Raw genomic sequence first — 72,089 nt, forward strand, 5'->3', positions numbered from 1 at the left:
TATTAAACCCTAAAACATTATAAGCACTTAAAATATTAAACACTTAAAACATTATAAAAGGTGGCATTCTGACAGTCAATACATTGCTGTCCATGACCCAAATTCATATAGTCAAAGAAGCAAATCCTAAATGGAGAATGGCACATGTAAAACATGAAGGAAATTCATTAGAAATTGAAATACCAAATACCACATTCTATGTTATCAATTGATTTACTTTATTTACGTATAATCACTTAATTTCAATCCCTGTCATGTCCAAAGTTAATTACTTCACCAATTTCATTAAGTTTAAATAAACTAGGCTGCAGTAAGAAACAACATTTTAAAAGTAAACTTAAGATGTTAAAAAAATAATGGAGATGAAAGCCTGAATGTAGGTGTTTATGCTTATGCTTCCACACAGAAGGGAGGATGTTTGACTGACAGTTTATCTCACAGCTGGGATACCCTGTCCTCTGGAGTGCACCAACAAAGCCAGTGGGGTGGCTGGTTATTTTTGCAACCCCTAAAGAACAAATGCACTCCTACCCCCCACCGTATTTCACACTTCCCACCTAATTCCAAACTCCTGTCTGTCCCCCGTCTTCTACCATCTGACAGCTCTGCCATTTAATTTGCACAACCTTAAAGAGCCATCAATGGGGAGAATGAAGGAAGTGGTCAGGCTATATTCTTAAAAAGGATTTATTCTTCACAGATGCTGAAAATGTGTGGGATGGAAGGGGACAAGAGGGCTGCAGAGGGGATAAAAATACATCTGAGGCAGAATGTGTTTGATGTTAGAGCACACGGCGAAGAGGCGGTGACTGCTCTTTAAAAGAAGCCCTGTCATGTGAAAAAAACACTTTAATTGAAGAAAAAACATCCCTTGATATTAATCCTCCAACCAACGTGTATGTGAGTCAATTTATTTAGAGGTAAACTGTGAAAATACCTAAAAATCATACCCACTGTTCAATTTGTAATTTAAAAATTGAAATCTGTAGTTGGTGTCGCTGTAAAAAAAGCACAACCAAGGACTAGGTTATAAAAGTATCCAGAGCATAAATATTTATGGAACATTGCTCCATTTGTCTCTTTTGCAGGGCAAATTGTGTTATTTTTCATTGTAGGTATTCTCTTTTCTTGTCCTGTCTGGTCTGGGGATCTGTAAAAGGGAGAAAATCACACCTTTAATTGACCTGGATTGCTTTCACACAAATTGTTTAGACCAGATCAACAAAAGATGGGGCAGTATTACTTCCATATTCATTGAGAGGAACAAATGCATGAAGATTGAGAGGATTTTCTACTGTAGTTTTTTGCCTGTACTTTATTACTACTTTTACTGCATAAGATATTTTAGAACTCTTTTCTTTTTTTTTAGGATTCTCAACTTACGTTTTTTCCTCTACTTTAACGTCACATTCTGCCTTCCAGATTGTGTTGGGATGGAATGGAGACACATTCTCACCACAGAAAGACTGCTGCAGGGTCTGCATAAAGCTGACAAAGGTCGACAATTGTAACTGTTGAACGGTATATGTTCACTGTTCTTTTTCAGGGAACTGGATGGATTAAAACTAATATAATCTTCTCTATAATCTAAAATCTGGTAAGGTAAACAGCACAGTAAACAACACAAATTGTATGTGTTGGTGTTGTTAATAGTGTCTTCCATAATACTCTTTCTCCTCTTTGACTTTACTCTATTTATCTGTTTTTTCCTATACCCCTCCTCCCCTCCCTCACACTTTATTTTTTCTTTATTTTTGCATTCTTACTCTAAAATCATTTACATAAAACTTTTGATAGCACCAGTGTAAAGGCACTCTAACTTTTTTAATTTTTCTGCCCTGAGGTTTTGTGGGTAGCTGAAACAGAATGCTTAATAAGGCAGAATAAATTTATAGAGAAATTAGATACATTTTTTTGAGTTTGTTTCTTTAAGTTTCATAGTTGTCCTCTTTGTCTTTATTGTCAATCAGTTGTTTATACCCAGCCATGACAACTTTTGTTGTAACTAGCTGTTTCTGTCGTCCATCACCCTGTGGACTTTAAGTATGTGTAGAATCGATCTGTTTTGCTATGTTTCTCTAAACCCATTACAGAAACAAAGCCATTCATTTCTGTGGTTAAAAAGGGCTCTAATAAAAAATATAAACCACCACCACCTTTGTTCTGTGATCATATGTTCTATAGGAATGTTGATGTTTAGTGAGAAAAACCAGCATCACAAGTCCTCTACTCTCCCGCCTGTGGATACAAGGTAACACCATGGTGCACTGATGTGGGTGGTGTGCTTTTGTGTGGGTAGGTGTGTGAAACGTTTACTACAGCCCACAGTCTAACCACTAGAGAAATCTTTAACTGAAGATGTCTAGAAATACTACAGTCAATTATAGGACAAATAACTCTAAATAATACATTTAATTCAGTTCATTTATATAACACTAATACACAACACATCATCTCAAGGCACTTTCCAGAGTCTATTTCAAGCACTCATACAGTAAGAGTAGTTAAAAATGTTCTGAAACCCAGCTGATTGCATTTAGTCACTGACAGTAGGATTTGCGCCTCCTGGATGAGCATGTAGTGACAAAAGATGGCCGCTTGCATTGTTTCTCTAACTTTTCAACAATCGGCCACACCAAGCATTTATGCACGACAGTGGAGAGGAAAGAGGCAAACTCCCTTTTAATAGGAAGCAACCTTCAGCAGTCAGGCTCAGTGAGGACAGCCCTCCAAGGTGGCTGATTTAGTGCTTTAGAAGACTGAAGCAGAGGCACAACAGGAACATAGAAGGCCAGATCCTGTTAGAGAAGGTAATAGTAGACTATCTCCATAGGTAGACGAGTCAAAAACAAATGAATAAACTGATGAGCGCTGAGTGTTAAAAGCAGATATTGTGTCTGCGTCATAGACTATAATTTGAAGTTGGTTTCACAGGAAAGTTGCCATCTCTTTGTAAAGTAGATAAAGGACACTTCTTGGCCTGCAATTGTCTTCTATCCCAATAGCATTAATCTTTCTAGCATTTTCTTATGTGTGTAAATTATCTGCACAATCATTTGACTTGAACCTGAATTTAAATAAACACATCTTGTTTTTCTAAGGGACATTGTAATTTTCGATTGACAACCCTGTTGATAACTTTCTTCTATTCTACTTCTTGATAGTTTATGTTAGAAACATATGAGACATTAACATTTCTTATAGATTTTACAAGAAGCCAATGAAGAGAACCTGAAATATGAGAAATAATTACACATCAATTTAAAAACTTCTTGATAAATCAAGGATTCAAAGAATATAAATCCCTTTTGGGTTTAAAGTATCCTCAAAAAAGGAAATGAAAACAATGTGTATTCTGTAATACAGTTTTCGGATGTTATTTCAAATGTAGACTGTATGTTTGATAAAGTATTGAAAACATTTTGTGCAGCTGCTGCGCATAAGGTGGATCATGTGACCCGAGGCATTGGTTCTTGACACGGTTGCAAGAGGTTTGAATTCTGTGCGTTGACCTTTGCAGGATGTCCTTCTCTTTCTCTCAACCCCAAATTTATCAGCTGACTTCCAAATAGAGGAGGCAAGTGCCATCTTTAAATCTTAAGAAAAAAAAAAAAGAAAGAAAAATCCCACATTCATCATTATCCATTTCTATTTGCTGGTATTGTATCAAAATAAAACAAAGTAAGAAAAAAAAATGCTAAACAAGAAAGTGTTAGGTCTCTGAGGTTTTGGAACCTACGCCAGGATCCTGTTTGTGGACTTCAGCTCGGCCTTCAACACAATCATCCCAGCTCTGCTACAGGAAAAGCTCTCCCAGCTGAATGTGCCTGACTCCACCTGCAGGTGGCTCACAGACTTCCTGTCGGACAGGAAGCAGCATGTAAAGCTGGGAACACAGTTCTCTGACTCACAGCTCATCAGCACTGGTTCCCCCCAGGGCTGTGTTCTTTCTCCTCTGCTCTTCTCCCTGTACACCAAAAGCTGCACCTGCAGTCATCAGTCTGTCAAGCTCCTGAAGTTCGCGGACGACACCACTCTCATCGGTCTGATCTCTGATGGTGACGAGTCCGCCTATAGGTGGGAGGCTGACCATCTGGTGACCTGGTGCAGGGAGAACAACCTGGAGCTTAACTCTCTAAAAACAGTGGAGTTGGTTGTGGACTTCAGAAAGAGCACAGCCCCAGCTACCCCCATCACCCTCTGTGACTCCACCATTTACACTGTGGAGTCTTTCCGCTTCCTGGGAACTATCATCTCCCAAGACCTAAAGTGGGAGCTCCTCCATTACCATCTGGTACGCTGGTGCCATCGCTAAGGACAAGAGCAGACTGCAGCGTGTCTGCAGAGAAGGTGATTGGCTGCAATCTCCCATCTCTCCAGGAGCTGCATGCCTCCAGGACTCTGAGGCGTGCAGGGAAGATTGTGGCTCATCCCTCGCACCCCAGTCACAGATTATTTCAGTCACTTCCCTCTGGCAGGAGGCTGCGGTCCATCAGGACCAGAACCTCCCGTCACAAAAACTGTTTTTTCCCATCTGCTACCGGCCTTATCAACAAGGCCAAGAGCCGCCCGTGACACTGGACAATGTTTTCTCCCCCATTCAGGATTTCTGCGTTACATTAACGCACAGTCTACTGTGTGTATATAGCTTCTGTGTATATACACTATATTGCCAAAAGTATTTGCTCACCCATCCAAATTATTGGAATCAGGTGTTCCAATCACTTCCATGGCCACAGGTGTATAAATTCAAGCACCTAGGCATGCAGACTGTTTTTACAAACATTTGTGAAAGAATGGGTCGCTCTCAGGAGCTCAGTGAATTCCAGCGTGGAACTGTGATAGGATGCCACCTGTGCAACAAATCCAGTCGTGAAATTTCCTCGCTCCTAAATATTCCACAGTCAACTGTCAGCTGTATTATAAGAAAATGGAAGTGTTTGGGAACGACAGCAACTCAGCCACGAAGTGGTAGGCCACGTAAACTGACGGAGCGGGGTCAGCGGATGCTGACGCGCATAGTGCGAAGAGGTCGCCAACTTTCTGCAGAGTCAATCACTACAGACCTCCAAACTTCATGTGGCCTTCAGATTAGCTCAAGAACAGTGCGCAGAGAGCTTCATGGAATGGGTTTCCATGGTCGAGCAGCTGCATCCAAGCCATACATCACCAAGTGCAATGCAAAGCGTCGGATGCGGTGGTGTAAAGCACGCCGCCACTGGACTCTAGAGCAGTGGAGACGCGTTCTCTGGAGTGACGAATCACGCTTCTCCATCTGGCAATCTGATGGACGGGTCTGGGTTTGGCGGTTGCCAGGAGAACGGTACTTGTCTGACTGCATTGTGCCAAGTGTAAAGTTTGGTGGAGGGGGGATTATGGTGTGGGGTTGTTTTTCAGGAGCTGGGCTTGGCCCCTTAGTTCCAGTGAAAGGAACTCTGAATGCTTCAGCATACCAAGACATTTTGGACAATTCCATGCTCCCAACTTTGTGGGAACAGTTTGGAGCTGGCCCCTTCCTCTTCCAACATGACTGTGCACCAGTGCACAAAGCAAGGTCCATAAAGACATGGATGACAGAGTCTGGTGTGGATGAACTTGACTGGCCTGCACAGAGTCCTGACCTCAACCCGATAGAACACCTTTGGGATGAATTAGAGCGGAGACTGAGAGCCAGGCCTTCTCGTCCAACATCAGTGTGCGACCTCACAAATGCGCTTCTGGAAGAATGGTCAAAAATTCCCATAAACACACTCCTAAACCTTGTGGACAGCCTTCCCAGAAGAGTTGAAGCTGTTCTAGCTGCAAAGGGTGGACCGACGTCATATTGAACCCTATGGATTAGGAACGGGATGTCACTTAAGCTCATATGTGAGTCAAGGCAGGTGAGCAAATACTTTTGGCAATATAGTGTATATATATATATATATTCTATCTTATTTTGTTTTTTGTCTGCACCAACAACACCAAGTCAAATTCCTTGTAAGTGCAAACTTACAAGGAGTCTCTCTCCTCAGACCAACCAGAAAGTTCAGCTGACTTCCTGCAGTTCTCTGCTTACAGATTCTTGTTGCCTTGTAATTAAATTGTTAAAACCAACTGGTTCTCTGTGTGATTGATTCTGCATGTGGGTCAAAAACTACAAACCATGACAGAAAGAAACCCTAAACATTTAAATTTTCCTGGTTGCAAGCTGAGATGATAATGATAAATATAAGATTTATAGATTTACTGACAGTAATCAAGGTTATCGAGAATATTTGCTATTAGAAAATGATGATAGAACTCTGTTGTGGCGCAGAACGCACAAAGTAAGACATTCAAAACACATACAAAAAATCTGTCCTTAGACGACATACTACTTAACATGTACTTAACAATATTAAACACCCTCAGAGGAAAAACATAAACATTTTACTTATCAAACACCCTTTATTAAATTTTTTTCGTTCGTTGTCTTCCGCGTTATCAGGGGCCGGGTCGTTGCAGCAGCAGTCAAAAGCAGAGACACACAGATTTTCCTCTCCCTAGACATCTCAGACTTAGACTCTATTTATCCCTTGGGATTACTCCTTTAGGGAAATTCTGGTTCCAGTAGCTTATATAGAATACAAAGGGCAGAGTTAAATCAAGATGCCATTAACGATAAGAATACAACAGACAACATAAAAACAGTGTATATAGTACAAAAGAGCATAAAAAAGTTGTAATGTCCTGGAATATGTTTCCTTTAGATATAAAAAATATCTGCACCATAAAGAGCTAAGGAAAGACTACACAGTAGTTGACTTGGCTTATTGCCCTTGCATTATTGAAAAGTACTGACCATATAAAAAAAGGTAAAAAAATTATACAGATTACACAGTAGTTATTGCACATGTACTGCAGAGATGTACTGACCTTATAAATACGTGAAATATTACACACAGTACACAGTAGTTGGCATGTGTCATTGCACAGTGAGAGAGAAGAATATTGCACGAGTGACAGCAGGTAATGTTTTTGCACAAGACCTCCAAGGTGTGTGCTGACCCTTGTCCCTCTTCTTATCACCCCCTCCTTCCCCCAAGTGACGAGTTGTACAGCTTGATACCTTTAAGAACAAAGGAGTTTAGCAGTCTGTTGGTCCTGCGTTTGGGGAGAAGCAATCTCCCACTGATCAGGCTCCTCTGAGTGGTGAAGACAGTGTGCGTAAATCTCCAGCTCCATTCTGTCCTCACTTGTAAACAGGACCCCAAGGTACTTTGACTCCTCAATTTGAGACAGAATATCTCCTCCAACTTGAAGGGGACAAGCCTCGTTTTCTTCCGGTTGAGTGTCATGGCTTTGGATTTGGAGGAGCTGATTCTCATCCAGGCTGCTTCACAGGACCGGGGACTGAAGGCAGCCCTGTTGGAGTCCAACATGAACCAGGAAAAGGTCTGACTTAATGTGGACCAAACTCCTGCTCCGCATGTACAGAGACCAGATGGTCCCTAGTAAAGCGCCCCAAACTCAAAATTTCTGAAAACATCCCAAACAAGGCATCCTTTAATCTTTAAAAGAAAAAAGAAAAACATTTTATTAAAGATATAAGCTTGTGCTGGTGCAGTGGAGTAGGTGTTGGTGGGATGTAGGTATGCCAGTGAGAAGTGAGATGAGGTTCCATAAGGCAGACAACATTCAGTTTGCCTTTTTAAATTATGAAATGACCTGATCTCCCTGAAACATTTTAACAGGTTTGAACAAGAAATGGCAAGTTGGTAAAATAATGCTTTTCAATATTGTAAATGTCAAACAAATGATTGGTATACATAAAATATTAGCCTTTCACGTCCTAGATCAGGGGTATCCAAAGTGAGACTATTAGGGCCCTCGGAATAATATTTATGTTGCAAGGGATCCTACACAAACTCATAGGATTGGTATAAGATTAATGTAAGAACTGTTTGTTCATGGGTCAACCTCCTGATTGCCTTTCTTGACTCTATCCCCAAGCATGTCAAATTTTAGGTCGCCCACCATAGTCCGACCACCTACAGTAAATTGTTTACGTTGTTCTTCTAGCTCTTCTACTCAAGCCCCCTTCACTTGCTTCACACATATAGTTCCAAAGTCCCCTCCACCTACCTGGGTTTGGTCGGTTTTATTTATGTTTTTTTCCCCCTGGACTCTATTTGGGTGTCTGGTGTCACTGTGCCGAGTGTTTTTCAGCTAACTTTCTTGTAATAACTTTGGTGTTCTAGTCACTCTATTACTCAATCACTCTTTGTGTATTATTGACTAGACCCTGCTAGTGTCTTCCTTCTATTCCACTCTGTTTGCCACTGTTGTATCATTTTCACTTAGCCAGAACCATGAGCTATAAGCAGATTTCCTTCATGTCCCTTCTCATTTTACACATTGCTTTCACCTGTTTCCCCGTTATTTAAGCCTTTAGTCTGTTTTCAGTCTTCAATAGATGATCTGTTTTGTCTCCATTCTCTTCATTTGTAAACTTATTTTATAGAATTTTCAACTCCTTGTTCTTCTTTCTAGTGCCATTTGCACTTTGGTCTTCAATATCTTACAAATTTTTTATATGTTCTCAGTCTCAAAGCTGATTATATTTATACCTACAGAAAAGAAAAGAAGTGGAAATATGTTCCAGTATATTTATAATGTAACTCTGGGTACCAAGATGTATTAGCTTTTAATAGTATGTTCATCATCTTATTCTGTGTAGAATTGTTTGCATCAAGACCATCATGTTTGCACCTCTAGTATTATTTTATAGGAGGCCCAAATCAAAACAAGATAATGTACTGTAGATCATTTACATGAAAGACCTTACAGTATATGATACTGGATGCTGTTCCTGCTGCAGCTGGACTTAATCCAGCAGTTAAAAGATGCAGACACACCATGAAGTCATTGTTTCAAGCTGTCAATAACAAACTACAGTTAACTTACATTAAACCTCCTCAGGCATTTCAAAAAGGACCTTAGGTTTGCGCTACAGAGCTTTTTATCCGACAGCAACTCTTACATGGAAATAGTTTCTTTACCCAGGCCGTCCCTCTGATAAACGCAATGGATAAGGATAGTCAGCTACCATGCTGTAAAAAAATGGCTTATCTCCTTAAAAAAAGACAGAAGATAGGCTAAACATGGTCATCTGTACATGCTTTACTTATCCCTACTAATAATTTTTATACTGTGTTTGATTTTACATCAATTATTGTTTGTGCTTGTGATTATGCGAGTGAGGGAATACAAGGTCAAATTCATTTTTTTGTGTTAATTCTGATTCTATTCAATGCTTTGAAATAATTTTCAGTCTAATAGGTGTTTATTGCATTCTTTAACAACTACTACTACACATATTATAATGGCAGTAATATATTTTGTGAGTTACTTCTTTTTTTTCTGTCTAAAAACAAAGTAAATTATTTTATGTTAACAGTATCCATCCATCCATCCATCCATGTAATTTTTAAATCACAGTTGACATACTTTGAAAATCTTTAACTGGCCATGCTTATTTGAACTATTAATTGCTGATCCAACCTGTAACTATCATTCTACAAATATAGACTTTATTAATATGAATCACATTTAAGTCAAATAACACATTTATCATATAGTTATAAAGTATTTAGGTAGAATTTGAATAAAGTAGTTCATTTTAATAGAATTTAACCATTAGCAAAGTAAACTCCTGAGCCTATTTTGATAATTGGATAGTTATGAAAGTAATTTCTCATACTTTTTTTTTTTTTTTTTTTTTACATTCGATAAAAAAACAAACAAACAGAAAAGCATTGAGATTTAGTAAAACAGCAGCCTGATAAAAGTCTAATCACAGCTCTCCTTATTGTTCAGGGAAAATCTGAGAGGGTCACATCCACAATAATTACAATGCTGGAAGAGATGTAGTCTACATCGCCATCTAGTGGTGTGGGAAGATACTGTATGTAAGCGCCATAAAACACTGACTACAAGGTTCCTGCTCTTACTTTTTAACTTATTGTGGTACTCATAAAAGGTTTGCATTCTATTGATTAAAAGGCTGAAATGTAAGATTTCTTGTGTGCATCATGTTTTAAATGAAAAAATATTTAATAAAGTTATCTTTTTGTAGCTGTTGAAGGAAAACCTCTAGGGGAGGTATCTTTCATTAAAATAGCTTGTAGTGAGCTGTTCTCTACACTTCCTCATTGGTGTCTAAGTAAAACAAAAGACACTGTGTAATGGTTAACTCACTAAGCTTTGCTCTGAGCTCAGATTACCTGAGAGGAAAGTGGGTGAATGTGACCTTAACAGGCCGTCTGTCCTTTTTTCCTTTCTTCAGGTTTTTGCTTCTTACTGTACTTCTTACTGTACTGTACCTCCCAATGCTCTGATATCATGGAATTTTTTTTTGTTGATTTTGTTTTTTTAAAAACCAGTCTGGCAGCTTTGGAAAATTGAAAGCTAAGGGACTTTTTTTTCATTAACTGAAAGCAAAACTTAAGCTCTTACCTGAGCTGTCTTCCACAGGTAAGGTAACGCTGTTTTTCTGCTTCTTGTCCTTTGGACAGATTAGGATTTATTTACGCTTAAAGGTGAGCTCAGATTATAATCCAGATGTATTGCATACTTCTCCTTAGCCTTGTTATTCATGCTGTTCTTTTGTCTTGTTTTGTCTCCAGCATATTACTTTGTTATAGTTTTCATTAGTGGTAAGATTCAATCAACATTAATTACTTTATTTTGTTGGAAAAAATACTAAAATGTGTTTATTATTGATTTCTGAAGAATGTATTTGAGTGAGCTGTGATTATTCGTGATGTTTGCTTTAGGAACTGCTATAGTATGATATGGTTTGGTTTTTTATTAGCATTTTCATAGTACCATGTTTCTTACTTATATACACACATATAGTTTTTATTATGAAAAAACGAGAAACTCTGTCAGTTGAATTAATGCTTGTTTTATGCTCTATAGCTTCTGTACATGTTATTGTGGCTTTGAGTTGAAATCCTCTGCTTTATGCATAAATTAACAGAGGGGAAAGCTAATACGATGCAGAACAGATGTAAAGTGAAAGTAAAAATGAGATGCACCAAACAGAACCCATTGTGATTTTATCTGACCCAGTGATGTATATATTAACTAAAATATAACAGTTAAATAGTCTGAGTAAATTAAATTGTCTTTAGAATTGAACGGTTTAAGAAAAAATTATGCTAGATTCTGTCCCTGTCTTAATCAGAGAAATCTAACAGATTAAAGGGAAACCCTCAGTTTGTTATTAAGCATTAAATTTTCCAGACCCCCCCCCCCAACACACACACACACACACACACACACACACACACACACACACACACACACACACACACACACACACACACACACACACACACACACACACACACACACACACACACACACACACACACACACACACACACCAGCAACACAGAGCATCTTTCTGTTGCAATCAATTAATTTGCAAAGGTGACACCAAACCATGTGTTTAGGAGAGAGCTGCCAAACACTTGTTAAGCTTTTAATTTCACTTTACTTTTTTCTAAACAGAAACAATTATGACAGAATGTTAATTATAGTTTTCACTAACATAATTAGTTGAGTAAAAAGTTAGATTTTCAAATATAGCTAAAATTTCTATCCATTGTCACAAATATGTAATTTTATTATTAAAATTGTCTTTCTTTAAAAGAATAAAACTGAGCAACTTAATATGATCAACTGGATCTTTTCTGCTGACTTCTAGCTCTGTATTATAGCTCTCTTTGTCAGTACCTTATATATCTGTATCTATTTAGAAGCATATTACACCTTTTCCATTCTTAAATCTTTATTAATAAAGAATATTTCTGCTGCTGAAAATGAAATTCGTGTTCTTACTAAATTATTTAAATGACCCCCTCAAAGAGTGTTTATGAGACCTGATATAGATGTGCTGGTTGGTACAGATTTCTGCTGTGATCGATCAATCAATCAATTCATCAATCTGAATTCGAAGCCAAATCTGAATTCAGCAAATATTGCATTCATAACAGGAACTACAATAAAAAAAAAACAAAAAAAAACTTTGGATTTCTAATTACCTTTATTTCTAAATCTTGAGAAACATATTTTGCTATCTTAAGCATTGCAAACTTAATAAGGAAATTTTTAAATTACACTGAGCTAACAATTAAGGCAAAGTTGAAAATGGTTAGGAAAGTTAAATATAGTTAGAAACTATAAATGAAGATCACCTTTTAGGTAAAAAAAAACAAACATATACACTCCCAAACTAAAGCTGATCAGGCTTAAAAACAATCAAGTTTGCAAATGACCTACTTTCTAAGTAAATGTCTATGAAAAAAAAAATACTAAAAGAAATATAAACGCTGAATATAATTTTATGTTTTAGAACTTTAACCTTACTTACCATACCTGAAACATTAATGATTTACTCTCCGTTGGTAACTATATAAATAAACTGTAAAAAATAATCAAATCTTTTATCATAGCTCATTGCTGGCAGACTGGTTACTGGAGTTGGAAAAAAAGTCCAGAGGAAAATCCATCAGTGCGGCAATAACTAACTGTGACGACCAAGAAGGATTGGATGAAAGGTAAGACGTCAGAAAAGTCTCTATCTTATGTTTAGAATTTTTGTTTTGGCATGTCTCTCCTATGGTAGCTTGTTGTCAGAACAGCGCAGATGTGTTATGAGTAAACAAAGCATGTCTCAAGCTGCTAACTACAGTCACAAGGGCCAATAACACAGCAAATCCACTGAGGAGGAGCACAGTGGGACTGACTTTCCTTTTTTTCTATGGATTTTTAAGTTTCTGACATTTCCTCCTGGCAATTTTATTCTTCAGGGTCAGAGTGCTCCCAAGTTATGGATAAGTCCAGCGATAACCCAGAGGAGGACAGAGTATCCCTTAGGAGCAACGGGAAGATGCCAGCAAATGGAATGGCGAAAGAGGTTCTGGGTGCATTCCAGTCGTTCAGGCAAAGCATTAGACGTCCTTCGGAAAAGAGTCCCTTTTCACCGAAAAGCAAGGACTTAAAGGTCACATCCAGTGTGCAGGCACAAGTCAGTGTGTCAGAGTCTTCCTTTTCTTCACCACCAACATCACCCAGTGAGTATATTCAGTCAGTCATGAACTCTGCTCTGATGTGATGTTTTAAAACAGGGCCCTTTGGCAACATTTAATTATTTAGTTTATCCTATTTTTAACTTACACACCAGGTTTCACAAATTTACACTTGTACCGGTAGCTGTTTTTTTTTTTTTTTTACACTAGGGGATATTCACAAACAAATTTCCAACAAAACCCATTGTCAAAGGTTGTTGAAAACTTTTTCTGCTGATGTTTGTACCGTAAATAAGATGATATGTGGGAACTTGGGAACCAAAGCATAACCTGGCTGTGGCCAAAATGATAGGGTGACAAAGGGACTATTCTGCTTCATTCTCATCAACATTATAAAGCAAAAATAACTACTATAAAGCAAAAATAACTACTATAAATCAAAAATAACTATTTGTTTATTTATTTTATTTTATTTTTTGTCATATTAGAACCACAACATTCAATAAGATTAAATTAGATAGAACTTTATTGAGAAATTCACTTTTGACATTGGCTTTTATTAACAACAGAAGGTGCATAAAGGAGGAAAGGTTGCATGAATTATAAACTGTGCATCCAGTTATATACAATAGAGGGTAAAAAAATAAAGGATAGATTGAAGGTGACTTACAGTAAGGATTTAAGGTATGCACAATAATGTGGTGGCAGGTAAAAAATAAAATAAAATAAAATAAAAAATAAATAAATAAATAAATAAAATAAGTAAGGTGCCTAAGGTTCAAAAAGATGGATCTGCAGCTGTAAATGGGGGTAAATAAAGAAGCACATAAAACTTTTTTGATTTTATCTTCAAGAAAAATAAGGAAAATCATGTATTATTTTCCTTCCGCTTCATTTGGAGATTGCAATATTGGGAAATGTGAAAAAATTGTAAAGGCTCTAAATGTTTATGCAAATATTTCATGCAAAAATGGCAAAATCTGAAACAAATATTTTGAAATTGTAAATAAATTACATTCTTTTAATAATCTAATAAAGTGATACTGGCATAGTTGAGATGAAATATATATTGCCCCTGACCATTCACTGAAGTATGGATAGTAGAACAGTACATTCAGCAAATTGACTGGCTATACAATACTTGGAAAATAAAGTTTAAATGGAAACTTGTGAAGACAGCGGTTCATAGATCAAAATAGTCTGATTTTCTGCAGAAGTTGGTCCTGAGAAACTTTAGCAGTAACATAGAACAGGAAAATCTCTAAGAAAAGGTCAAACCTTGTTGCATAAATAGAACCTATTTGTCACATCAACATATCATCTCAGACAAAGGGCCTCTACTAAAACAGAATTACAAGAGAGTGACAATGGTTTCTTCTACTATCCAGAATGATAGCACATCTTCATCCCTAAAAAAGTAACTGCCAGCCTGCCAGTGAATTTTTTTCAATGTTTATTAAATCCTTCAACAACTAAACATACAGTGAAATCGATGCTGATAATATCAGGATGGTAAAGTATACAACAGTAAAGTAATTATACAGAGAAGGACTTCAGTTTTAACATTTTACCCCCTGAGCCCCTCCTAATCCTCCCATAGTCCCCCCACCCCATCCAGCAGAAGGAGCTAATGTGAAAAAAGATAAAGTAAAAAAAAAACAAAACAAAAAAAAAACACATATTTTTATTCTGGACCGATATTGTTTGAGTCTTTCCTCTATGGTTTTAAGAATGGTTCCCACATACTCTGATATACCTCAATCTGACTTTTTATCTTATCTGCTGTTAAGTTTTGAATTCATAAGGTTTGAAATTTCCTTTAGACATTCCCCTGCCAAGGGGAATTTACATCAATAAGCAGAACTGGTGAACACTGAAAAAAAACAAAACAAAAAAAAAACATCAGCAGTTTGTCACCATAAGTCTGTCCTCACAAACCTAAAAACCTTGTATTTTCCAAAATGATAATCACTTTAGCGAGTCTGTTAATGCACACTGTCTAAAAGGCTTTGCTTCTTGGGAGCGGGCAAAGGTTTGTGCATGTGCAAATAATTTTTAAGCGGAGAGGGCGGTCTTTTCGAAAATCCTCCATTTTACCTTTACTCCTGATTTCATCCTACCTTAACGAAACAAAGCATTTAAATCTGAACAAGTTGATGGGTAGCATTCACAACATAAGTAATTACACATGTTTATCTATTTTTAGCAATAGGTAAGGCTGCGCCAAGCCTTATTCTGTATGTGTTTTGTAAGTTGCTGCGTTATCTGATTTTCACATTTTAAAAAGCATAAGGCCTTTCCTGTAACCCAGTGACCAAATTCATCCTGGTGTCTGTTTCATTTACCAAGAGTCATGTGATTCTGTGTAAATATTTATTACCAACAAACATGTTGTGCAAAGTCCCATGGACAAACCTGCTGCCTTATTCATTCACTAAGCAGCCTGTTGTGCTTTCAACCTGATTTAGTCTGCATTTCTCTGCCACGTCATCAGCAGAAAGCCCAATCACTCACAGACACAAAGTAAATTCCCATGACTGGTTTATTAGAGGTAAACCTGCTGACACATTACTGAACACAGGATATTTACTGAATTTATTCATATACTATTACTTTCCCACCAGGTCTTAGTGCTGGCTCTCCAGCAACGACACCCTTTAAGGCCATTGGGGGTTCCTGTCAGAAAAATGATGAAGATCAGCCGGACATCGTAACACGAAAAAAAAAGCCGATAACTCGTTCAAAGTCAGGTATGTTGGTCAATGATAAAACCAGTTTGTTTTCTTTTTCCCTGTTCATTCACTACTGTTTTTCTGTCAACAAGAAATATGACTAGACATGTTTATGTGGGGTTTGGAACCTTGGAACTATCAACAGCATGTGTTAATATAAATAGAGTTTAGCAGCTAACCTGAGACATAAACATGAGCTGGAGCTTAATCCTGATATCCTTTCGTACATATTGGCTCTCCTTTATTGAACTCAGGATGATCTGATGATCAAATTATGTGCATAATCTGAAACATTCAAGTGGGACAAAAAAGCAAAAACAAACAAAAAAAATAATAATGAAATTTGTAGAAGGACCATTATCTATTTTGCAGTCATAAATTAAGTAGGTCATAAGGATGATTAAATAATTTATAAAATGTAATTGTTAAACTCCAGCAACACCAAGCGGCTTCATGGAAACCAAGGTTCCTTAACAACAGTTAGAAGCAATCTACATCCCAACGAGCTGTTTGTCATTTATTGACCAAATGGACTTTAAATTCCCCACTTTATAAATATACTTAATATAATACATAGCCTGGTCTTCTCGGTGCACAACTCTCCTATCTCAATGGTTCTGGTGTTTGTAAGACCCAAAGATTGTATTTAAGTAAGAGTAGCTCTACTTTTTACTCAAGTTGAGCTTAAGAGTAGCCATTAAATAAATTTAGTAAGAATAAATCACTAAATCACGGCTTAACAAGTACAGAGTAATTTTTAGATCATAAAATGTGATTTGTGTTTATAAATAATGCATATTGCACTTCATGTGCAAGCTCTGGTGTTTTAAAAACTAAAATATATAAATCATAAAAAAAGCATAATTACAAAAATCCATTAAAACTTTTTTTTATTTTGTATTTTTTTCAACATAAAATTTATGTAATTAGTTTGTACAGACAGAAGTAAAGAAATATGTTAGGGCAGGCGCAATATCCCCTATCGACAATTTCTACTGTTAATCCTATATAAAACTGATCTTTGAATAGTTGAAGTTACTCACAGTATGCAGAGTAGCCAGGCATTTTACTCAGGTAGGAGTAGTGATACTTGAAAAGAATATTACCCATGAATATATATATATATATAAACTTTCGAATGGTACTGTATATATATATATATATATATATATATATATATATATATATATATATATATATATATATATATATATATATATATATATGGATGCACGATATTGGGATTTTGGCCGATATCCGATATGCCGATATTTTAAAACTCATGTAGCCGATAACCGATATCGATGCTGATGTTAAAGCTGGACAAAAATAAGTAGTCATTGAAAATAGCAGTTTTGCACCATACTTTTCAATAAAGATAACTTTAAAACTAGTCTCAACTTTAAAGAAATACACTCTATACATTGCTAACGTGGTAAATGACTATTCTAGTTGCAAATGTCTGGTTTTTGGAGCAATATCTACATAGGTGTATAGAGGCCCTTTTCCAGCAACTATCACTCCAGTGTTCTAATGGTACAATGTGTTTGCTCATTGGCTCAGAAGGCTAATTGATGATTAGAAAATCCTTGTACAATTATGTTCAAACATCTGAGAACAGTTTAGCTCGTTACAGAAGCTACAAAACTGACCTTCCTTTGAGCAGATTGAGTTTCTGGAGCATCACATTTGTGGGGTCAATTAAACGCTCAAAATGGCCAGAAAAAGAGAACTTTCATCTGAAACTCGACAGTATTCTTGTTCTTAGAAATTAAGGCTATTCCATGCGAGAAATTGCTAAGAAATGGAAGATTTCCTACAACGGTGTGTACTACTCCCTTCAGAGGACAGCTAAAAACAGGCTCTAACCGGAGTAGAAAAAGAAGTGGGAGGCCGCGTTGCACAGCTGAGCAAGAAGATAAGTACATTAGAGTCTCTAGTTTGAGAAACAGACGCTTCACAGGTCCCCAACTGGCATCTTCATTAAATAGTATTCAGGGCAGAGTGGCCAGAAAAAGCCATATCTGAGACTGGCCAATAAAAGAAAAAGATTACGATGGGCAAAAGAACATAGACATTGGACAGAGGAAGACTGGAAAAAAGTGTTTTGGACAGATAAATCCAAGTTTGAGGTGTTTGGATCACAAAGAAGAACGTTTGTGAGACGCAGAACAAATGAAAAGATGCTGGAAGAATGCCTGACGCCATCTGTTAAGCATGGTGGAGGTAATGTGATGGTCTGGGGTTGCTTTGGTGCTGATAAGGTGGGAGATTTTTTCAGGGTAAAAGGGATTCTGAATAAGGAAGGCTATCACTCCATTTTGCAACAACATGCCATACACAGTGGACAGCGCTTGATTGGAGCCAATTTCATCCTACAACAGGACATTGGCCCTAAACACACCTCCAAATTGTGCAAGAACTACTTAGAGCAGAAGCAGGCAGCTGGTATTCTATTGGTAATGGAGTGGCCAGCGCAGTCACCAGATCTGAAGCCCATTGAGCTGTTGTGGGAGCAGCTTGACCATATGGTACGCAAGAAGTGCCCATCCAACCAATCCAACTTGTGGGAGCTGCTTCTGGAAGGTGGGGTGCAGTTTCTCCAGATTACCTCAACAAAGAATGCTAGAATGCCAAAGGTCTGCAATGCTGTAATTGCTGCAAATGGATGATTCTTTGACGAAAACAAAGTTTGATGTAAAAAATTTTTTTTATTTCAAATACAAATCATTATTTCTAAGCTTGTCAATGTCTTGACTCTATTTTCTATTCATTTCACAACGTATGGTGGTGAATAAGCGTGACTTTTCAGGAAAACACAAAATTGTTTGGGTGACCCCAAACGTTTTAAAGGTAGTATATATATATATATATATATATATATATATATATATATATATATATATATATATATATATATATTTTTTTTTTTTTTTTTTATGAAGTAAATTTATCCAATTAAATAGTTACTAAAAACCTCTGCTTGACAGAGAGAGACAGCTGAAAATGATCAAGCAGATCACTGTAATATATTTATTAGTCATCTTGTTATTTGCCGACATTCTAACGCTCTCACTGTCTTTCATTCTGAATAAACTCCAGAATAAACTGCAAGTCATTAAAAATACTTATTTAGTTTTTACTACTTCTTATGCTGGTGAAGCTTCTCAGTCATCCAGGTCATACTCTTTCCAATAAAAGTTAAAAAACAAAACCACTGGACCTTATTTCCAAGTTTAAAGACGTTTCGCTTCCCATCCAGAAAGCTTTCTCAAATCAAAATCTCTCACTACTCGGCGCTACTCCAGACATTTTGAATTGAGAAAGCTTTCTGGATGGGAAGTGAAACGTCTTTAAACTTGAAAATAAAGTCAAGAGGTTTTGTATTTTTAACTTTTTTTTCCCGAAATAATATTTCTTACAGCTTTTTGCCTCTCTCACCTCGGTCTGCACACTTTACAGACATTGAAAGAGCTTTCTGAGTCTACTGCACAGTAACAGCAACCGCTTTGCAATAGCGCTTATGTGTGATGCATTCACTGCCAATAGATTTTTGCTGCTTTATCAAAGTTCCTTGCTTTCATTCTCAGATACCAACACGTCTAAGCTGGGTGACTCCCTTATGAAAAAAGGAGCCTCCATTCGAAGAAGTCTGAGATTTAGCTCGAAGAAGGAAACTGATAAAACAGGGAGAAAGGACTCTGCTGTCTCCGAGGCCCTGCCAGAGATTATGGATGACAAGGAAGCTGAGGAGGAGGAGTTGTCGGAGGTTGATGAATTGTACTCACTACCTGAAATACCTCACACTCCGCTCTCAGGTATACAACCCTGCATGATAGTTCATGCCTTCTTGAACCATTAACTTGTTTTTTTTTGTGTGTGTGGTTCTTTTCTTCTGTAGCTGAAGCAAGCAACTAATGGAGAGATTTTCTATTTTTAAAAATGCTACATCTAGAAAGGAAATGTATTGTTTTCCATCTATTTAGATACTAAAAAACTTTTTTGTCAGAGGAGTGTTTTAAAAGTCAGAACACTCTGCTTAGGGGAAGGTCTTAGAAAGGTGCAGCTGAGTCACTTAAAAGGACTAAAAACCATCATTGTTTTTATTATATATAATTTAAAATTTTTAGATTTTGAAAACGTGAATTATGAGTTATGAATAAAAAGTTTTGTGACAGAAAATGTGACAACAGAATGTTAACTTAACGAAACATACATTTCCAAACATAAATTTGCACTCTCTATGCACAATGAAATGTATAAAATTGACATTTTATAGCACGGCAATACAGAAACATACAGCCACGCACACAATTAACACTTGGAGGCACCATGTTTACCTAATAAACATGCTTTTGGAATGTAGAAGAAAGCCAAAGCACCCAAAGAGAACTCCCACATGCATGGCGAGGAAATCCATGCCAGTTCACAGCGCATTTCCTCTCACTTCATCTGAAATTCCCTTTACAGAGATATTTCAATGAGATCACCCGCTTAGTTTGGTTCAAAATCTTTCTATCTAAAGAAAACATTGCATCTAGTCACTGACTTTGGAGGATTCGCTCCTCCTCTGGTTATAATATCAGCTTGCATTATTTTTGACTCTACAGCAAACCTTTAGGTATGCATGCAGCCATAGTGGAGAAGAAAAAAAATAAGAAGAATGTGTTTAGAACACAACAATAGGTGCTGGACTCCACCAAGTTGGCCTTAAAGGAACAGTATCTAAGAAAGTCATGGTCTTAATGAAGCCTTAAGCAATCATGTTAGCTTTCAACACTCTTTATTTGCACAGAAAATATTTGAAACAAAAACACTGACCTACAAAAAACTTCATGTGAGGATAGAAAAAAGCTAAACATTTATGAAACATATGCCCCATAATCATATGTAGGTGGCAGCGTCAAGCTTTTTGGATATTTTTTTCAAAGGTAACAGAGAAGGTGGTCAGAGCTGAAAGAAGCTACTGTAGGAAATGCTTTAAGACCAGTTAGAGACGATCTGGGAAATCATCAGATTAAAAAGAATTTCGATATTTTTGAAGTTGCAAAGGTTGCAATGTTCAGCCAACAAATAATTCAAAGCTGCAACTTTGTCTTCTCTTGTTCCGACTTTGTCCGTACATGCAGATGTATTTATCTCTGTTTTTGCAACAGAAGCAGCCATTGATAATAATCTTGTTTCTTTTGTAAAAACATCACATTACATAATACATATGAAGTGCAAAAGTTCAAGTTGGAAGAGAATTTGGTCTGGCTAATAAAGAGTCATGAAAGGTTTAGTTTATGCTGGCTTTAATGAATGAAATCTTACAGAGAAAACTGACTATAATCCTTTAGTAACTGCCATTTTGCAGTTTTAAACTTTAACTGCTAAGCTCTTGCTGAATCTTCTCCAGGCTTTCTGTCTTTGTTTTTATAAAAAGCGCTCTTATAAGGCTTTTTAACTTCTGGAATATTTAGCAGAATCAAGGCATTACCCAAAGCTTCATAAAATGTGCAACTTGGCAAACGACAGATATCGAACAGGGCTGTGATGGCTGCTTGTGACTAGTTAAAGAAATTTGCGTTAAATTTGCAATAGATTTGTCACTTGCATTAAAACTACATACTCTGTTCTGCTCCCTTGTGTCAGGTAATAATTTTAGACTGGTTGACAACAATGAATTAAAATCAAAGGAATAACCATTTGAGCATATTTTATTCAGCTTCTAATGAATTAGATTGAAACAGTAAAAGTGTTCTGATGTCTGAATACTCTGTGGATTTAAGGGAAATAATGTTTTTTCAATTTGTTATTCTGATTTTTTACCTCCAGTTATGCAGATCAACAAGCTAATTGAGATGGAGGTGCTGGAGGAGGCTCATCTGAACCTGCTTGCCATGCGGCAGGAGTTTCAGAAGGAGCAGGAGCAATCTGGGGATGACTCCCCTATGGAATTGGCCAAGAAAGAAAAAGACCTAGTCCTTCTTTATAATGACCTTCGGAAAAAGATTTGCACCATAGTCTGTGATTCCAACTCTCTTCCTGCCAGGAATAAAGCGCTTCTGGTACACTTGGCACGTATTATCCAGGAGGAGGAGAAGAGGGCTGAGGAACCAGGAGGGCTACAGGACAGCTGGAGAGAGTCCTGGAGGGAGGCGGTATCTGACGGTGTACTGGCCAAGGTGAAAAGTGTACATCTGGACAGTAAAGAACAGAATCGGTCATGGTTGGCAGTTCATCTTGGACGCCTGGGAAAAACCATTGTGGAGGATTTGATGATTGTAAAGCAGGAACTACGATGGTCCTACCCACCCAGCTTTAAAGTCTTCAGCACTTATGTTAGGAGCTACCAAAGAGTCCTCGGGCAGCACTTGAAGAAGCTGGAGTCTCAAGTGACTGAGCTGAAGGATGTGTATGCTCTGCTAGATTGGATTCTCCACACATACAAGAGGTGAGAGGATAAGAGAATTAGAGGGATGCCAATCTGCTGCTCTGAATTGTGGCAAAGATGCTAAACTTAGAATGGTCATATATTAAAAACATGGTAATAGGTATTTGTTGATAGTTCTTACATTACAACCACAAACAACAACATATTTTAAAGGAATTATAAGTGAAAGTCTGAAAAGCAATTATTATTTGTTGTAACCATTGGTCACACAAAGGGTAAAAGTTTTTTGCTTCGAGTCGTTTAGGTTAATGATTGTAGCCTGGGGAAAGCTCCACGAAGTCACTAGAAATTGGCAGGAACAGAAACACTCTGTCGTAAACACCAAATCAGAAAGCCCTGAACAGGCTCAAAGGTGTATGCTGGCCATGCAACCTGAATGTTTATCTGCTTCCAGCGATTATGCAACGTGGATGGGGGCATTCACATCATTCAACGTGAGCTGATAGTCATGGACGACTGGCCCAACATCCCTAACTCATACATTAAACATTTCCCCATAATCTAACTGCCACAATGTGCCACTCGATCCACAATGCTGACATTAGCTACCTGCTCACTCAGCCATGCAAACTGCCTGGCACTTTGAAGAAGTTTTCTTTGATGAATGTTATCATTTTTCCACTAAAGTTAATTACAACAATAGAGTGCAATCAGTTTGAGACCTCGTCTAGCGTGCAGATAAGTTTCATGAAACGGTTTCTGAAACATTGTGCAGAAATGCTTTGTTTATGCAAACAGATTGTTGCAGTAAGTGCTAGGTTGGCTGGTCTTGGACAATTTGATGCTGATTATGAAGGTACTGTGTTAGAATTGGGAGGTTGGCTGGACGTGCTGCCAAACATTTTAAATTAGCTAAGTAGAGAGAAATACATTCAGTTCAAGGGCAAGTGCTTTGCAGCCTTTTATCGTATTATTGCCTTTTATTTTATTGTATTATGACATGCATAATCATGCTGTTATTTTAGGGTGTTGAAATGTCAGGCCTGTGAGGTGGATAGATTATTGCTCACCAGGACAGCTTTTGCCTAATTTGTGAACTATGTTAGCATACTATAGGCCTATTGCTTACTTTAAAAAGTCTTACATGACTTGCATCGTACAGATTAGCTAATAAAAAATGGGAACAAGAAAAGGATGTGTTACAGTGTTCACTTGACATATCTAAAAGTATTTGGTGCACCACCTTCACAGACATTCAGACTTCACTGACATCACTGACATATGTTTTATAAGAGGTGGGAATCCCCAGCGGGATTACTAGTGTATATATTGTGATTTTTGACCACATTGACTGTGTGGTGCCTCGTCAAGTTCTTCAACACCAAGAGTGTGAAAACACGACTCCCTTCCCTTTGAAACATTCTGCAGACAGTCAACAGAGAGAGAGAGAGAGGGAACTACTCCAGAGAACAGGTCTCTGCTACCATTCAGATCAAAAGTGTTGTGCTAATCAGAAAGACATATAAAGATTGGAAGTCTCTGTAGAAAATTATTGACCTTTGTGCCCTCTGTGCCTCATCATCTGCTATGAATTCTGCAAAATCTGCAATTAAATTTGGAAGTGAGTTGCTATTATTTTAAATAGATTCTTATTGCTCGCGAAACCAGCAACAGTTGACTCTGGAAAACCTTCTAAGGAAGAAGTTTCAAAACAAAACTAACTGCATCGAGTGGTGTCATATCACAGCAATATGCTGAAGTTCACTGGGTTCCTAAGTGCAACCCATACTTTCCAAATGTTTGTAGAAGAAGTTTATATGTGTGCTTATTTTTATAAACCTGATGCCTTTGAAGTGATTCGAACACCAATGTTCAATGAGTTTGAAGGGTTATTAAAGAGTTTTGGCAGGATATAGATCCAGGCATTGTCTCGTCGAACCTCGAAGAATGTGGGGCAAGACTTGATTATTGTTGCTCAAACACTTTCTCCATTAAAGTTATAGTGGAGAATGTTCTTTTTCCAGGTGGATCATCAAAATAGGTGGTCCTCCTACTTGTCAGTCATTCTGATGATATGTTTACGTAAGGTTGATCTACGTGCTTGTTCCAATTTTCACTTACCTGTGGTGAGTCTGATATAGTGGATAAATTGCAAATCTTTTTTTGAAAAGTAAGCTTGTGTGAGCGATGCAAACAGCACCTTTTAAACAGAGCGTGCAAAAGGAGAAATGGGCTTGTGCACACTCTAGCACGTCTATAATAGACGTTCCCTCTCAGATACAGGTTTGTGCATGTGCATTTTTTTTTAAAGTGGAGGGTGGGTATTTTCAAAATTCCCAAAAATCATCCACAATACCTTTTAAGTATGACTGATGTTCAACAAATAAAAATTGAAGTAGACTGTAATTTCAGGTAAAAGTAGCTTTACAAAGTTTTGTCCATGGGGACTAGAAATAATTCCACCCAACACCTACAGCAGAATTATAATTTGTATGAAAAAAAACAACTGTTGGCTCTAAAACTTCCCAAATATGTGCTCTTTGTGCATAAAAGTTTAGCTGATATCAATACTTTTCCAAGGTGCAAGTGTGACAGAAAGCAAAATCTGTGTAGTTTGCATCAAAAGTCACAATTAAATACAGAAATGCTTTAGCAGAACATAACAGAATTGGTGAACTAGAGTATCAGCTTGGAGAAGGAGCTGAGGAGGAAGTAATATAGGAAAAAACAGCACTTACAGATTTGCTGACATTTTATTTTTTTAACTGTCGAATCAGGCCACACCAAACCAATATATTGTGCTTAAACACTTTTTTTTCCCCATTCTACTAAAACTGAACAGCTGATCTACAAAAAAAAAAAAGAGAAAGTTTAAAGATCGACTCCCTCCCGAAGGGTAAAATGGAAACATTAAAATTAGGACATACCTTCATTGGTCTCAGACACTGAAGAGGAATTAATACCACTGTAGTATTTTAATACCACTGTGGTATTTTACAAAAAATACCAGATATTTTTTGTAAAATAAATGTTTCATAAAATTTTATTATATCTATTCATTTTTTTTTATTATTCAGATACTGCTGCATTTTAAAGGTCTTATATTTTTTCACACCATGAGGGAAGAATCTGAAGATCTGACCCTAAATAAACAGGATTTCATCACATGAGGTCTTCCCTCAGTGGGATATGCTGTTATCAATGTGCTTCAATGCCCGCTGGTCTAAACAACTCCATGACATGTGACTGGTATCCTGTTTCACTCTGACAGCGAGAAGATCATGGGAAGTTTCTCCTTGCTGCCAGAAATGGCAGAAGAAAGTACTGATCTGCAGTTAGAAGAAAGCTTTATGAAGCAGCTTTTAGAGAAATACAGCCTCAAAGTAAAGGTAAGTAAAGTAAAATAGTTTAATTTCATAACATTTTTAGAATAAAAATCAGGGTGCTTTAAATAAAATGTGCAAAACACATCCTGAAAAAGTAGTTTAAGAGCAAACCTCCAGCCTCTTAAAAGCCTGACAGTCTGATTAGCAGCAACAAATAATATATCTTTGAACCTGTATGGTGCCCTATGTAGAAAACGTTAAATTGTACAAGCTCTAAGTTGCTGTTTTGAATCATTCTAAGAGTCTTTCCTAAAGATGTAGGAGTTGGGACAATTTCATGCTCCTACTTGTGTAGAAACAGATAAGGGATCACCTCTTCCTGTTTGAACATGGCTGTGTACCAAATGATGATGCTCTAGTTTGAACCTGCATAATATGAGAGCCCTTTGAACAACCTGTGAGAATAAGAGGTTCCCATATGTTAACCATTTCTTCTTCAGGTTTATGTCCCACACAAATTAACTCTTCATGCTTGTGTGATAGACTTAAATGGTATGATTAATTACCATTATTTAGGATCTATTTATTTAATTGAAAGTTACTATGAAAGGTTTTGATTGAAGTTTATTGTAAAAAGCGGCATATCTTGGGCTCAATCTTTTCTGTTGGTAAAATTCTTGTCCGTTAACTATTCCAAAGTTTTCTTATCTAGAAGATGGTAAAACTGCTTTGCTTATGTTTAACAACCATCTTGTGTTCACACTCTGCGGGCCTTATTTACATTCATTTATATATCAGTAATCCACACACTGTTGGTGGTGAGAGCTGTTGTAGCCACAGCTGGCCAGGGGCACACTGTCAGAAGTGAGGCTGCCGTTCACAATGGTACCCTCTGAACACCAGTTAACTTAAAGTGTCTTACCCAAGGACACAACAGGTGAGCCGAGGTTCAACCCTCCAGTTGCAAACCAAACTACTGCCACCTACACTGCTGTGGCCGCTAGAATAAAATTCAAGGTCCAAAGGTTCACTGCAGTGTTCCTCAATTTTATTCCTTAAAGTCCAGTGTTTTGTAGAGATGTATCTTTGCATCGACACAGCGGAGTCAAAAAATCAGGCCATTAGCAGGACTCTGGACAATTTCATGCATACTACAAAAGTAATTTAACCAATTTTTTCAGGCGTTTGGACGCAGAGACACAACTAAAAGGTGCAGGATGCTGGACTTTGAGGGCCTTAACTGAGGAAACTTGGTCTACAGCAAGACTTGGGTATCCAAGTTATTTGAGGTCCTATGTGAAATTAGTGATGATTTGGTTTGCCACGCCATCTGCTGGTGTTGAATGTGTTTTAAAAAAAATCAAAACTAGATATAAAGTCAGAGAAAGCATTAAGTCAGTCACAGTAAAGCATGGCGGTAGTAGTATCATTTTGCAACATATTTTTTTGAATTTATTTTAGGAAAATAAATACAAAGACCTCTTCCTTTTTTTCCTCCACCCCATAACTATTTTTTTTTCTTTTTGATTGTAGTCTTGATTTGTGTGTTTAAAACCTTTACATATTTACCATTTTAGAAATATAACATCCAGGCGTTGATGGCATTAATTATCATTATCAGAACAGGGACCCACAATGTGAACATCTAAATATATTAAAACTGAAAAATGGCCCCACTCTTACATTTTATTGTATTTTACTGAGATAAAATAACATTTCAGCTCAGAGCAGATTTCTGAGTATTAGTTTTAACCTGAAATAAACCCATTTCTTCCTGCTGAGCCTGATGTTTTCACATGGTTGTCCCGTTGCTTCTCTCTGTGTGTGCACTGCAGGAGGACGTGAGTGCTGCACTGGACAGAGTGATCGAACTGGAAAATGAAACTGTTTGGAAAGACAAAAATGAGCCCCAGATAGAAGACAACGTCTTTCACTCTCAATTTCCTATGGACATCTGGACTGTAAGACTCTAATTCATGACTCCTATACTGCTAAATCAAACTACTTGCATGGAAATTATATTGGTAGAGGAACATCTTCATCATCAGGGTTTCTGATTAGATAACATGGAGGTTTATTTTGACCATTTTGACAATCATTTAAAATGTACTTACCGATTCTGTCTACATCAGCTGAAGACCACATTGCATACCAAGGTTATCAACTACAAAAGAGAAACTGAAACTATAAATTAGTTTGGCTTCTGGCATAAACAATAGAGCATAGATCCATCCTGCCTTAGCTCCGTGGTTCAGGCTGATGGAAGCAGTTTGTCTAGGCCCACTTCGGTTATCTTAGCTTACCATAGCTATCAGAAGAGAGTGCATTGCGGTATATGCCATGTTAGTTCAAACTGGTTTTTAGTTTACTGTGCTCCAGTGGTCTTCATAGAGAGGAACCTTTCTTTTGATATGGTGGAATGGGAGATTCACAGCATGATTGTGCAGCTGATCTACCTATACACAGTAGATTGAAAATCTTTAAGGAATGTTCCCAACATACCAGCAGCTCCTGCAGGGACCAACGTCTAAGAGGAAGCTCAAAGGAGCGACAGCCTTTTCTATCGCCGCTCCTCTTTGGAAGAGCCTCCCACTGAATAATAAAGCATCTCCTTCACTACCAAATTTTAAGAAATGCCTGAAGACTCACTTTTATTTGCTGGCTGGACTAAATTGTTGTTACCATGCTTATTTAGCTTATTTTATTATAGCCTTATTTTATACATTTTTGTTATATTTTATTCTTTTATTGTGTTTAATTATTTTTAGCTATGTTTAATACTTTCTTTGTTTTAGCTGTTAGGTGTTTTAAAGCTCTCTACAAAAAAGGATGATCATACTTATTCAGGCTATAAAAAAAATCAATACCATAGTGAAGACAGGGCCTAACAGCCTCACTGTTGTTACGCCCACTAAATTAGAATATAAGTTGTCTTTAGTTAAATTCAAATCAACATTTGGATGTTCCTCTGGAATCAAGTAGTTTATGACAGATTTAACAATTCTTATTTTTCTATCGTTTCATTTTTTTTTTTTTTTTTTGTCCAGCAGATTTTTACTGACAAATATAATTTCAAGTGATTATTACGGATTTACAGTGATAACTATTTAAAGCAAAAATATGTTTGGCGTTAGTATTAAAATGTAAACACAAACTTGCAAAAAATTGAAAACATCACGGAATATGTAAATGGGAAAAACTGATCTAAAAATAAAAATAAAAAAAATCTTAAACTAGCCGTATTTTCCCTTAATTTGAGCACATTAAAAACATGATCTGCCAACGGAAGTATGTTTGCCCTTAAAATAAGATAATTAGACATTATGCACTTAAAATAAGATAATAGAGTTGTTGTTTTTTATATTTAATGTAAATAATGTAATTACATTTTTAAATAGTCTGATGGTTTTGCTCAAATCAAGTAAAAACCTGTATATTCAAGAGAAATGACAATTGCTTTATTATTTGCGGTGTAATGCTGGATTGCATCCTGTTGATGGCAGCAGAGAGCTTAATGTTTCTCATGTGTAGTTTTTAATTATGTCTGTTTCTGTCTGCAGAATATGAAGGCAAATGTGATCCACTCCCAAAAGCTAGACATTGAACTGGAAAAGAAAGTGATCGTTTCCTGTCTTGAGGAGCTGAAAACCTTTCCCATAAGGTAAACTGAAAGGGATAAGCAAGAATTAAGTTAATCTCAAGTTATTATTTTTATATTTGTTATTACAGCATTAATTTGTGCTTTTTTCATCAACGGTTTAGTGTGATTTATTGCTGATTAATAAGGAATAAAATAATACCATAGAAGGTGATAACTACGCTTTGGTTGCAAACATTAAACTCCAAACACTTGAGTTCATTTTAAAAATTAAAACAAAATCTTAAAATTTTTTACAGATAAAACTAAAAAAAAAAAACAACTAAACTTGCAGCTAACTATGTGAAAACATTTTCAACCAGGAATATTCGTTGCACTGTCTACAGGTGGTTCATATTTACTGGGGTCAAATCTCCATGAGAGGATTTTAGGACATTTAAAGTATTTAATTTAAGTGATTTCCCTCTGGGATTATTAACGTATGTCTGATTCTGATTAAACAAACTTATCATCTTCAGTTATCTTTTTATGATCAAGACTTCATTCTCGAATCTTAATAGAGCATTTATTTCACGTAACCAAGCTCAGACATTTCTTCCCCAGCCCCTTGTAAGTAAATAAAAACTCATATTACCTAAACTTTTCAATCCATATTTCCACATAGTTTCACTTGTTTTTTTTTTTCTAAATCTGACATTATGACACATATCTATTTATAATGGAGTTTTACATAACAGATTAACGCAAGCTCCAACAATAGAAAGCAGAAGGAAAATTACACGTGGTTTCAAAAGCTATTTACAAAAAGTTAAATGCTTTGTAGGTTTTTTTTTCTTTTATCCAGTATCCTCTGGTGTTCCTTAATGAAATAAATAATAACCTGTCCTCAGAAATAATCAGATAACCTAAAAGGACTCTACCTGTGTTTAATTTATTCTGGGGTCTGAGGATTCTGGTAAAACATTTTCTAACTAACAGCATCATTAAGACCAAGGAAAATACAGCATTACTGTAGACAGATAAGGGAGAACTTTTTTTTTTTTTTTTTTTAAAGCAGAATTAGATTAGAAAGCAACAAACCTCCCAGATCTTCAGTCTTGTTAGTAAATGGAAAGTTTTTAGATTGCAAAGTTAATTATCACACAATTCAACAAACATAGAGAACAAAAGTTATTGTTAGAAAAAAAAGCGCTAAAGGTCCCACTTCACTTGTATGCAGGTAGTGCTGTGGTGGGTTGACCCCAAAAGTAAAACTTCTATTCTACCATAAATTTTATGTTTGATAGAAAACAGAAATTTTATTATTTAATTTAATTTAATTTTATTCTAGACTATTATTTTTAGAAAATACTAAAAGCCTTTTTTTTTTTTTTTTTTTTTTTTTTTTTTTAATTCACAATCATGTGCTACGTAGTGTTGGTCCATGTGAGAATGCTCTCCTCTTTAGATTTTTTATGTGGTAATTTCCTTTTCTGCAAAAGTTTAAATTACTTATCAGACCCACAAAGAGGACTTAAATAATACATTTTACAGAGAAACTGACAGTTAATATATTTAGAGCCACAAAATGAGTCTGCTATGGCATGGCTAAGATATTATTAGAAGTTAGAAGATTATGGTAAAAAACATGATGAAAATAGAATTGATTAGAACATTAAGTATACCTGTAAAACTTTTTTTTTGTTGCAATTAATTGATATTGAATTTGATCTGATTGCTAAACAATACCTGTTTTATTTGTAGAGCACTTTAAAAGGATTGGGAGCAACACATATAAAAATAAAAAATAAAATTATAATAAAATGAATGGCAGGGTATTAGGACATTTTAAAGCAAACTAAATAACTTTAAAATAGATCCTGAAATGTTAAGGCAACAAAGTGAAGTAAAGTTAAAATGAAGGGAATATGCTCAGACTCTCCCTCTAGTTAAATACCCAGCACAATAACTGACTCAGACTGAGTACAAATGCATGCCACACTTTTCAGATTTAGAAGCACACTGAAATTCATGCATCATTTTCCCTCTACAATCTTTTGTGATTCTGTATTTGCCTATAGCATACAATCTTTCTATAAATACTGAAGACATAAGGAAAGGATTTCAAGTCGCCTGCATTATCTCACAGCTTTATTTCTTTTCTCGACTAACTAAGGTCTCTTCTCTCTTCTCTAGGTTTGAAAACCAGTTCATATTGCATTGCAGCGCCCTTCAACCGCAACCCCTGTGGACAAAGTATCAGATAACCTACATTAACAGCTTTGCTGCTTTACAGTAAGTCACATGGATTCACAGAAATCCCATAATGCACTGCAAACGGGCGAGATGACAAACCCACAAACCCGCAGCTGGCTTTTTGTTCCCCGACATAAAAAATGAGAAACTGACAATGGAGTTGTTGTGGGTTAACTGCAAGTGGTGGCATGCTTTAGAAGAGAAAGTAAACAGGGTGCCTCACAGAAACTAGTTATTTTATGTGAAACACAGCACTGTTTCTACTCTAAGAACTATAATGCCTGCTTACACCTTCATACTTGCCTTTGTTTATGAATATTTAGTCAAAGTTAGGTTGCACATTCTGATTTCAGTTTGACTTTTAGTTTGAAAATGCCACTTTTCGGAACTTTAACAGCTAATGGTAAAACCAAGAATGTGACTGTTGCGTGATGCAGCATTCGCAAGCTTAGGGGAAAAAATGTAAGATCCAAGCCAAACATGATGTCTTCACTCCGGTATTTAAACCAGGCTCACTCTTCCAACTCTGTCATCTGGTAGATTAGTTTAATCACTAAGCATTCTTTACATCTGTGTCTTATCTGTTATATTGATGCAAATTGGTCAAGGGGAAATATGGTCATGTATATAAATAAATCAGGACACCTAGGAAATTAAGAAAATTAAGAACTATATTTTTCTTTTGCAGAAAAGAGAGGGATTGAATTTCAACAACAAAAATATACCTTGTGTTTGTGGTTTGACAAAATATATCTAGAAAAATTATTTTTCCAGCAAATGAATAATATAGAATAACCTTACTCCTAATAGATAACTTGAGTAAAAATATTCTTGTAGCTATTAACAAGTTGCTGCTACAGCTAGTGTCTCTTATTTGAGATGTCTCAGGAATATTTTAAATGATAATAATCTTAATTTTTCATAATTATTTGCATCCTGCTAGCAATCTGGGGTGAAAGCTCTTGTTTAGAAACCCAGAGTGGAAGGTTTTGGGATTTAAACAAGCAACCTTGCACATAACTTGTACATCTAACCATGTCTTAAAATATTTTGTTATCTAAAAAGTAGTTGTGATCTTGCTTAGACTGTGATATATTGAGAAAGAGCAGAATCTGTTGCATTATTAATCTACTTTGGAGAAGATTATTTCATAAGTTTTCTTATTTTCCTATTTCTTGAAGCTATGATATATATTCTCATACTACCAATTGCATAAAATCTGACTACATTGGCAGATTATTGCACTTATTTTGAGTAGAATCTTCTCCTGCTTATTCTATTGATCTCAGATCAAGATCAAAAATACTTTGGCCATGTTAAAGATTGTAGGACTTCTTTAGATGGATATTTTTATGTATCCATAAAGCTCCCTGCTTTACCCACTAGGCCATCTCTCTCATAAAAAACACAGATTGTTAGAGTCAGATAGTTTCTACAAAGATGAGCTTCAATCTGTTTTGTCATGATTTCACAGAATCTTTCTGAAGTCTTTATAAATTTAGAACTATTATGAAGATGTGTCGTCTCTATTTTTTTTCAGCTGAAAATTCACCTGCTTAAACATAAGTTTAAGGGAGGATGGGGTTTGATGGGGTTTCTGGATGGGGTTTAATTAATAGCTGTAGTAAAAAATCTTCATGGTCACGTGATTTCCTGGAAACAGAGAAGCGAGTGTGAAACCGTTCTATTAAAAGGAGGAAAAGCGAAAGCACTTGGACCATGCATGATTTGGCCTCACCCCCTGATATAAACCAGACAGACATGTTTAGGGCAGCATTTCAGTTTGATTTATATCACTCATTTGATCTTATTAAAGTGGAGCTGTGAGGAGGTGTATAAGTAGCTTTCACCTTCCCTGCACCCTTTAACTAGTATGCTTCTCTAAAGTAGGCCTGATTAACAAACTCATAGATTCAAAGAAAGGTGCTTAGTATAGATTTTTCCAACTGCACAAATTGATCTAAACATGTCCTAATCTAAGTGTATTTACCCTTCATTTGAGTAATTAAGTTTCATTTATCAAATGCAAGACCTTGGGCACTCAGAGCCAAGAAAGGCATTTCAAGTGAGAAAGTAGAGGCATATGCCATTTAAAAGGTTTATATAGTGGCTAGGCTAACCCCTGAGTTAAGTTATTTTGCTGCCAATAAAATATGTTGCCCTTTAAAATAAGCTATACATGCAACACCTGAAATATGATGGAGACGCTGTGTAATTAGGATATATTTATTGCTTACCGCAGTCGGGGGTGGCTAATATCTTAGTCAGATAACATTCTGACTGTCATATTTTGTTCTGTGAACACATGCCCAGCTGGTGGTTGTTAGAACAACAAATCAAGCTCAAATCATGGTAAAATCAGGGAACTCTTCACATATATGGAATAAATGTACTACATCTTCCTTTCAAAATATTAGAGTTTATTAACTAAATGTCATAATGGGCTTTAAAGATCTGACCCACATGCAGAGAACCACTCAGAGACAAGAGTAAAAGTTAACAGGTTTATTGAAGGTTGCAAAGAAACACAGACGGAGAGAGTATTCTGCTAGGTTATAATGTTGGACCTCAACAGACTGGTGAACCGGAACCGGAAACTCTGAAGAGAAGATCACTATGATCCGTTCAGGGACCGTGGGAAAAAAAAAAAAGAGTGAGGCTTGTATTTTGCTGGAGAGGCACTCACGCTTTGGGGGCTCTTGGTTATTCCTTGGATCCAGTTTGTGGGGTTTTATCCAGAGAAGAAGGAACTCCTTGGAGAGCGGACAGGCAGACTAACGTTGGACCCAGAGGAGTAAAGGAGCGGACTGTCACCTGGTTTTCCAGAGTTGGACTTGAATGGATCATGAGAAGGTTTCCCCTTGCTCAGTGTGACTCAGATAATCCTTCCAGGGGGGCACCTCATAGTGGAAGGTCCAGGCTTATCCAGTGTTTCAGGAAGGCTTCCCAATACTGGCAAACACCCTGGCGTCGAGGTAGTGACAGCCCACAGCTCAAATACTCCTCTGGTAATGACCCAATGAGCCACAGGTGTGTAAGGAGGCCCAACGAGGACAGGGCACCATCTGGTGGTGGAGAGAAGAAAAACACAAAAACAACCCAAACAAACTGAATCCTAACACAAAACTCATTCTGCTCCAAGTCAAACATTTTTCCGGTAAAAATTCTTGATTGAATTAGTGAAACTCAATATTAATAAGCTTCCATGTACAAAGAAGAAAGAAAATAATGGTTGAAAATCCTTATCAATAAAATGATGGAATGATATAACGATTCAGCATGGGTTTTATGTTTGAGAACCATGATGTTTGTTTATCTTAAGGTATTTAAAAAATGAGGTCCAATTAGCTTTTAACTAATTTAGAACAATTAGAATGTGTTCAGATCCATTCACAATGCAAATATTAGCTGTAAATAAAATATTAAATAATGTTTTATTAAATGATTTGCCTAAACTGAAGAATAACCTTTATTTTATCCATGTTAAACCTTCTTTGAATTAGGCTTGTAGCTAGCAAACCTGAGAGGCCTAAATGGCTCTTTGGTCATAATTCATTAATCAAAATGTGATGAGGATATGACGAAACACAAGAAAATGATTTGTATAGTAGTATTTAAACCCTTAGTAAGGTAAAACTTCCATCCTTTCATTTTCCCTCATGTTTATTCCTGCCAGGGTCGCAAGGGGTGCTGGTGCCTATCTCCAGCTGTCAGTGGATGAGAGGCGGGGTACACCCTGGTCGCCAGTCCATCGCAGGGCAAAACAGAGACAAACAGGACAGACAACCATTCACGCACACACTCACAGCTAAGGAGAATTTAGGGACCCTGATTAACCTAACAGTCATGTTTTTCGACTGTGGGAGGAAACCGGAGTACCCAGAGAGAACTCAAGCATGCACAGGGAGAACATCCAAACTCCATGCAGAAAGACCCCAGGCTGGGAATCGAACCCAGAACCTCCTTGCTTTAAGGCAGCAGTGCTACCCACTCTGCATCCACCTAAATTAAAACTTGTTTTGCTTTATAAACAGCAGCTTAAACATGTCATTGTGGTGTGCTATGCAGCCTATTTTGTTATATTACCTTTAGATTACAGGGAAGATATGAAATTATCATCAAAAAGAAATTATTTAGCTAAAAAAAAATGTTTCCCTAAATGTGCCAAACCTCTACCTCTGCTGATCTCGCTTTTGGAAAAGCTGGGTTTCTCCAGTATTGGCTTAACAAGGCAGACTCACTTTAGAGAAGTTCTTTGTTTGTAGGAGCTCCAGCACTCCAGCCTCCTGCCTGAAAGTCCTTAGTCTTAGAGAGAAATTTAGCAAGGAGTCTGTTTAGAAGCAATCTGGTTTTGGAGTTTTGCAGCAGATCCACTTAGCCTTTGGTCAGTCTGGAGAGACAGAATGTGACTTTGGAGTTTCCTCTTCAATCACCGTGGGCGCAATAATGCATTTCCTGTAGGAGTGTCTTGGAAAACTGTCTTGGGAGGAGGCGACTTTGCAGCATTTAGAGATTTAAAAGAGATGACCATGCAGATGTGTTTTTTATTTTTTATTTTGAGTCCAAGAATCTTATTTTGTTGATAGATAAGTTTAAGAGAAAATGTGCAGCTCTATTTGCAATGAAAGGTGGTCAACATTGAGTACAGCTGCCTTATGATATCCTGTTCTGATTGCTTCAAGATTTTGCATGGCTTTGTGCTGGTGTGTTACATCTATTTCTGCCAAGATGTGCTCCAATCTGGTTGCAAAACGACAAATTGTCGTCAAATTATGGTGTACACGCATAAAAGTCACACAAAAGAGGACATTTTCTAAATTTCTCATTGTTTTTTGTCTCTAGGCAATACATGGAGGGGTACATGGACAGCTGTCCAAACGAGGTGGAGGCGTTCAGAGGAGAGGTGAAAGGGCTTATTGAGAGGCTAATGGAAAGTCTGGGGAAACAGTATAAAGATGATGCCAAGGTAACTCCACTGTTGCATATGCTAGAAGAGCTGTATTAGGTAAACTCTCTGTTCCTCTTTGATTGGTTCTCTTCCTCTTAAAGTTTAGACATTTCATTTTGTGTTTTTTAAGAGGAAGTGAAAAAGAGATCTTAAACTCTTGATGTTCTTTTTAGAAACACCTTTACAATATCTAGAAATTATGGACTTAACAGAAGTTCTCAAACTGAGACTATTGAGATAAGAAATTTGTTTAGTGTAAGTAGAAATATGAAATGCAAATAAAAAAAAACTTATTCCTTACATCAACATTGTTTAAAAATTAAAGTCGCTGTAGTTGCTAAGGAGGAAATGATTTTTTAAATGTGAAATCAATAAAGAACACTTTGATTGGGAATAATTGATCTGACTATTCCTATTGTGCACAATATGTATGTTATATAATATGTTATGTATCACTTGTTTAACCTCCTATATAGAAAACCTAAAAAGTTGTTTAATACAAATCCAATTGGAAACTTTGCCTCTTCTTATAATTTCTTTACTTATTTCCAGCCTTTCCTCAGGCGGATGATGACGAGGAAGTGGCTTACCAATGATGATGACTTCAAAAACCTCTACAGCCGTACAAGGCAGCTTTGTGATCATTGTAAACACATGAGTCCTCCATATTTAGAGGTACAGAAGCATGGTTACGATTTGTCTGATTGATCAAATTTGGGAAGTTTTAATTGATGTTATTCTATTTTGGACAATATCCATCCATACATCCATTTTCCGTCATGCTTATCCCTGTTGGGGTCGCGAGGAGTTCTGGTGCCTATCTCCATTGTCAATGAATGAGAGGCAGGGTACACCCTGGAAGGGTTGCCAGTCTATCGCAGGGCAACACAGAGACAAACAGGACAAACAACGTTCATGCACACACTCACCTAAGGAGAATTTAGAGAAGCTAAAAAACTAACAGTCATGTTTTTGGACTGTGGGAGGAAGCCCGTAAGCCAAATGTTACGTAGGCCAACAAAATTGTTCAGGATAAAACGAAATCAGCTGAAAGCTAGGACTCTCTGAAAACTAGCTGAGTGGCTCTTTCAAGATGCACAAACTGAAGCAGTTGAAGAAAAATGGGCTGCGTGGTGTTACTAGAAAAAATCCATTGCATTGCTGCAAAGTATTTTATCTACAATATGCATAAACAGCAAAGGGACAAACCTCAGAATTTCTAGAACAAGGACATTTTGAGTGATGATACTAAGCTAAAACATTTTTGCCACAACCATAAACATTGCATTTAGAGAGATATACATAAGGCCTATGCCAAAAGAAGCACCATTCCTACTGTAAAGCATGGAGATGAATCACTGATGTTTTGGGGATGTTTGAGCTACAAAGGCACAGATCAAAGCTAGTGGGATGAGGAATGTTATTAGCAAATAGTGGAGGCACATTTATATATATCAGGCTCAAAGCTGCATATGGGACGTAATCGGATGTCCCACAAAGACGATTGTCCAAAACACAAGGCCAAGCCGACCTGTGATTGGCTACAGCAATCTGTCCCCTGACCTCATTACCACTGAGCCAATCTGGGGACATCTCATGTTCATGCAAGACACCCAAAGAATTTACAATTGGAGGCCTTTTGCCAAGAAGAATGGGCAACTTAACCAAGTTGTTTATTATTAAATGGTGTCATTCAACCACTAACCATGAGCAGAAAAGCTGTATTTTTGTGTTATGATTTATATTCTGTGAAAAAAAAAAGCGACAACAAAGTGTAAACTTTAGAGCACTACTGTAATGCTGACATCAGCATCAAACCAAAGTAAATGTCTCAGTGCTTTCAGCTGTATTAGCTATTGTTTGTCTTGGAATTGTTGTAATATATAATTGTTCTTAACTCTCCAGGGTCTTATCTGGTGGATGAATAAACGCCTGTTGTATGAACAGCCATGTAATTTCTCCGAAAGACGGAAAAAGGAAATGCTGAATGTTCTTTTCATTGGCATCCTGGAAATTCCTGTTGGATTTTTTTTAGTCTGTTACGGAAGCAGTAAAAAAAAAAAAAATGAATTGGTGGAAGTTAAAGTGTCAAAGCATAATGCTTTGACACTGCATAATATATTTGATTTTGACTACATAATATTTTAATTGTATGGCAAGAAATGCACAATCCATCACCTCCCTTCTCCATTTGTTCCATGCTGTTCTGATAATCCATCCCTATTTCTGTTGGACAGGAATTTGCGAACCGTTTGCATTACCATGTGGTGAAGGAGTACATCGGCCAACTCATGAAGAATAACTACTCATGCAAGAACCAGAAGCATGAGAGGGCTGCAACCAAAATCAATCAACAGTGGAAACAGCTTTGTGAACTGTTTTACAACATGGTAAAAAAAAAAAAAGAAAAAATCAAAATCTTCCTTCCTTTGTAAAAATTTAAGCTGTTAAACTGTTTGCGTCCTGTTTATTATATAGGATTTTTATTAAAGGATTTTTCAAAAAGTGTGTAAAATAAATCAAGAAAATTTAACTAGTTTAAAAAAAAAACTCAAGTTCTTACAGATGCAAATCATTACTGTTACAGCTGTATGTAGATCTAATAATAATAATAAATTTTCTATAGAAACATCTTTCATAAAACTCAAGATCGCTACACAAATAAAAGTAAAGAACAATAAAAATGATGAACATCATCAATGAAATTAACAAATCACAGAGAATAAATGTTTCGAAGGGGTGTGTTTGGGTCCGGATTTAAATAGATGTAGCGTCAATAATAGAGAGGAGAGGATTCCAGAGTCTGGAAGCAGAACAAGAGAAAATCTCTGCTCCTGAGGGAGCGGAAGGAGGCGGTGATATGAAGGAGATTAAATAAGGGGTGTGATTGTAAATGATCTTGATTGTAAACATAATAATTTTAAGTTCATGTAGAGCATAAAGATTAGATTAAAACAAGACTGTGCAACTTTTATCCACATCTTTGCATAATTTGAGGTCCATTAAATGACTTTCAGGTTAATCTACAGCAGTTGCTCCATATCGGCTGCCCTTCTCAAGAATTCACAATGTAACATCAGAGCATCCGATCTATGGCTGAACGAGTCATCGCTGTAACTCTGAGTAATGCTTTACAGCATTTGGAGAATCTCTTAAACCTAACTAATCTAAAAGATGTCCTTAAGCGTCAAAACAGATGACACCAGCTCAGACATATTGTTGGTTCTCTGATGTAACATTTAATATAGAGGAGTGTTTTACCAGTAAAGTCATGACATCTCAATCAGATAGTCTCCACTGGTGTTTAAGGGTGCTAAACCTGGAAGTTACAGGTCAGGTCCCCCTTGATGGCTAAAAGTTACACAGTATCACTTTAAGATAAGATTATGAGGGATCTCGAGACTAGAAATCCATCCATCCATCCATCCATCCATCCATCCATCCATCCATCCATCCATCCATCCATCCATCCATCCATCCATCCATCCATCCATCCATCCATCCATCCATCCATCCATCCATCCATCCATCCATCCATCCATTTTCTTATCCCTGCTGGGGTTGTGAGGGGTGCTGGTGATTATCTCCAGCTGTCAAAAGTCGAGAGGAGAGGTACACCCTGGACAGGTCACCAATCTATCGCAGGGCAATTAGAAATCCCTCCTTCCTTATTGAGGCAAGTTATAATAGCTTGATCAACTGACTAATTCTCTTAAAAATACCTCTATCTTTAGCATCTTTCTTCACTTTTTGTCCTAAATCCATTCTTTGCTATATACAGATTTTTTTTTTCATCTGCTAAGTTGAGGCCTATGAATAAAGAAAAAATATTTTGGAAATGACAAATTATTTGATAAAGAATGAGAACCAATAATTTTTTACTTTATTTGATAAAAATAAAGAAAGATTTCAAAATGTATTATAAAGAACCTTCAAACATTTTAACTATTGCACCTTCTACTCTTGATCATTTTAAGTTGTTCCAATATAAATACAAATAAATACAAGTAAAAACATTTTATAAATGTCAAAGAGAACATGTGCAACATAAAATGATTCAATCTAGATTTAATCAGTCTAATTATTTTAGAAGAGAGAGATAATACAATTTAATCCTCTACCCAATAATTTTTTTATTTCTTAATAATAAAAGCTCCAAGCAGATAACAACTATAGCTTTGTTAGCTATTGATTAAGTCACACTGTTTATGAACCATATCAAACTGATCTTTCCATCAGTTGTCTGAACAGCTGCACCAAAAACCACAAAAGACCTAAGCCTTTCCTGTCTTACTTCAAAATAAGAGCCTCTAATATAAAAAACAAAACTGGCCCCTTTCCACCAGCTCCATCTGGTTCTACTCTATCCCACCACTATTCAGATGTTTCCATTACTGCTTTTTCATTATCTGTACTGGCTTTTTTCAGTCCTACTCAGGAGTTGGTCCGATCAGAGATGAGTAGGACCGAACAAAAGGCAGTGCTGGTTCTGAATGAGCAGTAATGGAAACGATTGAAAATTGGTGGGATGTGATAAAGTAGGGCCAAGTAGAGCCGGTGGAAAAGGGAGAATAATGTCAGGCATGAAGGACTCTCCCTTGGGCTAAGAGTTATAGCATATATGTATTTAACCAGAGGTTATATTTGCTTTAAGTTGTCTTCTGTGGTCGACACATTTTTTTATACATATAACAGTTTAAAGTTGTAAAATGCTGACATTAAATATTTGGCTCCTCTGAACAAAACCATAACAAAATAATAAGTTGCTAAAGAAGTTTGTTCATTACAGCACAGTAATACGTTTAGACATGTCTATAGTGGCATGCATTTCATGTGACAATCCAAGCATTGCATGCATTGTGTTATTTTTTTCTGCAGGGATCAACTCATGAGTGGCTGGAACATGTAGGATACGATCTAAGCAAGATCATTGGAGAAAAAAACAAAACAGACATCAAGAGCAATGTGCAGCCCCTGCTAGAACATTATCCAGATTTCAGGTATGTATGGATTAGTCCCTTTTGATGACAGCGTGATATAACCAATAGCAACAACATGACAATATGTTCAGAGATTTAAATGACTTTGCAGATTTATTGTGGACTTAGTTTTAAGTAAGTAATAGGCTCGATGAAGGAGAGGAGGTAAATAAATTTAAAATGTTGCCACAACTTCATGTGTTGCTGTGGTTCACTGAAAGCTTGTAGACTAAATATTAAGTCTATAAACTTGTTTCTTGATCACCTTAAATTTAGAATTTGATGATCATAAAAAGTGTCACATTGTTTAGTATGTACTATTTGTTTCGATGGCATAGGAAGACACAGTGACCTGAGAAAATAGAGCTGCGGTGAAAATGGAAATATTTAAAAAGACTATGTCGTCATTATACAATGTGTGTTGAAAATCTGTGGTTTTGTTGTCAAAACAAGTAAAAAAACATAAAAAAATAAAGCTGAAGAAAAACAGAAGTCCTGGAGTTCCCCTTTATGAATAATAGCACTCAAAGATTAACAACAATCACTACATGATAACTCTTATTTAACAGAAAGAAACCTCCAGCAGAACCAGACTCGGAGTGAATGGCCATCTGCCGTCACACCACTGGAGCAGACAAAAGCTGTTTACTTTAAACCACCTGTATCTACAGTACATGAAAGATTTCTGTGGAAACTGGGTGCAGCTGCTTTTTATTCCAAGTTTTTGAAAATAGGGAGATTAATTGCAGAGCAGGAGATTTTTTTTATTTCTTTGACATTATGTAACCTGCACCCTTATTGGCCAAATGCATCTCTTTGTGTTGCCCTATATTAATCTCCACCCACACTGTCTGTCATTTAGGCCATAAACTTTGCAAAGTTTGCAAACTGAAAACTTTCTATGAGTTTCTTTCAAACATTTCTATCTTTTTGCCACTCTTCCATAAATTTTTCTTTAAATAAATGGATTCTTTGCTTTTTCTGTCAAGTTAAGGCAAGGGAAGTTTATATATGTAGAAAAGTACTTACAAGGCATTCAAGGTGTACAAGATAAGATTTCCTTGATAGATTATGCTTTTGTGCTATAGTCTCTTTGTTTTCAGTTGACAGATCAGTTCTCTGTAAGTTGTTCAAAGCTGGGGATACTGTTTTATGACCTAAATCTGATTTGAATTATCTTGTTTGGTCTTTGCAGGACAGCTAGATTTATTCTCAGACTAGATTACACAAGTTAAAATTGCTAAACAATTGACTTCTTAAAGCAGCTGGTAATAATGTGTTTTATTTTGGAGTGTTTAAATTAGTGATGGCTAAATAGATGATAATTTTTTTGTTAGAAAAAAGCAGCATTTTCTTTTAACTTTATGTTGGTCTAGCTTATGAAATTTCAACAGAATGAATTAATGTATGCAGTTGAAAAGTGACCAAATGTATTAAATGTATGATAGTTATGTTGTTGTTTTTTTATCTCTAAATGTATTCTAATTTGTGTCAATGTTTTTGTTTCCCTACCCACAGCAGGAAACATCTGGTTGCTGTTCTTTCCTTCAGCGGCCTTAATAAAGGGCGCGAGTACCACTTAATCCTCCAGAAACTCACTGCGCTTAAAAAGGAAGCGGGCAGCACATGCACTGACAGAAGCCAAGTTTTATTTGAGGACATTCAAGTCACGGCTAACACTGACTGCTTTTCCAACCTGCCTTCCTTCTGTGTCAGCTTTCTGCAGTCAGACAGCTAAGGAAGAACTGCAGAGTTCATTTCTTATGCTCAGCTTCTGAACCTGCTGCAGGAAATGCCATGTCACTTTTTTTCTCAGGTTATGGGATTTTTCATTATGCGGGCTTGATTGCACTGTGACTCTTGTTTGTATATATCCAAAGAACAGAATTTTCATTCATTGTTTGTGATAATTTTGTAACGTCACATTCAGTTTGGCAAATCTGCATAAAAAAGAACAAAATGTGAATTTTACTTCAGCTACAACCATACTACAGCTCTATGTCTTCTTTAAGATAAGCAATGCTAAATTTCATTTTCCTAAGAACAGCACTATGAATTAGGGTCATGTACTGTATTGGATAAGTTAAGAGAGGAGGTTAAAACAATGCAGTTAGACTAATAAAGAGGATGAAAACGTTGAAGGTACTCACAAGAAAACCAGCAAATAAACAAAAGCAACTTAGACACTTGGATAGGATATACAATAACAATAAAATAATATTGATAAAGTTATCTTAAAGACAATAGTTGGTCGCTGCACCCACATATACCACTGTATAATGTGGATTGTTTTTGCATCCGAGAATACTATGGCTTTAACCAAAGGATGAAAATGATGACATGTTAACAGATCCTGCCAGAAATCCAGAATTTTGAGGTTATTGTATTTCATGTAAATATATAATTGTTGGCTAACCTTGTTTAAGAAGACAAACAAACATTCTTTCATCACAGAAATAACTTTAACTTAAAAAAGTAATAATAAAAAAAAATGAAAGTCACTGATCTCTCTCTAATCATGCTTCAGTACAATGACTTTAAAAATAATGAAACAAACCTGGGCAAAAATAATCGCACCCTTGAAAAGACTGAAAATGATGTGACCAAAGGGCCATGTTAAATCAAAGTGTGTGCACTAATGAGCATCACAGGTGTCTCCAATCTTGTAACCATTGATTGAGCCTATACAGGTGCTGGTCATAAAATTAGAATATCATGAAAAAGTAGATTGATTTCAGTAATTCCATTTAAAAAGTGAAACTTGTATATTATATTCATACATTACATACAAACTCATATATTTCAGATGTTTATTTTGTTTAATTATGATGATTACAAATGACAACAAATGAAAATCTCAAATTCATCATATCAGAAAATTAGAATATTGTGAAAAGGTTCAAAATTGATGGCCCCTGGTGCCACACTCTAATCAGCTAATTAACTCAAACCACCTGCAAAAGCCTTTAAATGGTCTTTCAGTCTAGTTCTATAGGCTACACAATCATGGGGAAGACTGCTGACTTGACAGTTGTCCAAAAGACGACCATCGACACCTTGCACAAGGAGGGCAAGACACAAAAGGTCATCGCTAAAGAGGCTGGCTGTTCACAGAGCTCAGTGTCCAAGCACATTAATAGAGAGGCGAAGGGAAGGAAAAGATGTGGTCGAAAAAAGTGTACAAGCAAGAGAGATAACCGCACCCTGGAGAGGATTGTGAAACAAAACCCCTTCAAAAATGTGGGGGAGATTCACAAAGAGTGGACTGCAGCTGGAGTGAGTGCTTCAAGAACCACCACACACAGACGTATGAAAGACATGGGTTTCTGCTGTCGCATTCCTTGTGTCAAGCCACTCTTGAACCACAGACAGCGTCAGAAGCGTCTTGCCTGGGCTAAAGAGAAACAGGACTGGACTGCTGGTGAGTGGTCCAAAGTCATGTTCTCTGATGAAAGTAAATTTTGCATTTCCTTTGGAAATCAAGGTCCCAGAGTCTGGAGGAAAAGAAGAGAGGCACTTCATCCACGTTGCTTGAAGTCCAGTGTAAAGTTTCCACAGTCAGTGATGGTTTGGGGTGCCATGTCATCTGCTGGTGTTGGTCCATTGTGTTTTCTGAGGTCCAGGGTCAACGCAGCCACATACCAGGAAGTTTTAGAGCACTTCATGCTTCCTGCAGCTGACCAACTTTTTGGAGATGCAGATTTCATTTTCCAACAGGACTTGGCACCTGCACACAGTGCCAAAGCTACCAGTACCTGGTTGAAGGACCATGGTATCCCTGTTCTTAATTGGCCAGCAAACTCTCCTGACCTTAACCCCATAGAAAATCTATGGGGTATTGTGAAGAAGAAGATGCAATACACCAGACCCAACAATTCAGAAGAGCTAAAAGCCACTATTAGAGCAACCTGGGCTATCATAACACCTGAGCAGTGCCACAGACTGATCGACTCCATACCACGCCGCATTGCTGCAGTAATACAGGCCAAAGGAGGCCCAACTAAATACTGAGTGCTGTACATGCTCATACTTTTCATGTTCATACTTTTCAGTTGGCCAACATTTCTATAAATCCTTTGTTTTTATTGGTCTTCAGTAATATTCTAATTTTCTGATATGATGAATTTGAGATTTTCATTTGTTGTCATTTGTAATCATCAAAATTAAACAAAATAAACATCTGAAATATATGAGTTTGTATGTAATGTATGAATATAATATACAAGTTTCACTTTTTAAATGGAATTACTGAAATCAATCTACTTTTTCATGATATTCTAATTTTATGACCAGCACCTGTACATAGGACTACAGATAGCCACTGTGTTGTTTCGGAATATGATGTATACCACACTCAACATGGACAAAATGAGGAAGGAAACAGTATCCTCAGGAGATAGAAGGGAAATCACAGTATAGGCAAGCATGATAAAAGTAAAGGCTATCAGACAATCTCCAAGCGGGTTGATGTTCCTGTGACTGCAGCTGCACAGTTTATTCAGATTTTTTAGATCCTTTGTTACGTAGCCCAACCTATTTGGACATGCCCGCATGAGGAAAAATTTAGACAATTTAAAGAGATGGATGGTCCAATTTGGTCGTAATGGGAAACGACCAAAGAGGGCTCTATAGTTGAAAACATATAATAAAAACGTCAGAATGGTATTTTTGCCAAACTACATGTTGGTCGCTCTTTGAGTATCATCATTCATGTTCAGCCATTTTCATCAGTCTTTTTTTTTTTGAGGGGGGGATAATTCTGTCAAACCATTGTTGAAAATTAATGTCTAACTTTCATTTTTTTATTATTATTATTTTTATTTATTATTACCTTGGTCATATTTAAGTAATTTCTGTGACTATTGTGGGGGTTTTGTTTAAATCAAGTCCTAGCAAAATGCACATGCATCATTAAAGGGTATGTAAATATCTGCCTGTAAATATGTATATTTTGTTGTCTTTTAAATTTAGATTATCCCTAATTTTGGAATCACGATTGCGAGTAAATATGACTTGCTCACAGATTTCTCAAAGTCCTTCTTGACACAACTGGGATTCAGTTTCTATATATGTTGAGAAATCAAACCTGACATCTCTGGAGAGCTTTTTGAATTTTGGGGTTGTTTTCAGATGTTTTTTCTGCTATAGTTGCTACTGAATCAAATGTATACAGTTTTGTTTTAGGTTCTTTACTTTAAAGCCATATGCACCTAGCTCCAGTCAATTAGAGGATCTGTTCCGATTAAGTATTTTTAAAATCAGATTCAAAGTTCCATTTTAAAATACGTCTTTTCAATATGCCCACATTTCTGTATTCATATTGTTTTGTCTGAATGGTCTCATTTAAAATTCTAATCTCCAATTTTGTGTTATCATTAGATTTACACTATGTGGAAAATAATTGTAAATAAGTAAAATAAAAGTCTGAAAACAAGTTTGAGGATTTGATCTATAATCATCTGTTTCACTTTAAAAAAGTAAGATTTAAATTAATAAATGTTTCAATTATATTCACTTAATAAATATACAATAAGTATTTAATGAAGATAACTGTGTATTCACAGTACGCAGAGTGGCAGGCCTCTTATGGTTAAGTGTCTTGCCTAAGGGAGTACTAGTATGTACATACTTGGACAAGTTGCTGGTACTTAAAATTTGATAAAAGAAAAAACCACGATGGTCACAGAAGTCACTTGAATCTGACAAAATAAATATAGAGAAATCCAATGAAATGAGCGAATTAAAGTCAGACATTCCTTTTCAACAATGATTCAACAGAATGATAAAAACAACAACTCATAAAACATTTTAAATATGTTTAATTTGACCAATTACAGCTCCCTGAGGCCATCTTAGAATCAATAGAATATATATTCTGGCCCTTTTTGCATGGTTGGACAAGTTCCTTTTTTAGTCATTTTTCAATAACAGATCAAATTGAACAAATAAGTAATTGACTCATATAAACAATTTTTTTTCTTTCAAATATATTCATAAGGTATTTCAAGCACAGAGATAGATTTAACCTCAAATAATCATAAAGTCAACCTTGATATTGTGTTTTACAGTAAATTAACAAAAAAAAAGTGAAATGAAAGTAAATTGAGAAAGCAATGCCCAGCTATTGGTCATAAACAAGGCCACAGTACAAGATCAGATATTAGAGATAATTAATGAAATTCAACAAAATGTGATGTTGAGTTTGTTAGACATACAAATGGTGCTGCTTTCTGAGAGCTTAGGTGGAGAGTTTTTTAGGTTCATGCCCAAATCTCATAAATTTCCAAACTTTATTATAGCAGAACATCACTTAGCTTGAAATTGGAATTCTGTACGGTTAGAAAATTTTACAGCTAATTTTAAAGTAGATTTATGTAGATTTTTTTTTTCTCCATTTAGTAAATATTTCAGCCACACTACAGTAATTGAGCACAATACTACAAACAAATGTAGGTGTAATGCTTGATTTAAAGGAATTCACAATAACATGGATATCTACAGCTGCTCAGTGGTGCAGTGGGCAGCCCTGCTGCCCTTCAGAAAGACAGTTTCAGGTTTAAATCTCCACCTTTCTGCATGGAGTTTTCATGTTCTTCCTGAGCATGCGTGGGTCCTCTCCAGGTACTATGGCTTGCTCCCACAGTCCAAAAACATGACTGTTAGGTTAAGTGGCTTCTCTAAATTCTTCTTAGGTGTGAGTGTGTGAATGGTTGTTTGTCCTTTTTGTCTCATTATTGCCCTGCGATAGACTGGAAGCCTGTCCAGGGTGTACCCCACCTCTCGCCTGTAGACAGCTGGAGATAGGCAACAGCAGCTCTCATGGATGGATGGATGGATGGATGGATATCTACTGTACATATTGCACTGACCTCAGAAAGTAAGCCTGCTTTTATCTTCACATTTCGATTAAGGAAAATGTACAGTAAAATATAACACCAAAAAAACTATCAAGGCAACATTATTGGTTTTGCTCAAATATTTGATGAGATCTAAAACTTTTTTTCCCAATAAAAAAATATAACCATTTCCCTCAACTACTGTTCACAAACCAGTCTAAATCTGTGATGCTGAGCACTTCTCCTGTGCTGATTAGACACCACTATTTGTTCACAGGTGTGCCTTACTGTATACTGCCCACAATAAAAGGCTACTCTGATTTAGCTGATTTTATTTTATCAGGAAACACCTGTTCTAAATGATGGATCACATGGGTGTGTTAAAGGAGACACAATTTCATCAATTACTTTCTTTATTTGAGTCATATGAATCTCATAGGAGTCTGTTGAAAGTTTATTCTTAAATGTATTAAAAGTTTTACTAATCTGTCTTTCTTCTTCCAATTTGATTGGTTTTTGGTTTTTCGATTTCTTTGGCCAGTTTTGGTTGATTTATTTCTGATAATACTATTTAGTATTTCCCATTTCCCTTTTACATTGAAATATCCTATTTTACATTTTCTAAGGATACAAATTAACTTATATCTTTTATGACTTTGTTGATAATGCTTGGTACTCTAATTTATAAAATGTATAAGTTATACAAGCATTAGTTAAACCCTTCAAAATCCAAGGACATTTTAATGACAATTTTGTATAATTGGACAATGTTTAATCTATTCTTTAAGTGAGTGCTTTGTTGTGAGTGTTAAAAGGCTTTTTTTTTAAAAAAAAACCAAAAACTTTAACCAATATCCATTTTTAAGAAACCAAATCAAATAGAGAAATGCTACTTCCTTCTTTTTGTAAGCAGCCATAAAACTACTATTTCATGCAAAATGTGCTAAGATTAAATTTCACATATTGTTGATGAAGGATTGGATAACTTCAACATAAGAGAATTAACACTAATTGAACAATGTTCTGATCTGTTTATTTTGAATGAACAGAATTGAAGAGAGAAGAGAAGATAAATAGCATTCTTCTCCCGCAGTGGGAAAATACAGTTATGATGCAGGCAAAAACAGAGATAGACACACAACACTAATAATCTAACAAGAAAATAAATAAAGTTAAACTTTACAGTTGAAATACAAACATGTTTTCAGAAAGGAAAGAATACTGAGTTATTACTAATACAAAAATATATTTAGGCAAAAACGAGAACCTTTCAAATAAAAAGAAAAGAAAAGCATCAGCTGATATACAGAAATGGGTGATCAATATGGTTATAGAAAAAAAAAAAATCAACAGCTCCATACAGAAAAAACATGCAAATGGCATGAGGTGGATAGATGATCGCAGCATTATTTGAGTAAATAAAAGAAGCATATAATTTAATAGGCTACCAAACCATTTTCACACACTAGTGTAATTTTATAAGAATAAAAAACACTTTTCGTTGAAAAAGTAAGCCAATATTTACTGCTCTTTCATTTTTAGTTTGTTTTAGGTAATATGTTGGGACTTTTTGAAATTGATTCCTTTCAAAACCGTTCTTACAAAAGTATTTGTTACAAAAAGGAAAACCCCTTCCTGATTTTTTTGTTCTTTTTTTTCAGCCACAAAGCTAGTGCAATGTTAGGTCAAAACTACTATATGACCCAAAATAAAATGGTTTTGGTGCAGGCGTAATCTTACAGTACAGTACATCGTTGTTATTGCAGTTTATCACACATTTTTGTGTTTATTTTAAAACACAGTATAGGTAGATGCATGGTAGATATAGGTGGATAATCAAATTCTACGATATTCAGTTTGAACAAATGGAGCAAGTGACAACAAACACAAATTAACATAAAAATATTTGCATGGATCGGTGCACAACCTTTTAATCTTTGTTTTTGTTTAATATGAAAGGCAGGAAAATCCTAATTTATCAGTTTTTGCTTGTTGGGTTATATTTTGAAAGCAACTTCTCTTGTCTTTTTGTTCAGTACCATTTCCCATCAGTGATTGTGCCGAGAAAACATCCAAGGTACTCCTTACTGTGGTTAGAGTAGGGAATAACCTAAGATTTTGAAGAATTACAATCTCTTTCCTGTTTAAGAAAACAAAATGCAACTGGAAGGTAAAATATAATATAAGATATATAATATTGATCAATAAATGAAATATTTAATTAATTAAAAGGTCTACATATTGGAAAACATTTTCTACTAATCTACTATTTTGTTGTGTGCATTAAGACAAGTGACTCGTGATACTCAGTTCTTATATGTTTATTAGGATGTATTTAAAACAAGAATACAGAAAATTATATTTTCCAGAACTTCATATTTTTTTCAGGTTGCCAGGCTTCTGCTTGCTGTGAAATACTGTAGGTACATTGCTCATATATTACACTTTATTTAATTAATAAAGTCTTTGTTCTCAGACTTAATGAGAAAATCACATATAGCCTTTAAATTTAAGGACAACACATACAGTAGTTAAATCTGCAGAGCTCTGCTCCATCTTCGCTCCTCTCATTCGATATGACCAGCAATGAAAGCATGCTAAACACCCATCCACATTACTGTCCTCAGCCAGTCAACATCAAGTATAAATTTATGTCAATTCAAGTTCAGTTTAATTCAGTTTATTTATTTAGCACCAATTCATAACACAGGCCATCTTGAGGTTCTTTGCAGAAACACTTTAATCAGATCATACAGTTGGATTTGGACTTGGATTTAAAGCTCCACAAGGAGCACTGTGCAGGCGATAATATTGAAATAGAAGCAGTACCAGACTGCCTCTGGATGACAGCAGAGATAGCTGAGGTGTGAGACTATGTCCATAGGACAACAATTAATTGTATACTGCACAAATGTGGCCTTCATGGAAGAAAGCAATGTCTTAAATATATCCATAGAAATTATGGTTTAAAGTTTACTACAAGCTACATGGGCGACATAGCAAACATGTGGAAGAAAGTGATGTGGTCAGATGAAACCAAAATCTAATTTTCTGACAATAATGCAAAACGTTGTGTTTTGCCTTAAAACAACACAGCTCATCACACTGAACACACCATCTCCAATGTCAAAATGGTGGTGGCAGCATCATGGTCAGGGCCAGCGTTTCTTTAGCGGGAACAGAGACAATGGTTAAAATTGATGGAAAGATGGATTGAGCCAAATACAGGACCATTCTGGAAGAAAACCTGACCTCTCAGAGGTTGACAGGAGAACGGGGTCAGGGTCAGGCAATCAGAAACACAGGAATACTCAAAAACTTCTCACCACTGGCTCAAAATAATCTGGCACTGATGGGCTGGTTAAATAGAGACTGAAGCAGGTGGATCAGAGGAGCAGTAATGAGAGCTGGTCGGAAATAAGCAGGTGAATGAAATCAGTAATCAGACTAGACACCAGAGTCCTAACAGTTAGAATGGTCAAGTCAAAGTCCAGACCTGAATCCAATTGAGAATATGTGGAAATAACTCAAAACTGCTGTTCATAAACACTTTCTATCCAACCTGACTGAGCTCAAGCTGTTTGGCAGGAAGAATGGGCAAAGATTTCAGTGCCTCGATGTGCAAAATTGATAGAGACATAACCCCAGTGTTTTGCAGCTGTAATTGCAGCAAAATATGGCGTTACAAAATATTATGGAGGCTAATAACTTATGGAGGCTGAATAATTTTGCACACCCAATTCTTCAATTTGATTTGGTAAAAGCCTGAAATGTGGCAAAAGCTGGAAAAGTTAAAGGGGGGTGAATACTTTCACAAGGCACTGTATATCTATTTATTTTTTTGTCTGTTTTGTTTTAATAAAAGTGATGTGCTTGATATAAAACTAAACATACAACTTAAATGTTGAACTGAAGACATGCCCTGCAATGTTTAATTTCTTTAGCTCTGGTAGAGGAAAGGATTTCATAACAGCCTGTGAAAGAGTTATGGATATGCTTCCCTCTCCAACAGAGAACCACATTGCTTCAGCACTGGTGTTTAAAAAAAGCCTGGGCTTTGCCTCTTTGTGGGGGAGAAGGGGGTGGTTTGGACTTTCCACAGCACATAAGAGGGAGGAGTTTAGCAAGCTAAAAACTCTCCAGCATGACTGATAGTGTCAGAGCAGCGACTGCAGGATCAGGGTGAGTAGAACAATGATATACATCATCATAACTATCTGCATATCTGGCTACCTGGAAGGTCTCCATGACTCCTACCTTTTTTTAATGAGTAAATCGGCTATTTAACTGCAAGACTGTTTCCTAAAGATTTGTGTGTATCCGTTTTAATATGTGCTCTTACTGATGTTTATGAAAGTGTTCCTGTGTATTAATTAAATGGGATTTACTAAAATCCTTCAACTTCTAAAAGTACAAAACACCAACTGAAGTATGCCTATTCATGTGTAATAGTTGAAGAAAAATGTAGGACTAATGACACACATTCCGTTTAAATTGAAAACCATTCTGGCCCTTTCGATGTTACAGGTTTTTTTTTATGAGGATCCCAACTGACATTGAAATGGGAGTTGGATCAGACTCAGAACGGTCAAAGATGAGCAATGTCATGAATAAAACAGGAAGATCTATGGGAGTATGGATAAGGGGGAAACTCCAGAAGATAAAAAGACCCTCCAACCCTCAGGAAGGCATCAACACTTCCCCACTGATGGATGAACCCCAGTCATTATTTGTTACAGATTCTTCAACTGGTAAGAGATAAACATGCATGCTGCAGACATGAATACTAATCATAAGCCAGTAAAATCTTTGTCTATATTTATCCTGCTTCTTATCATCTAAAAAGACCCCAAATTAATTTATATTTTTTTGTCCTTTTTTAGCAATTCAAACTTTTGAGCAACTTTATGATGCAGAGTGCTTATTTGAGGCCAGCCTTGTGCTGATAGACAGAGAGAATCAGCTCCTTGGGAAGAAACCAGAGGAAGAAGCACAACAGATGGAAAAGATTACTGCAGATCGTAAAGTTCTGGAAAAAAAATTACTGCGCACTATACAGCAGAGTCTGTCTCTGAGTTTTGAACAGGTCCAAGACAAGGCTGCAGTCTCTGCTCTAACGATGGTTTTAACATCTGCTGTGAAGGCAATCTATCAAGAAGAAGAGCAGGATCTGCTTAGGAAACAGGAGAGGAGAGGAACACTAAGCAATTGGAAGACTCTCCATGATTCAACTCTTCATAGTTTAGTCGAGGACCGCATGGACAACCCCTCAGTACCCATTGCAGACCTAACTGGACAGTCGTCTATCCAGTTGGACATCCATGGTATGGGGAGACAGTTAAAGGAGGACCTGCTGATGGTGATCAATGTGCTAAAGAGCTGCTACCCACTTGATGCAAATATCTGTCAGTTTTATGCAAGGCTATATCACCAAAGCCTGAGTGCCAGACTCAGAAAGATTGTGGACTATGTTCTGGATGACAAAGACTGTACCTTCATCCTGCGTTGGGTCAATGAGTATTATCCAGGGTAAGGCATGAGCTTTATTTCCCTTTCAAACACCTCATTCCTTTACTTCTTTAAATGTATGATGCTTCAGTCCTTCTCACTGCATGATGATTGTTATGGCCAACATTCTCAGTCAGCATCCTTAGATGGTATTTGGATGCTTGCCTTTCTTGTGGGCGGTTGACCCTATATCTCACCTTTGTAATCCCTAAGCATAAACCTTTTAAAAAAATAGGATTAATTTGAAAAATTGTATTTCTTTAAATTTTATCAGGTGAAAATGTTATATAGACCAAATTGAACAGAACCTTTAAAATCCTTAATTTTTACGTATAAACATCATAAAACACCCAGGCCAAATCAGACACTAGTGTCCCTCTGCTGTTGAGTAGGAGAGTCTGATATTGAATTTACAGATTTGGTTGAATCAAATCTGTGCAGTGTTGTATTGCTGAACAAGTTTAGGTCAGTAAGTGGATGTTTGTCCTTGTTTCTAACTCAGGTTAACAAAACGGTAGAAATTTTGTATTTAAAGTTCTGCTCAGTGAAACTTGGGTCAGTCGATTTGAGCAACAGAGGATTTTTTGTTATGGTATTACATCTATTTTGTTTTATTTCCTCATTGTTTCAGAATCCTCAAAAATCCAGAACTTGCCAGTGAAATTGACACAACAGCTCTGGGTAAACTGTTACCTGACGAATTGCTGGATAACCTTGAAAAGCAGTACCTAGCGACACAACAGGTGACTTTATAGTGCAGGTTGTCCTCATCATGTTTCAATTATATAATCAGAGTTAAACATCAACCTTTTCCAACTAAAAAGAAGGTTAGTTAGACTTGATGATCTACATGTTTTAAACATACCACATGTTTGTGATTATTCAGAGTGAGCTGTCAACTTGTATGGACCGAGTTCTGGAGGAGGAAAAGAGAAAATGGATTGAAGGAGAGCAGCCGGCAATGGAGGATGGCAGCTTCACCAGTCCTCTGGCCTATGACATCATTCAGGTATATAAACTAAACAAACATGAAGCATGTTTACGTTGGCATATCTTACACACATGACATTAAATAATTTAATCATTAGAATATGATCTTCATATTGATTATGGCCCACTTGCAAAAAAAGGTTTGCTCATGCTCTCTGCTGAGCTGCAAACCTCTTTGAAGTGCAGTAGTTTGCTGTAGTTAATCAGTTTCTCATAAGCTCAAGTAAAACACAACATATAATGACCAAACGTCTGAGAGAAATATTAACTGATGAGGAAGAGGATGGAAAACTTTTACTTATTAAAGGTAAAATCAGATCAGCTAGGAATAAGTAATGGATCGTTGTGTTTACCTAAAATTAATGAGTTTGTGGTGATTTAATGAATTTAGCGTTACAATAATAATTTTTTATGCGATCACTGAGTCTGGGAGAGGCCATTTTTGCCCAAATATAGTAACACCTCACTCCTGACATCTTCCAGCAGTGACGTCACGGTGCGGTAAGCCAAGCGCCACTCTTCCAGCTTTACAAGCAAAATGTATCATACACACCTGCAATCAACAACAATTATTTTAGATTTCGAGAGGACTTCACCATTGAAATACGCAAGAGCTATAGTTAAAGTGACAATGCCCACATGCATGGCAGTTGGAAGTTGCAATGCAGCGGGTAAAAGATTTGCGATCTGCTACCACAGTTTCATCGTTTGATTGCCAACTATAAGATGAAGAATTTGCCATGGAACTTCTGGCCAGAATCACATAATATGTAGCCAACATTTTAAAGAAGAATGTTTTCAAGATGATTTGGATGATAGCGCGTTGTGACAAACACCAGATACAGCATTGGGACTTGCTCAACAGCCAATACCGCACTGTAACGTTACAAACCAGTAGGTGGCAGTAGTGTTCTTTGACAAACATGGATGTCTCCAGTAAAGCACATTCAAATGAAATTACTCTTAATTAAAAAACCTTATCATTTATTGAACAGTATGTAATAATTTTATATTTATAGTACTTTCAGAAGTTTGAATTCTGAATATGACTGGACTTCTGCTTTAAAAGCGACTTTCGTGCCTTGTCTTCACAACATAAACAATATAATCCTTCTTCCCCAACTAAGATACTGTTTTGTAAATTGTAGTTTTTGATTGTAACTACACCAATAAGATACAGCTGGGAAAATGTGACAACCCAAAAGTAGCCACCTAGATTCTTTCATGCACATTCACTGAATCACACTGTTGCATAATCAACAAATTTCCCTTTGTTTGTCCGACTTGGTTTGAATTAATTATCTTCAAGCTGCCAGACATGCCCCAGTGAACACTCACAGACTCTCACAGACAAACTGTAGTTAAACAGAGGAGTGTATTATTTCAAACAAGGCACAGACTTGTCCAAAATTCTAAAAAAAAAGAGGTTTTATTATTTTTCAAAAACAACCTGCCCTCTGCTTTTAGCTCTATTTATCACTCAAGGGCTAGTTCTGCTACAGAAATGCAACTCGGTCAGCATTGGACATAGTGTTTTCCCATAGCGCCCATAGTTTGGACATCAATTATCTAGTCAAGGAGCCTCCAGATTAACAGTCATAGGTTTAAGGAATATGTCCTTTAAAAGCAACCTAACATCTGTTGTTTAAAAGTAACCTTCGGTCCAGGAAGATTGTATGATCTAAGACCAATCACAGTGGGGGTTGGGAGTTTTTACAGGGTCCAAAAATTCCCTAAAAAGTAACAGGACTTTTCTGCAACCAGAAGAGTGAAGATTACAGCTACAACCAAGCAAATTTTAAAGATGTCCTTTTTTTAAATGTTCCAATTTGTCTTTAAAATTGCAACCACTGATTCAGAAAGAGCGTTAGATCTTAGATAAAGCTGCAGAAATATTTTGTTGATCTTCTGTGAAGGCAGAGGCAGAAACATTTGAGTGCCAAATGGAGATATTTTGTAGATAAATGTCAATATTATTTCCATTAAGCCCCGGTCTGAATATAACAGTATCCATTCTCAGAATGCTAGATCTGCAGCTTTATGACTGAGCAAAGCACCAAGGATTTTTGTTTATTTGCCCTTAAGAATGGATGCATTGCTGTAGGAAATACTTGGGGTGCTTGGGTAGTGTCACTGATAAATGTCCTCCTTCTGTTTTTAGTTCATCAATGGTATGGTTAAGGCAGCAGAAACAGTCACAGGAAGCCAACGACAGGCCCAGAAGATAACATGTCAACTCCCAGATCTGTTGCAGAGGTAAAACATTTGTTCTACTGTCCCTTATTTAATTTCAAATATGCCAAACGAACTCATCCAAACAAACATCTCCAGGTTTAAAGCTTTCCAAGAAGACATCATCAAACAAAACAAATTATACAGCAAGGCATACGTCAAAGCTATCCTGGGTTGTGTCGAACAGTTCGAGTATGTATCAAATTCACCCAAAAAAAAGAGATCTAATGTTTGTTAAAGGATCACAGCAGCAGATTACTTAGCTATATATTTCTTTTTGTTTGTTCTCCACAGAGATATTCTCCAGAGGAAAGGACATTTGTTTCCAGACAAAGTACAGAAAAACTGTTTGGCTGTTCTGACAGACATGAAACAATCTGGCCACACCTTTCTTTTAAGCTCTGTGCACAAGAACCTGAAGGTACAGTATGTTATTGAAATAAACACGGATATGTCTTTTTCATTTGTAAGTCTCTGTAAGTATTAAAATCCATCTGAATATACCCACCAGCCACAGTACCAGAAGCTGGGAACCAATGACTGGCTGAAAAAAACAACTCTGTTTGAGAAGCTACTGAACGACATGGAACATGAACTCCAGGACCTTGAGGGTATGACTCCGTCTTGTCACCAGGTAAAGAGAGACCAAACACAAAGCATAAACAAGGACTAATTTGTTGTATGGTAGCTGATGTGATGATTCGATTTTTTTAGGATGTGATTAGCAGGTTTCATGAGGAAGTGACCCGAGAATATGTGATGAGGCTCCTAAGAGGAGAAGTCAAACTGAAGGACAGAGGACATCAGCAGAAGGCCTTTATCACTGTGACAAAGAATGCAGAGAGTTTGCACGACCTCTTCAACAAACTGGTGAGAGTTAGTTATTTGAGCATTGCCATTAAAGCATATGGATGAGCATCAGCATCAAACTAGGATGCTAAACTAAACCTCAGAGGAAGAAGGAAAAAGCCTGGAAGAAAGGATTTTTTTTCTTACTGAAATTAGATTGTTTCTGCATATTATCAGAAAGTAATTTACACTGCCTAAAAATAAAGCAAAGGTGAAAAATTAGATTACAAAAAAGATTGCTGTTCTCTTGTCTCTATGCCACCAGTTCAATAGAGTCTACACCCTTACCCGATTAACTTAGTTATATATAAAATATCAGCAAGAGGAGCAGGAGGAACAAACATAAAGTAAAGAAAAGCAACTTCTTACTATCTTTGGGTAAGCTGCACCAACTCTGACCAGCTCCATCTGTGTCGGCTGGTGTGTCCTTGAGCGAGACACCTCACATTGCTTAGTGATGGTCAGGGGGCGCCATGGTGCCTGTGTATATCAACCCCACAAATGTTAGTGTTCCAAAGGCTAGCTGTGGCTACAATGTAGCTGGCCACTTTATGTAAATGGGTAAATGACGGAATCTCATGTCATTATTTTTGGAAGATCTTCTGATTTACCTGCCAATATCAAGGGCAAATACTCCTATTGTAAGAAATTTGCACCAGTTTTTTTTTTTTATGGTTTTCATTTTTTGTGTGTGTGTGTTCTCATTGAATGTAGCACATTAGCATTTGATGCTGACAACACAGATTACTTTTATTAATTAACTTATTATTAATTTGAGTATTTAAAGTCACAACCGGCAGAGTTTTAACACTCAGATATCACACATGTTGCTATATACCGTATTTTTACGACCATAAGGTGCACCATACTAAAAGGCGCAGTCTCAGTTATGTGTGTCATTTCTGTATTTAACACACACATAAGGCGCACCGGACTATAGGGCGCGGGTTTTATATACAGGTGCATGTCCTCTACAACGTTTAAATACCACTACTGCGTATTTAAAAATAGAGCGGGAGCAAAACTGAGTATGTTTGAGTTTTATTCTTGTATTTATTACAAAGTATTAATCAAACCTGGGAGCCGGCCGTGAGACAGACACATCGCTGATGACACAGAGCGCTGTGATCACTCCTCTTAAACAGTTTATTAATGCCTAAATTAACTTAAAATGCAGAAATCTGCCGGCAGAATATGTTCGCTTTTATTATCCTGGTGCCTGCAGTTTGGATTATTTTGATTAAAAACACCTACCACCGCGGTGAACCCGGAGGCGACCCGGCCAGAGGCTGCTGTTGAATTAAGTTTTCAGGTGGAAAAATAGAGCGGGAGCAAAACTGAGTATGATTGTGCTTTATTCATGTATTTATTACAAAGTATTAATCAAACCTGGGAGCTGGCCGTGAGACAGACACATTGCTGATGACACAGAGCGCTGTGATCACTCCTCTGAAACAGTTTATAACTAAAAAGTTAAAAGACTAATCTTTTAATAAAGCTCTGATCATTATTTTTTAAATTGCAATCTAAAGAGGCAAATATCTACGGCTATAATAAATAATCAACTTGACAACTTTCAAAATAGCTGTCCTTAGAACCATAACATTTTTGTATAAACATAATGCTTCAGTTTTTACTATATCACTACACTGAATATATGAACAAAAACAGAATCATCTCTCAATTCAGGTTAATGGCAGTAAAGACCAGCAAGTTTAACTTGTAGATTCACACAAAAGTAAAAATATGAAAATGGACAAAAACGAAACTAATGTAATAAAACTAGCTTTTGCAGACTGCATACATTTCAGATAATATCCTCAAATGCATTGCAAAAATATATGTGTTCTGTCTTTACAGGGGTCCAAGAAGGACTGGTTAAACGAAATCCTGAACAACATTGCAGAAGTGCTTAAGCTCCAAGATATCCCTGCTTTGCAAATCCAAATAGTTTCAATGGGACATGCTTATCCTGACCTCAGGTGAGCTTTGTTCTTTGTCCACAATTACTGTTATAAAATGTGCATATGGTCTACTATAACCACATGATTTTGTTGAGGATTTTTTTTTTTTTTTTTTTTTTTTGTGGTTTATCCAAACAGGATAAGATCTCTAGGTTAATAATAGGATAACGATAAAGCAGTGTTTATACAGAAGAACTTTGAGGATAAACAAGCCTATTTGGAGGAGCAGGAAAAGAGCTTTGACAGACTTTGAAAGTGTCTCTTTCTCGTTTCCTGTTTGCTGCGACATCAGTAATTGCTAGTATAGATGTTGTCTGCAGGTTGAATGTTTTTTCCATGAATAAGAATGATAATGGTTATCTCATATCATTAAATGGAATGAAAAGCAACTGTCAGGTTATTTTAAGGAGGAGAGAAGTTTCTGAAAGAAAAACATTATGGATTTCTTTTTTATATATATATCTATATAAAGATCTTTGTATATTTGAAGTACTCAGAGCTATTTCTCACACTTTATTCCTCTGCAGTGAAAGACACGTCTCGGCTTTGCTCAAACTCAAGACAAACGTCTCTAGGGAAGACAGACACAGGGTGAAGGCCACTCTTTCAGACGCTCGGGACGGATCCAACGAAGGAGTCGAGCGTCTGTATTTTTTCTCCAAAGTAGTAGTGAAATAAGCTGGTATTACTTATTTAAATGTTGATTGAGAAGTGCTTTGTGGATTGTTATTTATAAGTTCATACTCAATTATCTTTTCAGTGCTTTTGTTTAAACCATGTAGAAGCAAATCACACAGTTGGCAATATGCACACTGAAAGAAAACATTCTGTTAAAACTTTCAGTGTATCGGCTATTTTATTTTTTTAAGAGATGTCATGGGGTTCTTTGCAGTATAAATATAATAGCATCTGATTACAGAAAGGCCAAATATTCTGTATATGTTTGTCTTGTACATAAATAAATAATTTTATATTAAATCAGGGTGAAGCGGTTTATTTTTTGCAATTAAATTAGATTTATTTTTGGGCAAAGTTGTGTTTTGATCACAAAAAATCATTGAAAAATCGTATTGATTCTTGCGAATAGATATTTATTTTCTATTTCTGTTTGTATGGACATAAGTAATCAGAGGCTGTTTAAGGCAGCAGAGCAATCAGACATATTTATATTTCTTTCCAAATGTGTCACACTTTTCCCGTTTTTAGAAACCTCCGGGTTTCCCAAGGCTGTAGCTCACAATACTTGAGGAAACATTAGGCAATTAATCTTTTACGTCTTGCTACACTTCCACAGGTTGTGCTACAAGCAGGTCTTTTCAGCAATTCTTTGGCATAATTTATCCAATGGAAACAATCGCAATGCCCCCTTATCTCTGTAAGGAGTTTCCAGATTAATTACGCTGTCAGATAAACAGAACCTTTTCCTGAGGATCCAGGGAGGATGTGACTACAGAGGTTGTTGTGGTGAAATAGTGTTTGCACAGTGTCTAGGGAAGCTTACAAGCTATTTATGAAGGATAAAGGAAAGAGGAGGATAAACTCATTAACGATCTAAAGGAAACATGCTGCCAGTACCCTGATTCACTGGTTCGGTAATGCTGGAAATTCCCCAGTGCTTTCCTAGAACCATTGGTCAACATTTAGGTTTAATTATTATTGTAATTATTATGTCTGCTAGAGCTCATTATTTTCTTAGGTGAGAGTTAGGAGCAGTTCACATTATATCACATTTCCTTGCTATGTAGTTCTATGAGAGTGGTTATAGTAAATCCTTAATAATCTTCATACAGTTTAACTGAAATTGCAAATGGTTTCCCAATTTCTATTCCATATAGTATAGCTATGTGACATTTAAAATTAAATCATCAAAATGCAGTGTTAAAATGAAGAATTTCATATAATTCACACAATATACATGTTTTTAACAGAATGGGAAAGCAAACAGCAATAAACTTGAGAAATGCTAATACTATCAATCTAAGAGGGTTTATCAGGCCATTTCCAATTTATTCAATGTGTTAAAATTTTACAGTAAGAAAAATGATTGAAATAAAAAATGGTATTAAAGATTATATGGTTTGATAATTTAGATAAAAAGCATACATTTAGAATGAAAAAAGAACCACAACTAAGGCACAGTTTAATGGTGAGGAGTCATGTTATATAAGCACCAACCAAGAAAGTTGGGAACTAATGAAAAAAAATGCCAGACTTTGGAAATAAAGTCTTTATAGTTTTGTATGTGGTCTGGAGCAATGAAGCCAAAATTGTTGCAAGACATTTCACAATATTATGTGTAACCGAACTGCAATGTGCCTTAGACCCCTTCCTTGTGTACTTTCACAATGCCATATAAGAATGGCATAGTCTCCTCTTGATGCGGCTTATAGTGGTGAGAGTGATTGATGGCTTTCTCTCCTTCCAATTTCTAAAGATAATTCTTTCTTTTTGTAAATGCTTGTTGGTGCTTTTTTGCGGTCTTGTAGGTGTTTCCATCCATTAGTATTTGCATAATTTTATCATGTAGTCAGTTGTCTTGAGTACCTTTGTGCATCTACACTGCAAAAAATAGAAATCTCAAAAAGTTATTTTTTCTTAAAATAAGTGTGTTTTTCCTTGATTTGAGGAGGTAAGTAAGACACTTTGCCAATGGAACAAGACAATTTCCTTTTAAAATAAGAAAAAACTATTTTATCGTCTTATTTCAAGTAAATATTATCTAACTCTTATTTTAAGAGTGAAAATACTAATTCCATTGGCAAATCATCTTATTTACCTGCTCAAATTAAGGCTAAATATACTTATTTTAAGCCATTTTTTACTTATTTCTGGATTGTTTTTGCAGTGTACTTTTTTCTGTCGGCAAAATGGGTATGTCAAGAACCTTTCTGAGAAAGGTGGCAGCCATGTTTTCCTGTTTGTTGATGCTAAAAGTCTTGCACAAGAGACCCGCTTCTGTACCTTACAGCCTAAGTTCTGCCGTCTCTGCCATGTTGTTATTTCTGATGGCGGATATAGTGGCAGTGATCAGTTCTGTCCCTGGAAATTGGTTAGGGGTCAAAGAAAAGTTGAGATCCTTTAGCAAAACTTTCAGTTCTGACAAGGTGAGCTTTTATCAACAGAAACATGGGTGTGGTTCTTTTATTTACATGGAGGAAGGGGTTTACTACATTATCTATTTGCCATTAATGTCCACCTACCTCTAGACATTTTAGTGTTATTTCCTGCTCGTAAAAACAGTTTGATTTGGAAAAACTAGCAACATAAAATGGAGATAAAGATTTAAAAACTTAACCTCCCACAAGAGCAACACCTCTTTCCTGTAACTCTGGGAGGAGAAGAAAGAGGTGTTGAAATATAAATTGGTATCTGTGTGAAGATTTGGATTTTGAAGCACATTCATGAGCAGATGCATCCTGTACTCTGCTTTTAAACATCCACATCAAATGGAAGCTAAACCCGACGCTCTTGTTGTGGAAGTGAACACATTGGGTTTCAGGATATGAATAAATGGGCTTTTTTCTGTTTCTCAATTTCTCAAAAAAGGACTAATTTACTTGAGGTCCACCGCTCTGACCTCTGTCGTAACGAACTGCTTTGAATGCCTTGTGTTGTCCCACCTTCAATCCATTACACACCCATTTCTGGATTCCTGCAGTCAGCCCCCAGAGCCAAAGGGCTTAGACCTGGACTCCCAGGGCACCTACACCAGAATCATTTTTGTGGACCTCAATTTCGGCCTTCAATACCTTCATCCCCCTGGCCACACTACAGTATAAGCTCTCCAGGCTGAGTTTGCCTGACTCCACCTATAAGTAGACTTTTATGACAGACCACAAGCATAAGGTAGGAAAACATGTCTCTCACGCCACAAAAACAGCTTCTCTTCCCTTTTTGGTCTTTGTCTTACTTATACTCTACCATCATCTTTATTTAGAAAGTTGCACTATTTTTCTCGTCATATCTTCATATCATACTTATACAACAAGCATATTTTACAGTTACATATATATCCAAATATATTCATATTAACTGTATGTTTTTGATGGTGTGCAGGGCCTATCAACAAAGCAAATTCCTCTTATGTGTAACACAATAAAGATTTTCTAATTCTAATTCTGATCCACAAAATACCGGGCTCTAATTTGGAAAGTTTTCAGAGTAGTATGAGGAAAGTAATTTTAAAGCCATAAATTAAAAGTTGTTTTTTCTTTGTTCTTTGTGCATGTGCCTGGTTTAGCCAATATAGCTACAAAGAATTGATGTCCCAGAACTAGATGATAGCCCAACACTTTTGCTTTCAAAAGCAGAGCACTATGACTGTTGCCTTAACGTTCTGCTTGATACTTGTACATTAAGCTTTATTGAAAATTATTCGTAGGGTACAATCGTATACAGCAGTCACAGAAAGGGAGGTGAGAAAGAAAGAAAAGGTAAGAACTAAGGGGAGAGAGAGAAAGACAGGAAAGAGGGCATGAAGAGAGAGGAAATAAAACAAAACAGCAAAAATAGACAACACAGAAGATATGCAGTAACTCCTACAAGTCTGCTTCCATACCTGTATGCAGGGCCGTAACAACCATTGAGGACACTCCTTATTTTATTTATTTATATTATGGCAAGACTGTGAACTATAAACTAAAATAAGTTCTAGTGAACCTGACTGTAGGACAATGATCTTGGTCTCCCACAAAACTGCAAGGTGTTTTATATTTGAAGAGCCAATTACAGCATGACTATCTAATAAAAAAGTAGCTTGAGAGTTTGGGCATACGCGCTGAGCGTCATCATCTGTTGCTTTGGTAACTGCCACACAGACGCAGTTAGTGAATCCGTCAGTCATGGTGTAGGTTCCAGATCTGCTTTGGTGTTCAGATTTGCCCGGGGCCCGGCTCTTTCTTATGACGGCATCATTCTCTTCTTGAAATCTTAGCATATTATTAACTATATTTGCTATTATTTTACATTTCATCTAAAATATATTAAGTCGCCGAATGTAGAAAACTGACTAGTTGTCAGTCAATTTCAAGCAGTTGAATCAACATTCAATATGTAATCAAAATGTTAGCAATGTTGAACCGAATATTAAACATTTATTTTGGTTTGATTTCTCATTGTTGAATGTTCAACCTGTTTTATATTTCTGCCTAAAGCCTCTGTTACATTGATCCACATTCCCCTATCAGATACGGTTTACCCTAAATCTCTGCACTGCACATGCGGCAGAAAATGTGCATACTCGCTTAAGGTACTTAACAGCTACCCCATGCTCACACTACAAGAACAGGGGTGCTGTTCCTAGAACCGCGCTTTCCTGGACCCAGATGTCTGATGTATTTCCAGGGATTTCCAGGAATTTTGGGGTCACTGCCCCAAGTGCCCCAATGACCACGGGTACCACTGATGCCAAAGTATCATTTGTGAACTCCATAGCCTGCACAGCCTGGTCCTCGAGCAACACAAAGCATTTTTCTTCCACCTTTTAATTTTATTTAAACAGTCTAGTTATTATTTTAATGTCCTTCTAGAACCAATATCATTACATTTTTAATTATTTGCACTTCACGATTTCATCATAAGTACAAAATACTTCTCTTAATGTTTCAACATTTTAAGAGCACAGTATGAAGAAATATGATAATACCCACATGATATTCTTCTTCCCTTTGTGATTGTCTACGTTTTCCTGTCCACAGATGCAGCAGATATCTGTCATGGGTGAAAATGATTATAAACGAATTGTCCAGTTGGTGAACTTTAGTAAAACCCTGATTGCTTTAACTGATGTCATGTAATTGTTAGCTTTTACCAGAACTACTTTTGTTACCTACCTGATGCTTCCAGGAGAGTAACTTCTATCTGCCAACGTAGCATTTTCACATCCTTATGTCCAGCAGGAAAGACAGGCTATTGTCCCATCAGCACTTTCTCTACAAACTGAAATGCAAACCCCAAACACATTTATCCCAAAATATATCTCAAGTGAATATAGCAGTAAATTTTGTAATACCTTCATTGCCAATATGCCACAAGAGCTGGAGCCAGCTAGGTTGCAGGAGATGTGGACGTGTGTTGCATTCCCACCTTGACACATCATCACCAGAGCTCTAAAAATCGCAAAGAATTAACAATTATCTAACTGAGAGATCACTGTGACATGCAGAAGGGTATACTTGCTTTGACAAATACATTTTAAAAGGAATATTTTTTCACTGAAGTTCACTGTGTTCCTTTCTAACTTACAAAAGAAAGCATTAATCATAGATGTTTACTGGTGTATACCTCTTTGTTATGTAATTTTCTTCTTGCTTCATTTTGGAGGACTTGGAGGACACTGATACAGCTCACAGTAATATATAGCATGAGAGTAGAAATATCTGATAATGCAAAGAAAAAACACAGGATTTAAAATTATAAAGCTAAGATTAGAGTTTTTTTAAAAAGTAAAAAGTAATTCCAAAAAGTTATTAAGAACTCGTTTTGAAAGCATAGCAGGCCTATCGGATAACCAGAGGGTAAATAGAGATCAGTGGCTCTGATCCATGCTATCCATGGTAAAGAGGGAGGGGCAAGAACAACATCTGGGGACTTTGTCCGTTCTCTGTCTTCTGTTCTTGTGAATTAAAACCACTGATCTCTATTTATTCTCTGGGTATCCAATGCATATATTGAGAAACAGTAACTCATTTTCTGTGCTAACTTTCCCTTTCCTCAAAAGTCACAGTATAAATATTAAGAAAACAACTTATCAACAAATACAGCTGTAAGATAACTAAATCTGAAAAAGGTGCAGTGCTGCGAATACTTTCTGGATACGAAAGTTGACTTTAATACAGCTGTAAGATAACTAAATCTGAAAAAGGTGCAGTGCTGCGAATACTTTCTGGATACGAAAGTTGACTTTGTAACATTAAAAAAATTGTTAAAATTGATGCTCATCAATCAGTTTGTTGAGTATTTTATCTTTTTCTTCTAAAAAATATTAAACGTTCAGTGGGAGTAATTATCTAAATTACATCATTCAAATATTTTATCTTTGGCCCAATTAGGCTGTCAGATAGAGGGGGTTTCATATTAATAAGGAGGTTACGCCCCCTTGTGGTCTATCTCATAACACAACATAGAGAACACAAAGCGACAATTCATTTATTTTATTAACATTTAGGCAGTACAAGAACATTAAATTCTGAAATTCTGTAAACATGGTAATAAATACAGCTTATCATGGAAAACAGTAAATCAACTGAAAGAAACAAAGACAAAAAAAAAACACATTTTAAAAAAGTAAACCATGATAATTACATTACACCACAGCTTTGCATTTATTCATGTAACAAGTGAATGTACCCTGCAAATATCATCTCCCTTGTTTTTAACAAATGTTGTTAAAACATTTAGATCATAAATAAAATGAGGAATTTGGAAAAATAAATTAAATAAAATACAGTGGAATATAAATATTCTTTGTTGCAACCCACAAGTAAATTGAGGATATTAGGCAGTGTAGAGAACTGTCAAAAATAATTTTTCAAATTAAAGAATTAAGAAATATACAAATGATCTTTATTTTTTTTTTTTAGCTATTTTACTTTAAACAGCACAAAGAAGTAATTAAAAATTTGTAACTATTTAAATAAATAGCATAATGTTTCTTATTGTTGGACTTTAACAAAAGATCTAAATGGTTGATGAATCAATCTTTATGAATTATCCTCAAACAAAATGTGAAGCATCAATAACGACCTATTTAATAGTAAACTGACATAAACCCTGTCACCCAGACCATATAATAAGGCAGGCCATGTTGAAAAAAAATGCAACATAGGAAAGAAAGGAAATATAATTACCCCAAGAAGATAAAAAAATAAACATAGTTAAGTAAATTAAGATCCATTAAAAAGAAAAACTAATATCTAAACACCAGATAAATATTTAGACAAATACTAATGCAAAAACCAGGCGTCCTGCCTAAAACACCTCATATTCTATTAGTCAATTATGACAGGGCTAAAGAACCAATTTTATAATGGAGAGACTTTTATAAAAAAAGAAAAAGACAGAAATCATGAGAACCAGACATTATATTCACAGAAACATCTTCGTTTGTGCAATATATACATATTTACAATGCAAACCTGGTATGCCCTTAGCAGAGTGAATTTGAATACCACATTTAAATATCCCACTTAAAGACAAGTGTGAGTAGTTGCCTGGAGTTCAATAGCAGCAGCAGAAAGAAGAGAAGGGAGTTTGGGAGCTGGAGATGGGTGAATCGCTGGGTAAAGATTCCAGAACCTCTCTGACCTCACGTTTCGAAAGACCTTTCCACCGCAGCAGGTTTGGTAGGAGCTCAAGGTCCTCCGGGCAGACTCTAAAAAATACCATACAATTAGTGACATAATTTCTCTCATTATGTCGAAAAACTCTACACAAAAGAAAAAACAGACCCACAGTGATAATAAGGAAACCACCTGCATACAAATAACCAGTTGCTATAAAGATAGTCTACAATATATTTGTTATTATTTTTAACATATAAAATGCTTAAAAAGATAATAAAAAAAGAACCTTAAGCCCATAAATTACATATGTGAATTAAACCAAGTACAGTTCCCAAACTATAAATTGGAGACGCAATTGTTTGTATTTATATAACAGAAATGCATTGAGGCATGTTTTTCAGGTGGAATCACTATTTTTAATGTCACCATGTCTGATTTATAGGTGATTAAACGAAGCATAAATGAAAAATATTCAGCCTCGCCAAGATTTTTTCCAAAAAGACTCTGCAAAACACCATGAAACCCCATTTCAGACTCTGGATGAACCCTCAGACTGTATAGATTTACATCTTGACTATAACTCAAGCAGATTTGAACTGAATAAGTTGAAGCATGATTGTTCCACAAAGGTTTTAGGGAGCAGTGTCCTAGCCAGAAATGTGCCAAATTGTTCCAAATGCATTTTTCCACTTATAAAAGGGAATCTGGCCGCAATCTGATGTAACGCATGCCTGTTACATCACCTGAGATGGTCGCACAATTACCTCCCTCCTTGGAAAGTTCTGAGCCATGATGATGCTGGCCATAAGGGGGAGTGTCTAAATCTAATCAAAAGCAAATCAAATTTATTTGTATAGCCCTTTACAATAGCCAAATGGTACCCAAAGTGCTTTACAACAAAGCCATAAAAACAATACATAACACATATAAAAACATACGAGATACAATTAAAAGTGCTGTAGTGGTGCAGTGCTGCAGGACATTAAAAGCCTTCCAGAGGTGCATAAAAAGGAGCACACAGAATACCTGCTGTTGCATTACTACCACAGAGTCAGAAATATCAGGTGGAATTTGAAAGGTGAAGGTCATGGAGTGGCCCTGCCAGTCTCCGGACCTCAATCCGATTGAGAATCTATGGAGGGAGCTGAAGGTCAGAGTTGCCAAGCGACAACCCACCAACCTTCGTGATTTAGAGAGGGTCTGCAAAGAAGAGTGGGCCAAAATTCCCCCTGGTGTGTGTGCTAAACTTGTGGTTAACTACAACAAACGTCTCACTGCTGTACTTGCTAACAAAGGCTTTGCCACTAAGTATTGACTGTGTTTGACTAGAGGGATCAAATACTTATTTCCCTCAATGAAATACAAATTAATTAATATATTTACCTTAGATTTTTTTTCAGGATTTTCTTTTTGATATTCTGTCTCTCCATGTTAGAATACATCTACCATTAAACGTGCAGAATGATCACATCTTTATTAGTGGGCAAACGAAGAAAATCAGCAAGGGATCAAATACTTCTTGGACTCTCTGTATATATATATACACTATATTGCCAAAAGTATTTGCTCACCCATCCAAATTATTGGAATCAGGTGTTCCAATCACTTCCATGGCCACAGGTGTATAAATTCAAGCACCTAGGCATGCAGACTGTTTTTACAAACATTTGTGAAAGAATGGGTCGCTCTCAGGAGCTCAGTGAATTCCAGCGTGGAACTGTGATAGGATGCCACCTGTGCAACAAATCCAGTCGTGAAATTTCCTCGCTCCTAAATATTCCACAGTCAACTGTCAGCTGTATTATAAGAAAATGGAAGTGTTTGGGAACGACAGCAACTCAGCCACGAAGTGGTAGGCCACGTAAACTGACGGAGCGGGGTCAGCGGATGCTGACGCGCATAGTGCGAAGAGGTCGCCAACTTTCTGCAGAGTCAATCACTACAGACCTCCAAACTTCATGTAGCTCAAGAACAGTGCGCAGAGAGCTTCATGGAATGGGTTTCCATGGGCGAGCAGCTGCATCCAAGCCATACATCACCAAGTGCAATGCAAAGCGTCGGATGCGGTGGTGTAAAGCACGCCGCCACTGGACTCTAGAGCAGTGGAGACGCGTTCTCTGGAGTGACGAATCGCGCTTCTCCATCTGGCAATCTGATGGACGGGTCTGGGTTTGGCGGTTGCCAGGAGAACGGTACTTGTCTGACTGCATTGTGCCAAGTGTAAAGTTTGGTGGAGGGGGGATTATGGTGTGGGGTTGTTTTTCAGGAGCTGGGCTTGGCCCCTTAGTTCCAGTGAAAGGAACTCTGAATGCTTCAGCATACCAAGACATTTTGGACAATTCCATGCTCCCAACTTTGTGGGAACAGTTTGGAGCTGGCCCCTTCCTCTTCCAACATGACTGTGCACCAGTGCACAAAGCAAGGTCCATAAAGACATGGATGACAGAGTCTGGTGTGGATGAACTTGACTGGCCTGCACAGAGTCCTGACCTCAACCCGATAGAACACCTTTGGGATGAATTAGAGCGGAGACTGAGAGCCAGGCCTTCTCGTCCAACATCAGTGTGCGACCTCACAAATGCGCTTCTGGAAGAATGGTCAAAAATTCCCATAAACACACTCCTAAACCTTGTGGACAGCCTTCCCAGAAGAGTTGAAGCTGTTCTAGCTGCAAAGGGTGGACCGACGTCATATTGAACCCTATGGATTAGGAACGGGATGTCACTTAAGCTCATATGTGAGTCAAGGCAGGTGAGCAAATACTTTTGGCAATATAGTGTATATGTATATATATATATATATATATATATATATATATATATATATATATATACATATACATATATATATATATATATATACATATATATATACATATATATACACATACATATACATATATACATATATATATACATATATGTATACACATATACATACATACATACATACATACATACATACATACATACATGTATATATATATATATATATATATATATATATACATATATATATATATATATATATATATATATATATATATATATATATATATATATATATACATATATATATATATATATATATATATATATATATATATATATATATATATAGGTCCTAGCACTGTCCTAGCACAAAACTTGGGAATTGCTATATCCTGGTAGCTCCATGGCTTCGATTTCTCAGGTTAAAATAAAAAATGAAAGACACAAAAACATAAAAGAAGCAAAATCAGGGTCAAAATGTATTAAACTTTTGTAAATTAGTGCCAGAGATTGTCATTGTGGAGTCACCAAGTCGTCACGAATTTGTTCTGCCCAGCCACTGAATCAGGTAAGTCCAACATGCACAATGAGTTAAATTGTGATGATTGGACTCTCCTGGTTGAAAATAAGAAACTATTAACTTTGGGTTTTTTTCCCGTATTCCTGTGCCTCCACAGGACACTCAACCCTGAACAGTTTGCACAAATATACAGTCTCTCAGGGAAACTTAGTTGCATTGACTTACATCTTTATAACAAATGGGGAAAGGGGGAAGTGATGTTACCGTAAAGCAGTTTGCACATTTGTAGTTTGTTTGGCACAGTGTGACAAAGTGGTTTAGTTTGTGTTTACCACTTGTCCCTGATTCCTTCTTCTGATTTGTAATGCTTAACTTTAAACATTAGTTTGCAACTTTGACTTTCACTTACTATCCGGGTTTGTTTGTGTTAGCATTATGTTGCAGTTTCCATCTACTTATGTTTAGCTTAAAGCTAGTACTTCGGGATTATTGGTTTAAATTGTTTATTATGTTTCAAAGTATATTCATGATTTTTGTTTTCCCTTTTACTTACCATTATTTAAGTATTTCCTGCTAAATTGACTAAATGATGTCATCCATTAATTTGCTGGATTCTACCATTTAGAGTGTTTCCTTTAGAGTTATGCTTTGTTTGTTTTTCTTTAAAGTAACTTTTTGAGTTATCTTGTTTCACACTGTTTATTTTGCAGACTCTTTCTTTATGTAGATGAGTTTGTAAATTAGATTAAGTTTATTCTTGTTTCTCTGTTTAGACTGTTTGTTCTTTTTTTTACCTGTTTAATTGATGCTTGGTCCACTCAAGTGCAGGTGTGTTGCCACTTGATTATATAAGCCCTAAGCTCTTTGAAGCTCGAGGAGTAG

At 36.4% G+C, this 72,089-nt stretch overlaps 2 protein-coding genes across 3 annotated transcripts; both read left to right on the forward strand.

The window, feature by feature from the left end:
• Positions 1-10,193: 10,193 nt before the first annotated feature.
• On the forward strand, positions 10,194-43,502 carry exoc3l4 (exocyst complex component 3-like 4). 2 transcript variants are annotated; one of them, XM_038304637.1, is made up of 15 exons: positions 10,194-10,497; positions 12,486-12,590; positions 12,843-13,106; positions 15,686-15,811; positions 19,384-19,611; positions 21,611-22,229; positions 25,441-25,558; positions 27,331-27,456; positions 29,056-29,156; positions 31,269-31,367; positions 36,171-36,294; positions 36,829-36,951; positions 38,514-38,666; positions 41,155-41,276; positions 42,774-43,502. In XM_038304637.1, the coding sequence occupies exons 2-15, from the start codon at positions 12,584-12,586 to the stop codon at positions 42,991-42,993; spliced, it is 2,430 nt and encodes an 809-aa protein (XP_038160565.1). In that variant the 5' UTR covers positions 10,194-10,497; positions 12,486-12,583; the 3' UTR covers positions 42,994-43,502. The 2 variants fall into 2 exon arrangements, with proteins under 2 accessions (XP_038160565.1, XP_038160564.1); XM_038304636.1 differs by lacking the exons at positions 10,194-10,497; positions 41,155-41,276; positions 42,774-43,502 and adding an exon at positions 10,518-10,562 and having other exon boundaries at positions 38,514-38,726.
• An 8,718-nt stretch (positions 43,503-52,220) lies between these two features.
• Positions 52,221-60,612, forward strand: tnfaip2b (tumor necrosis factor, alpha-induced protein 2b). Its single transcript, XM_038304635.1, has 12 exons — positions 52,221-52,273; positions 52,619-52,842; positions 52,975-53,620; positions 54,231-54,342; positions 54,486-54,608; positions 56,751-56,845; positions 56,921-57,013; positions 57,116-57,242; positions 57,333-57,455; positions 57,536-57,691; positions 59,531-59,652; positions 60,162-60,612. Exons 1-12 carry the CDS (start codon positions 52,236-52,238, stop codon positions 60,310-60,312), a joined length of 2,010 nt encoding a protein of 669 aa, XP_038160563.1. The 5' UTR covers positions 52,221-52,235; the 3' UTR covers positions 60,313-60,612.
• Positions 60,613-72,089: the final 11,477 nt, after the last annotated feature.

The sequence above is a fragment of the Cyprinodon tularosa genome, unplaced genomic scaffold, assembly GCF_016077235.1.
Source record: "Cyprinodon tularosa strain WSP-4 unplaced genomic scaffold, ASM1607723v1 ctg54, whole genome shotgun sequence".
NCBI lineage: Eukaryota > Metazoa > Chordata > Actinopteri > Cyprinodontiformes > Cyprinodontidae > Cyprinodon > Cyprinodon tularosa.

Bases quoted from the DNA above. Each gene is read 5' to 3' on its own strand.
- exoc3l4 (XM_038304637.1), top strand. The intron at 29,157-31,268 runs GTAAACTGAAAG...TCTCTTCTCTAG, and splicing joins CTGAAAACCTTTCCCATAAG to GTTTGAAAACCAGTTCATAT. The intron at 36,952-38,513 runs GTACAGAAGCAT...TCTGTTGGACAG, and splicing joins TGAGTCCTCCATATTTAGAG to GAATTTGCGAACCGTTTGCA.
- tnfaip2b (XM_038304635.1), top strand. From the start codon at position 52,236: ATGACTGATAGTGTCAGAGCAGCGACTGCAGGATCAGG. The intron at 52,843-52,974 runs GTAAGAGATAAA...GTCCTTTTTTAG, and splicing joins TGTTACAGATTCTTCAACTG to CAATTCAAACTTTTGAGCAA. The intron at 54,343-54,485 runs GTGACTTTATAG...GTGATTATTCAG, and splicing joins AGTACCTAGCGACACAACAG to AGTGAGCTGTCAACTTGTAT.